At 38.8% G+C, this 72,089-nt stretch overlaps 1 long non-coding RNA gene across 1 annotated transcript; it reads right to left on the bottom strand.

The window, feature by feature from the left end:
- Window positions 1-21,030: 21,030 nt before the first annotated feature.
- LOC311580688 lies at window positions 21,031-51,351 on the bottom strand. Its single transcript, XR_014773558.1, has 3 exons — window positions 50,115-51,351; window positions 40,368-40,495; window positions 21,031-21,154 (listed from the first exon to the last, which is right to left on the bottom strand). It is a non-coding gene; the product is annotated as an uncharacterized lncRNA (long non-coding RNA).
- Between the last annotated feature and the right edge of the window lie 20,738 nt (window positions 51,352-72,089).

Below are 72,089 nucleotides of genomic sequence, written 5' to 3'. Positions count from 1 at the left end.
CCAAAACCCATTGTGGGTTTTAGAGACTGAGTTTCATGCTGGTCAGTATGGCCTCAAATTTCTTAATTGATAGATGATTCTGAACTTATGATGGTCCCATCTCTGCCTCCCAAGTAATGGAATTAGTATGATGGAGTAATCTGTGCCATCTAATGCTTTTACTTTACCATGAGAATTCTGCTTTGCAGTTAGTTCTGTTCTGTGTAAATAATCTATCTCATAGCATCTACTTATTTTGACAAGCTTTATGTTTCAAATGGAGATCTAATTCGTTGATAGTTGTTGATTTCTGGTTCATTTCATTTTAGATACATTTTTCTTCTGGTTTTTTTTTTCCAATTTCATTTCTTTGACATGTTGTCCCTTGTTGACTCCTTACTATTGACTGTTTATTGATATACTTTTTATCTATATTGTCTCAAAAGTTATTGCTATGTTTTGCATACATGACAGACATTTTATTAAGTTTCTTCTACAAGAGAATATAATATCAAATTGTTTAGAAGCAATCTGTTCAACTGAGAGTCTGAATGGATCCAAGGAAGATGAAAATTAAATACATTAATCAAAAGGCACTATGACACCGCCTAAAACTCACCACCACAGTGGTAGTAGCCTAAGGAAGATTACACTACAGTGAGTTACCTGATGTGAATGTTAGCAGTTAGGCAGGAAGAAGCAAGTCCACCTCACAGAAGGTTACAGTACAATGAACACGAGAGTCCAAGATATTTGGCCAGAAAAGGGTCAAGATAGTTGAAGGTAGTACACCCAAATGGAAAGGAACAGGTGTGGAGAACCCAAGGTAGAGTTAAACAGTTGGCAATGGATCAGGCTTCTTCCTCCCAAAAATTAATTACTGCATTGAGCTACCTGCCCCTTCTTTACCAGGTACTCAGCTGCTGGAACTCTGTTTAAGGATCTTTATGGTTCTTGCTGTAGTGTATGTAGCATAGACCTCAGAAAATATATCCCATATAGGCTTGCTTTGTTGCTAGTTAATCGAAATGAAGAAAACCCCAAAGCATTCACATGCAATGGGGTATGAGCTTTGTCAATCCTACTCTAAGGACCTTGTGGAACACTCTCAACAGTCTATACATCTGTCAGCAGCCGAGCTCTAAGTAAAGCTTCAAGGCTCACAACATAAGCAAGAAGGCCAGGATGAAACAGTACAAGCAGGACATCATAGGAGTTATTAGAAATCTGTGTTTCTCCAATTTAAGATACAGTCTAATGTGTCTAAAGCGGGATGTACAAATCTATCCCACAGTAAGCTGAGTCTTCTGCTGAATTCACCAAATATCAAGGAAAAACAAAGGGCGGGATTGGTTTTACTTTCCAAATGCTTCAGAAGCTATTCTTTTATAAAGGAATATGGCTGACCAGGTAGGAGACAGGAGCCATTGTGTGTTCTCCTGTAGGCTTCTTCAAGAATCATGGAGCTGTCAGTCAAGTGTATTTTGGAGCAATGTTTCATCTTGTCATCCTGAGATATGGTATTGGTGACTACTGCTGCTTGAAAGCATGCACTGTTGATATGAGAAAGGCCTGGGTCAGAAAAGGTTCTATGAGTCAAGATAGAATAAACTCTGGTGGCTTCAGCTGAGAGAAGCTTCTCAGCAGTGTGACAGATTGTATCGCAAATGTCCTTCACGTCATCCACAGGGGCATCCACAGGGGCATCCACAGGGACACAGTGGCACCATGAGGTCCACTTCATTGTTCTTCTTCTGTTCCTTGTGAATCAAAGCAAAATCCACACTCAATCGATCTGCCACAGGGGTCACTCTCTTGGCTCCAGTGTCAGGTAAGACAATCACAGAGCTTCACCACTCAGCTATACCTTCCTTTATCCACATTAGGACAGCTGGCTCCACCTATAAAATGTCCATTGAGATAACAAAAAAAAAAAAAGCTCTGAATTTGAGGTACATGTAGATCCATGACGATGATATGATCTGCACCTGATACAGATAGCATATTTGCAACAAGTTTAAACTGAGACTGGAATCTGGCTCTTATCCTTCTTATCCTGGCTGGAATAAGGGAAGCACGGGATGACTTCAGTAACCTGGAAGGCTGAAGCAATCTTGCAAGCATTAATCATGATCAAAAGTTCCATTAGATTGAAATTTATCTCACTGTACTCATTCTGGACAATGTAGACATACTCTCCACATACACTTTCTCCACTTCCACACATAGTGACAATTCACGCAAATATTAAATACTCACTGTAGCTAGGTTACTCTGTAGGTACACTGGAACTCTACTACAAATATGTAATTGTGAGTGAAACGGATATAGGCTCTGATATCATTTTGTGTTAACTACTCTGACCTAAGCAGAGACTCCCAAAGAATGTGTTTGTGTGTGTGTGCACAAGATGGTCATGTGTGTGTGTATGTATGCAGTTGCATGTGTACATATGTGTTCATACAAATAAAGGTCAAAGTACAACCAGTCTTAGGTTTTATTCTTAAGATGCCATCTAACTAGTTTCCTATTTGTTTTCTGTTTTTAAAGACAGGTCTCTCACTTACCTGTGACTTGCCAGTAGGCTGGGCTTGCTGTCCAGTGCAACCTTCAGGGTGGCTTTCCAGAGCTGAGATAACTAACATATGTCACCATGCCCAACCGTTTTAATGAGGGTGTTGGTGTCAAACTCAGGTCTCCATGCTTGCAGTACCTCTTATTCTTTTAATTAATAGAAATTACAGCATTTTCTCTTCATTATCAAAATTAATGTTTTAGTGTTTTCACTTGGTTAATAGGTAGACAATCGGTTTTCATTGCTTGATACTTCATTAGCTTTCTATCAAGAGGTCGTATCTCTTTAGATTTTATTGGGTTTCACTGTATGTTACATGTGGGATTTATAAAATGATGAGAACTATCTACTTGTAGGCTTCTAGGACCCTCTGGGTCCTTCTACTTTGCCTTTCTCCCATGATTCTCTCATCTAGAATCCCACTAGAATGTCCTCTCCTCTGTCTCAGTTTCCTGGTAAGTGAAGGCTTTCGTGGGACATGCCCCTTGGGCTAATATGCAGCTATAAGTGAGTATGGCAGATTTGGGCATAGGGGTCCCGCTCAAACTAAGGCACCAGCCAAGGACAATACAGGCGGTAAACCTTAAACCCCTACCCAGATCTAGCCAATGGACGGAACACTCTCCACAGTAGAGTGGAGAGTGGGATATTACTTTCTCACATACTCTGGTGCCTCACCTTTGACCATGTCCCCTGGAGGGGGAGACCTGATGGCACTCAGAGGAAGGACAGCAGGTTACCAAGAAGAGACTTGATACCCTATGAACATATAGAGGGGGAGGTAATCCCCCTCAGGAACAGTCATAGGGGAGGGGAGTAAGGGGAAAATGGGAGGGAGGGAAGAACGGGAGGATACAAGGGAAGGGATAACCATCGAGATGTAACAAGAATAAATTAATAAAAAAAAAATAGAAATCAAAAAAAAAAATAAAAGGAAAAGATTAGTTTAAAAAAAAAAAAAGAGAGAGAGAACTATCTGAGTCTCATAATCCTTGAGAAAGGGCTCTTTTGGCTTCTACTGAAAAATAACTTATTAGATCACCTGGTGTATTAATTGCTTTTCTGTTTCTGTGATAAAACACCATGACCCAAAAAGACTTACAGAAAGAGAGTTTATATGATCTATGGTTCCAGAGAGACAAGAATCCTTCATAACGGGAAGGCATGGCATTAAGCTGGATTGGTTTGCACAGTGCTTAAACTGGGCATAAAATAAAAAATTGTCTATGGCCTCCCACACATGCTGATATACTTGGTTCCTTCTGTATGAACATTCCTTCTTAATGAGCCATTCTGACTGCCAAAGTTCCTCAGCAGTGGGACTCCACAGGCCTCTGATGCTCAGGGTTTACCTCCTCTGAGGTATTTCTCTTGTAATTGTAGTAGTTTATTTCATGTTAAAACAACCCTATGAAAGATACTTTTATTCACATTCTGTATCTGAGGAAAATAATCTTGACCATAATCTGATACTGTGATATAGTTCATACTGTCGAAGATGGTGATGAAAGAAAACTTTCTGGTAAACTGGTAATTTTTGAACTTTAAATAGATTGAAAGGTAATGGGCAAGAATATAAAATATTACAATGTGTTGAGAGTTGAGATTGACAGGTAAAATATTCTTACTTTTTTGAATACATAGAAGTAGGTGAATGGAAGTAAGAAGAAAGTGAGGAGACTATATTTTTTTGCAGGAATATGTAGTACATATTTATATAAAAATAGAGGAAACATAAAAGCTTAATAGATTTGTATCTTATACCAAGATGATGTTGCTTGTATACATTGAAGTTGGAGATAGTCGGATTATTGTTAGGTATTTCTCTTTTTTAAAAAACAATTTTATTAAATATATATATAATTATATTATTATACATATATACAATAAACTACCTACAGCAAGAAGAACCATAAAACAATCATTATATATATATATATATATATATATATATATATATATATATATATAGCATTCATAGTGTTTTGGCTATTTGTATTTGACAGCAATGAAGAAAGCATCTGTCCTATCTTGGTGTGTCTAAAATTCTGGATGTAAATCTGTATCTATCATATCTCGTCATTATCAGCTTAAAACGTCTATATAGACCTAAAAACATCCTAACCCCTAAACATCTAAGCTTCATTGTAAAACTAAATTATCTGATCTAAAATCCCATCAGATACTTGAGAATAAAAAAAAATTAATTATCTGTGTATTCAGGGAGTACAGGTTAGCAGCTTCCCAAAAGGGAAGATGACAGAGATGGTTTGCTGCCTGAATAGTCACCCAAAATTCTCTATTGGAGCATCATCTTCAGCCTTCTGGTCCAATATATCTGACAGACATATTTGTGAGGCAGGAACCATTGAGGACTTGCTTACCCTGTCTTGGCAGAGTTGACCATTGACTCTGCCTGCATCCAAGCTTGCCCCTTTTTTAGGAAGAATTCTATCTGTGGTAGAAACGAGGACATTTTCCCCAGTGGCTTATTTGCCACATTTGAATTCATCTCCATAAGGAAGTTCTTTGATGCTCATCATCTTCTTTGCGGTAGGCTGGGTGTTGCCAGGAGTTAACCTGACTCATTGCAAATGTATCTTCAAAATAATAAAAACATTTTAAAATGTCATATTCTGTATGTCTCTGGGGTTTTTGAAGATCTAATCTAACTACTTTACCTTGTCTTTCTATAGAATCATACCTATCTGTTAGACATAAGATGTATATTTTTGTGATTAAAAATAGACTAGTAATTGATATGACCATGATTTGATCAACTAACAATTAACTTGAATATCTTATTCAGCTTACAATAGCACTTTCAAAATATTTGAAGTAAACCTTGTATTATAATTGAGTTGCGGAGGATACGAGTGATGGGATAACAATTGAGTTGTAATCTGAATAAATTAATTAAATAAAAAATAAAATAAATAAAATAAAAATAATTGAGTTGCATGGGTACAATATCACATATTAGAGTAGAAATATATATAATGTGTAATTATCTTACATTTAAATTCTCTACCAATGTACCTAAAATTAAACTTATTTTGTATCTATATACAAAAACCTATGCCAGTGAATTAAAAATAACCTTTTGAGAAACAATAAAGGCATTAATTTGAGGAGTAGATTTAATAATCTACTTTTTCTCCTATCATCCCTATTTATTTCTATATTCCCTCTTTCTTTCTTTTCAACCCCTACCTCCAAACCTAAGGATGAAAGATAAAGGAAAGGAGAGAAAACCCTGAGTCCAACCTTGTTTTCTTTCTAAATTAGACCAATAATAACTTATAGCCAACTCCCAATGAAAATAAACATCTATCACCCAAAAAAACAACCAAAAGCCTTTCTAATCTCCCATGAGGGAAATGGGACACATTCTCTTAAGGTTTGGGATGAATAATAACTTTGTATGGGCCCAAATAAAATTGGGGAACATGGTTAAATAACTAGGAATAGCATTTGTGTTCAATTTTCTAAATTTTGAGAAATTCCAGGCTTAATTAGAGTCCTGTGTAGGAAATGCTGAATCATTTCACATTGGAAGCTTTCTTTGAAGTTGTTCTGATAAGGCACAGCAACAGAAGTACTTGGTGCTGGAAGATGAAAGATGAAGGATGCCAGCATCCAGCATGCTGAAGGGAAAGAATCCTGTCAGGTCTGATCTAGGGTCAGTGAATCAGTGTTCTGAAAACATAATTTCTCACAAGAACTATACAGTCCTAAAATTATAAGTGTATAAGGTGTGAATGATGCACAGAACAATTAAGGCTGGTTATTTGCTCTTTGTATGTGCAGAAAAAGACGTCTATAAATCCTCAAGCATGCCATATGAATAATGGCATCTAATAATAATTCACAGGGATTTGTCTATGCAGAGACATTCATGTTTCAGGCAGTCTCAGAGTTATTCCCATGTAGTGGGATTAGCAATATAAGCTACCTGCTTGTTCTGCAGTTTGAACTCTTCACATCCTGATTGTATCCTCCACCCTCATCCCCTCACAAACTCCCTTCCCCCCTCATCCACTCTCTTTCAGATGGGGAGCCCTCCTCCCCTAGCATCTGACTTCTACTTATCAAGTCTCAGTTTTACTACCTGTATTCTCTTCCTCTGTGGCCTAGCAAGGCTGCCCTGTGAGGGGGATGTGATCAAAGGTGGGAGGCCAGAGTCCATGTCAAAAGTAGTCCCTATTCCCCATATGTGGGACTCACAAGGAGACTGTGATGCCTATCTACTACATCTGAGCAGAGGGTCTTGGTCCACATCACATATTGTCCTTGGTTGGTGCATCAGTCTCTGAGTTGTAGAGTGATTATCCTGTATTATGTGGCTCATATCTCCTTATGAGTGAGTATATACCATGGGGGTCTTTCTTGGTCTGGGATGCCTCACTCAGGATGATCTTTACTAGTTCTATCCATTTGCCTGCAAATTTCAAGATTTCCTTGTTTTCAATAGCTGAGTAGTATTCCATTGTACAAACGTACCACAGTTTCTTTATCCATTTTTCAGTTGAGAGACATCTAGGTTGTTTCCAAATTCTGGCTATTACAAATAAAGCTGCCTGGGAGAAAGAGGAAATGGAAGGATCCAGTGGGTCCTGGAAAACTACAGGCGAGTCTGGGCCCTGGGGTCCTCCGCAAACTGTGGCAACAGCCAAGGAAAAAATAGGCAGTAAAAACCTTGAACCCCTACCCGGACTAGCCGATGGACATTCTCCACTGTTGAGTGGAGAAGAAGATCTAACTCTCACACAAACTCTGGTGCCCCATATTTGATCATGTCCCTTGGATGGAGATGCCTGGTGGCACTCAGAGGAAAGATAATAGGTCACCAAGGAGAGACTTGATACCGTATGAGCATATTCAGGGGGAGGAGATCCCCCTCAGACACAGACATAGGGGAGGGGAGTAGGGGGGGGAAGTGGGAGGAAGGGAGGGATGGGAGGATACATGGGATGGGCTAACAACTGAGATGTAATATGTATAAATTAATAAAAATGTATTAAAAAAAAAAAAAAAAAAAAAAAAAAAAACAAATAAAGCTGCCATGAATATAGTTGAGCAAATGTCCTTGTTCTATGATGGAACATCTTTTGGTTATATCCCCAGGAGTGTTATGGCTGAGTCTTGAGGTAGAACTATTACCAATTTTCTGAGGAAGAACTAGATGGATTTCCAAATTAGTTATACAAGTTTGCACTCCCACCAGAAATGGAGAGTGTTCCCCTTTCTCCACATCCTCACCAGCATGTGCTGTTACTTGAGTTTTTTATCTTAGCCATTTGGATAGGTGTAAAATGGAATCTCTGAGTCGTTTTGAGTTGCACTTCCCTGATAACTAGCAATGTTGAGCATTTCTTTACGTGTTTCTCAGCCATTCGATATTCCTCTGTTGAGAATTCTGTTTAGTTCTGTACCCCAGTTTTTAACTGGGTTATTTGATTTGGTGGTGTTTAATTTCTTGAGTTCTTTATATATTTTGTATATTAGACCTTTGTCAGATGTAGGGTTGGAAAAGATCTTTTTCTAGTCTATAAGCTGCCATTTTGTTCTGTTGACAGTGTCATTTGCCTTACAGAAGCTTTTCAGTTTCATAAAGTCTCACTTATTAATTTTTGATCTTAAAGCCTGAGCTGCTGGCATTCTGTTCAGAAAGTTGTCTCCTGTGCTACTGAGCTCAAGGCTCTTCCCTGTTTTTTCTTCTAATGGCTTTACTGTGTATGGTTTTATGTTGAGGTATTTAATCCATTTGGACTTGAGTTTTTGCATGGTGATAAATATGGATCTATTTGCATTTTTCTGCATGTGGACATCCAGTTAGACCAGCACCATTTGTTGAAGATGCTATCTTTTTTCCATAGTGTGGATTTGACTTCTTTGTCAAAAATCAAGTGTCCATAGGTGTGTGGGCTTATTTTTGGGTCTTAGATTTAGTTCCATTGATAAAACAACCTATTTCTATTCCAATACAATGCTGTTTTTATTACTGTTGCTCTAAGTACAGCTTGAGATCCGGGATAAAGATTCTTCCAGAAGATCTTTTATGTTTTAGCTATTCTGCTTTTTGTTTGTTTGTTTATTTTTGTTTTTGTTTTTCGATATGAAATTGAGAATTGATCTTTCAAGGTGTGTAAAGAATTGTGTAGGTATTTTGACAGGTATTGCACTGAATCTGTAGATTGCTCTAGGTAATATGGCCCTGTTTACTATATTGATTCTCTCAATCCATGACCATGGGAGATCTTTCCATCTTCTGAAATCTTCAAATTACTTCTGGAGAAATATGAAAATTTTTTCCTAGAAGTCTTTCACTTTCTTGTTTAGATTTATACCAAGAGACTTTGCATTATTTGTAGCTATTGTGAAGGCTGTAGTTTCCCTTTTTTCTCTGCCTGTTTGTCATTTGTATATAGTAGCCTACTGATTTTTTTTTAGATGATTTTGTATGCAGCCACTTTGCTGAAGGTGTTTATCACATATAGGAGTTCCTTGATAGGGTCACTTATGTATATATACTATTAGATCATCCATGAATAGTGATAGTTTGACTTCTTCCTTTCCAATTTGTATCTCCTTCATCTCTTTTAGTTGCCTTATGCTCTTGTTAGAGCTACAAGTATTATATTGAAGAGATAAAGAGAGCGTGGAAAACCTTATCTTGTCCCTGGTTTCAGTGGGATTGATTTAAGTTTCTCTCTGTTTAGTTTCATTTTTGGCTTTAGACTTTCTGTATATTGCCTTTACTATGTTTAGGTATGTACCTTGTATCCATGCTCTCTTCAGGACTTTTAACATGAATGAGTGTTGGATTTTGTTGAATGCTTTTTCGACATCTAAGGAGATTATCATGTGTTTTTCCTTTCAGTTTGTTTATATGATGGATTACATTGATGGATTCCCATATATTGAACCACCCCTGCATGCCTGGGACGAAGCCTACTTAGTTTTAGTGAATGATAGTTTTGATGTGTTCTTGGATTTGGTTTGTGAGTATTTTATTGATTATTTTCACATCAATGTTCATAAAAGAAATTGTTCTGAAATTATCTTTCTTTGTTGAGTTTTTCTGTGGTTTAGGTATCAAAATGACTGTAGCCTCATAGAATTAGCTTGGCAATGTTCTCTGATATTGACTCCAAACTCACTGATATTGACTTTCCAAATCTTAAGATACGTGTTAATATATGTCAGCTGAAATTACCATCATGAAAACATTTGTCAGACAGGACAGGCAACAATATCAGGAACTACAGGAGACCTTTAGTGCAGAAAAAGAAGACTCCATTAAAAGGAACTTACAGAGCAAGCTTCAACTGAGAAATTTAATTAGTTCCCATTCACTGGAACTGATAATAAATAAACTCAGACTAGTGGCATTCTTTGATGGACATCTTAGAAAGTAATATTTTTCTCCTTGGTCTATTACTACATCTCCATTTAGCAGGCCATATTCATGAAAATTCAAATAAAACGTGACTTTGAGCAGGGTGTGGTGGTTCATGACTTTAATCCCAGTACTTGGAGGCAGAGGCAAGTGCATTGCTGTGAGTTTGAGGCCAGCCTTGTCTATGAAGTGAGTCCAGGATGCCAAGGCTACCCAGGGAAATACTGTCCACTAAATAAATAAATAAATAAATAAATATGGAAAAGAAAAGGAAAGAAAGTGACTTTCGTATACAGTCTCAATTTCTTAGAATTTGTGGGAAAGGGCTTAGAAAACAATATTATTATCACTTTGAAGATAATCACCATGAGAACTTAAAAATAGTTAACCCTTATAAAATAATCATTGTCTATTGATTCACTTTATTTTAAAAACTTAATCACATAAATTGTTAAATCTAGTTTCTTTCATGGCAAAGTAGTTACATGCTCAGATTTGACAATGTAATATGTTTTGTAGCCGAATTTAATTCAATAAATCAAAACTGTAAACAAGGCCAATGTGGAAATGTCACAATTGAAAGTAAATCTCATTACAAAAGGAGATTGGAAATTCCTCAAGCCTGGCAGGATCAGAGACCTCAAGTTTCAGCTGAGTAGATAAAGATCCTCCTGGAGAGAGAAGCAGGAAGTGAACACTGGTGGTGATGATCATAGTAAACATGGTAGAAAGGATTAATGCTCCTGACATACATGAGGAAATCGTATAGAAGCAGAATAGTGTTTCCTAGGTGCCAGGGGAAGAGTAGGACAAAGAATTGTTATTGATGTGTTTTCTGAGCTACACTAAAGGGGCAGGTTTAGAGTTCAGATGTGCAGTAAGTAGCCTGATACTTAACACCACCATCTATTCACAATGAGGTAGGATAGCAAGTCTGACACCAAATGCTTCAAAGCTGTACCAAATCTTTAGAAACATCAAAACTTGTGTTATACAGTATTGCATGGCAGGAATCTAGTTTCATGTCCTTAACAATTTTTAGTAACGTATGTGCATGCTTTCCCTGTATGTATGTCTGTGAACTAATTGCATGAATGCCTGGTGTCCATGGAAGCTGTAGCAAGTATTGCATTATTTGAAACCAGAGTCACAGCAAGTTGTGAGCTATCATGTGGGTTTTGGGAATTGAAAGCTGATCTTCTGGAGGGGCATCCAGTACTAAACTGCTGAGCCACCTTCCCAACTCTCTAGTTCACCTTTTTAAGGTTCAGGTGCTTGTAGTTAGCCATGGCCTAATCATGTTAAATGGAAGACTTTTCGAAACAAGGAATGGTTAAGCTTTAACATATGGGGCATTCTGAGCAGCTGTATAGGAACCTGCAATGGTAGTCACACTATTTATTTATTGACTGTGGTAGTATTTATGAAGGGATTTGAGAGTGACAGAACCTTTTTCCAGTCCAATTTTGCGTGACCCAAGAACAGAAAGATTCCAGACACTCACAGTCATCAAATACAGACCTTGGGCAATGGCTGCAAGTTTGTTGCTTCATATCAGTGAAAGTCAAAGATACAGAGTCTTGGAGAAGCATGCGCAGTAGCAGCAAGCTTTATTAAGTGTGATTACAGAGAAGTGAGCAGTTAATAAGAAGTGAGAGAAAACTCCTGAGGTGGGACATGTTTCTAATATAGAAAAAAAGCCATTGGATTTCCTTGGTCTCGAGGTTTTATAAAATAATAGAAAAACTGCAGAAAGGCCAAGGTAATCTTGCTTAAAATTGGTTAATTCTCTGTGTTATCATGGGTCAATCTAATAAAGAGCACAGGCTCTATGCATGTTCCTCTATCCCAAACAAGGAAGTGATCATGTGCTGTTTATGGGCTGCTGCTTGTCCCCTCACTGAGAGTTAATGACTTCATCAGTATTACAGCGTTCGTGATCATACAACTGTATTTTACTCCTCTTTACTTAAAGGAGTCATGATAAGAGTCACTCAGACAGGCCAAAGATAAACTGTAAAGTGCATATTTTAAGTGATAAAGTGAACGTTGTTGAATTAAGTGTTAAGGCCAATAGTTGCATTAATATAGAGAAGGTGGTGAGGTACAGAGTTCTGCATTCTCGTCAGTTTTAGCTTCCATCGCGTGTCTTAAGATTGTTTCCTCAGCAAGGTAGGTTAGTGCACATATTTTATCCTAATAAAAATTTACATGTAAAAGGTAAATCTAATTGAATCATGCATGGGACTATTATAAATGAGCAAGCATCTTTTTTTCTACACAGGAAAAAAAATGTCTCGCAGCTCTTCCAGGTTCTTACTTTTTTAGGGCTCCAGGGATTTAATTCCATATTTACAAATAGTATACTTGTCACATCCTGGGAGGTCAGTCACACTGGTGAAACTAGGTATCACAGGGAAAGAGACTCGGAGAGGCAAGTGAGATGCCATCACAGGCGTACTGCATAAACAGTGCTATGACTAGTAAGCAAGGTTTTTGCCAGATATTCACTCCCTAAACATTACATCTAGTTATTTTAGGTTTTGTTAAACATGGAATACATGATGTGAATTATCTCTTCTTGTTGACTCTGAAAATATGTCCTCACAATATATCTGAGCATTTGCAGATCAATTAAGCAATCATCAGGCTACAGCACACACTGACATGGCGGCACAGTATTCCCACAAGGAGACTTTAATAATGAAAGTGACGTTTCTCAGCGATCTTACCCTGGACTTGGGGCACACAACAGGCCACTGAAAGAAGTATACCTAAAACATTTTTACCTCCAGAGCTAATCTGTGAATCCTAAGTTCAACTCCAAACCCTGAAGTTACTGGGAATTTCTGTTGTTGCTCAGTCAAAGACGGAAACTTCATTTTGTCAAAATTCCTCTCACTATTATATATTTTAAGTTATTAAAACACTGCTCATTTATTGTTCAAGGATAATTCAAAACAATTCTTTGAATCAGGCTATACTGAAAATAAATCAAAACTAGGTACAAACACCCGCCTCCCAATGGTCAAAATGACAACTACGCATTTCCCTCTTTCCCTCCAGTGTTAGAACAGCACTTGTTTTGAGTTAATAGAGACCTGGTTAAATTAATACCTGGGGAAGTACATTTTGGTGGTGCATCCTTTCTGAGGCTTTCAATGCATTAGGCCTGCACAAATACGACTCCATTCCTGGTTACTTAGCGACTGGCATCTATTTCTTTTCACCCAGATTTATATTCTGGGTCTGTTCAAACTTGGTGGTTTCTTTTATATGAGGTGAGATTTTGGCTTTAGTCTTGTCATGTCTTTGATCTTGCATTCTTAACTTTTTAAAAACGTCTAGTCCATTTGGAATTTAAATATTTCAAAGACTCTCGATTTCTACAAATACCTTTCTTGTGGTTTCAATTTCAGATCCTGAAAAAAAAATTCAATACATGAGGCTGACATTTTGAACTTAATTTTTGTTCTTTAAAAAAAAATCCTCAGATGCTTTTGTTTGTGTCTTTCCTGATGATGGAAGTTAGACTCATTGAAGAATTTACCTTTCTGTCTACATGGTTTAAAATTTATATACCAATAATCAGAATAGAAACATTTGAATTGCTATAACTTTGTCAAATAAGTGATAATGAATACTACTAAGTTTGATATTTATGAGTTGGCGCCTTCAAAGCAGTAGGTCCAGTAGAACATATATAATATTTTACTGTATGCATATTTAGCTTGTGTATAACCATGGTCTGAGGGGATTCATTAGATTGTCAGGAAATCCTCCCATATGTAAACATTTAGGCTAGAAAATGAGTATTTACAACAAGCTTCTTAGGTTGGGAATCCAGAAGCCTCAGGACAAGAGGCTAAGAAGGAGGAACAGCCTTCAAAGAGTGAGCAGTCTATGTTCAAAGGCCGAAGAACCTGGAAATTGATGGCCAGGAGAAACAACCTCAGAAAAAATACTTCTCTCCTTTTCTATTTCTTCTGAATGCTCAGCCTATTAGATGTTTCTGCCCACACTTGGCGGTGGCTTTTCTCCTCTGTGCTGACCTATATGCGAAGCTTCTCTGGAAGGATCTTACAGATCACCCAGAAGTGGTTACCAATGTTCTAGGCATCTCTGAATGTAGTCAAGGTGGCAACAAGGATTAACCATCATGTGAGGACTACGGTTGAAATGCAAAATATAAAATAATATAGAAATTATGAAATTTAGCAGACTAGAAAGGTCTATATTGAAAGTATGCCATATCATTAACATTATGTACTATTTAAATTCTCTACTGATCTAATGACGTTTTAAAAATAAACTGGTCACAATACTTTTCCACAGTAATTTAAGTTTCAGTGGATGGCATTTTTAACATGCTCTGGAAAAGTCTTTTACTTAAGAAACTAAAACTTGCCAACAGAATCTAAGCCACAAAAACTGTCACCCTGAGGCAACTTATAAAAATGTACCATAAATGGACTTTGAATTTCCTAGGCTGGAATGGGCATTAGCTCCATTCACTGAGATTGCAATAGTTGACTTTTATTAAGGTAAAGTATATCTTTCTGAGTTTCTCAGTTAACTTTCGCAATCCAGATGTGTGCTTGGTTGCTTTGATCTCTAGGGGCTCACTGAAGCATGACAGCCTAATTATATTCTCTTAAAGAGTATGCTTTAGGCATACTCACGAAATTAGTGATGCTTTAAAAATCTGATTATTGTCTTTTCTTCTCCTTCTCCTTCTTTCTCTCCTCCTCCTCCTCCTCTTCCTCCTCCTCCTCCTCCTTCTTCTTCTTCTTCAAAACAGGCTATGTGTAGTCTTACCTGTACTGGACTTGCTTTGCAGACCAGGCTGGCCTTGAACTCACAGAAATACACTTGCCTATGTCTCCCTGAGTGTTAGGATTAAAGGTGTGTGCCACCATGACCAGCTTGATTACTCTCTTTTCAATTCCTCTCTCACAACCTATAAAGTCTCTCTGGCCATTAGAAACTTAACTGCCATGCCAAGGTGGTGGCTGTAGTATCTAAGGCAAACACGTGTCTCTGTGAGAAGTTGATTCACAATAAAAAGTTCAGTTCTTGGATCCTTGTCACATACACCATGAAATTGTTCAAGGGCAACCCTTCATTCTTTCACATAAACATCAGAAATTATAGTCAATTCTAGAAGCAACTCTAAGATCTTTTGGAATATATTAGTAGGGGTGGCAAAGCTGCATTTGACATAGCCTATTATTCTTTTCTGTTGTTATTACAGACTGTTCCAGCTCGGGTAATTTACTAAATAAAAAAGTTTATTTGGTTCAAGGTTTTAGAGGCCAAAGAGACACTACTAAATCCCATCCCTCCCTCCCAATTAAGGTATTTCAGGCTCCAGGCCTTTGTACCATAGGCTTCCACTCCACAGAACTGCAACCCTGGACTGTGATTACACACTATCTCCCCTGGACTAGAAGTATATCACCGAAGCCCACTTGTCTTTCCCACAGGACAACGGACACTTGGATATGTAATTGAAAAAATCTGACTGTTTTGAAAGACCACTTTTCAAGATCCTATGAGAAATTATCAGTGAATAGAGGTATGAAACAAAATCAGAGAAGTAACTGGGGAAAAATTCTACTGGTTGAACACACAGTTCTACTCCTTGACCTAGAGACTGTTATTTTGGAGTTCAAGGAGAAATTGATCTATGCTCCCACAGAACTTAGGGCTGATTCAATTTTCTTGCATACAGCAGTATTCGCTCATCTTTAATTATCATATTGTATTATTTTAGCAATTTCAGTATTACAGGACAGCTTAAGCTGGTACTAAAGAACATATTGGTATAATAATTTAAAGAATGGAATATAAATTTATCCAGACACCAGAAAGGTTTTTTTAATTTTTGGCTAAGAAAAGGGGTATAGTAAATGTTTATAATAGTCCAGAATAAAAAAAAATAAAAAAATAAAAAAATAAAATCCAGAATAAATCAAGTATATTGATTAAAAGAAATGAGCATGAGGTTTAGCAAAAGGGATTCTTCCTTTCCTGTGAAAATGAAAACAACATTAGCAGAGACTTTTAAATTGAGTATTCTGTTTAGTTATAAAAAAACTTCTTTCCTAAATGATTGATATTAAATTAAATAATTACGTGGGTGATACACAGGATGCAGAAAAGAATAGTAAGTGGAATGCTGGAACCTTTATGGCTGAGGCTAGCAAGGATGAATATCCACCTGAAACCAATGGAGAGAAGAGATAACGGGCTCCAGGGCTGTGCTGCAAGGAGTAAGAAGCCACGCCAGAAGATGATATGGAGAAAAGGTCAAGAATTCAAGGAGAAGGGTGGTTCTGACACATGGAGGAGATTGCTCTAAATCTATGAAGTCCTTTCCTGAGCTCACATGGGTAGGACAGAGAGGTGGCCAAGAGCTTCGGCTGTATTGGTAGGAGATGAATCATACTAGAGTTCCAGGTTCTTAAAGAATAGAACTTAAGCAAAGCAAGCTACACAATAGAGGAAACACAAAGCTCAAAGTGGAAACAAATGTATATAATTTGCAGTGGTTAGAATACCACAAAGCCAGTATAAGAAATCTAAAGAGTACAAAAGAGCACAAAAAAATTCTGTTAGTCTTGGAGGAAAAAAAAATTCAGATTATTTTGATGTAACACAAGCAAAGCAAAATAAATACATGATCACAGAAGAAAATTTATTTTTTGTGTAGACACAAGCTCCTGTGTGATCATGCATTTTCAAGGGAGGGATCAATAGAAGCTAGATGGAACTTTTGCCAACATGTTCTGTGAGTATTTTTTAAAAATCTACACTACTGATAGTAGAAGATGTATATTCATGAAGGTGCCATCAGGAGATATATAGATTTATGAGTGCATTCACCTCAAGGGAATGTAGAGGTATATTTCTCATAGAAAAGGAACCAATGAAGTGAGCAATCTCTGTATTGTTAGTTATGACCTATCAGGTCTCAGCTGAGCAAGTGCAAAGAGTGCCATGTTATGCTTGAAATTTATATAATAACTGGAACTGGTTGGGAGGGCCATGTGTGTTCAATAAAGAAGCAAAACCAATCCATTATAAGTCTTAAAAATGTGTAAAGAAGTGGCAGGTTTAATTAAATACAAATTCCTGGCTTAAAATTTTCAAATAACCATTGTGTTGTTGTTGTTGTTGTTTTTGTTTTTGTTGTTGTTGTTTTAGATCATCTAAGGTTTATTACATAACTTAAAGTTATGAAAAAAATCTTCTTGTATGTGTACTTACAGAACATGATGGTTTTCTTATCTGCAGAGCATACAAAATATATATTTTCAATTTTCAAAGGGTCTTTTACTTCCAAATTTGGTGAGATTGAAATAAAAGGTAGAGAAGGGGATTTATATTGACATCATGCATTCAGTTTAGGGAGCATCTCTGAGAAGGTGAGCGGCCACACACACACCTACAAACAAAAAAGACATTGCTTGTTCTGGAAATTCGATATTTTATATACAAGAATGGAATAGGCTAAAATGTACGAGATAACTTCAAGGTTCACAAAATTTTTGTTTGCCTAACTGCATTTCATTCCCAAGGAGTTTTTCCCTCTTAGGACAGGACTCAAAGGATAAATTAAACATTCTGATTTCTGTTGGCTAACAGAGTCCTAGGCCAAAATTCAGTCTTTCTTCCTTTCTCTCTTTCTTTTCAAGGTTCCTTCCATCTCTGTCTGTTCCCGGAGCCTGCCAGGGTGCGGGGAATGCCCCGCCCTTCTCACGGAGCTTCAGAAACTACTCTCTGCATGAAGGCCTCATTCCTCCAACCTCTGAGCATCTGCTTGTTATGTCCAGCTGAGAAAAGCTGAATTGCTTCCTCAGCCTGGCCTAAGAATGGCAACTGCCTCCAAGGACAGTCAGAACAAACTACACCTCCCTCTTCTGTTTCCTCACATGTAAGTCCAACCCTGCTCTGTTACTCACTTTGCAGCCTTCAGTCTAATCTTATCTCAGTTGTGTTGTTTCACACTATTATCTTGGATTTATATACTCAGCTTCTGGGGCTGGAGGCACTCACACATCCACATTCAATGCATGAATTAGGAGCATCCACTCTTTCACACTCAGCTCATGGTCTGCGGACTGGCCTCTGCAGAGCCAAAATCGCCTCCTTGTCAGCTTCTTTTTATTACACATGGCAAGTAGGATGCCAAAGATGTAGAAAGATGGAAGAGGAAGGGGTTTTCTCCTTTCTAAGGGTGCGTTCATAATTTCTGCTTTAATGAGTATACTTTGAGAAACGCTTTTGACTCAGGTAGAGGCCAGCCCTTCCCAAAGCCTGGGAGTCTACTGTAGATTCTTCACATGCAGTCTCAACTGGATAACTCACAGACATAGGCAACAGGTAACTTCACTCCTGTCTCAAAAACCCAATTTTTAGTATTACCATCTACCAAGCTTTTACATCTCCAAGACTCCAAACTTCTCCATTTGTTTTTCTAGCTATAGGTGTTGTCCTTTGTCCTCCTGTTGGGATTTCATCCCTTTACAGTTGCGATTGACTTTTTCTCAGATATGAAGTTTGGAGACAGCTAACAATACTTAGGCATCTAAGGAAAGAACAGAATAAAAAATTACAATACTTTGAGACAAGTATAAGCATGAAAAGAGAAAGAAAAGAATTTGATAACTATGGAACAGAGAAAACAGATTGACTGAAATGTACTTCAGGAGTAAGTGAAAGTATGAGCGTAATCAAATCTGAAAACCACGGTTGCTTTGGCCACATTCCCAACCAAATTATATAGCATTTGTGATTTATAAACACACACACACACACACACACACACACACACACACACACACACACACCACAAACACACACACACCACACACACTCAAAAGAAAAAAAATGTATGGAGAATGACACAAGCATTACATAAATGGTAAAGGAAGTTGCCTTGAGCAAGGCCCCACCAGAACCCTTGTAAATGGCAAGCAGTGACGTGGATGACATTCCCACTGGGGACAAATGTGCAGGGTGTTATTAGCATACCTAACGTTATTGGTTCCAGGGTCAAAGGCAATAAGCCGTGAAGATTCCCTTTGCCTCATAGGTTCAACCCTTAGCTTTTTTCTGTCTCCTTCTTGTTTAAAATTAGTGACATCAATGATGTTGTAATAAGATAACTGAGTTGAAAAGATCAAATTTGTTCTTTTTGTTCTGAGTGGCAACACTATTTATGGAGAATTCTATCATAGAACTTAGGCTTGGGCTCTGTGTTCTGAGTAGCAACACTATTTATGGAGAATTCTATCATAGAACTTAGGCTTGGGCTCTGTGTTTGGGGTGGGTCGAAGGATTTGACCTTGCTCTGATTTTGATGCCATTATGGAACAATTTTAGCACCCGATGCCTCAGTCCATCAGTCCATCTGCTGAAATAAAGCGGAGAAGAGTACTATGACATCATTACTGACAACCACTCAGCCGTTATTCTTATCGGGCAACAGTGGAAACCACACAGTGATAAAAGACACATGGAAATCTACTACTTCTACTATTTTATACACACACACACACACACACACACACACAGAGAGAGAGAGAGAGAGAGAGAGAGAGAGAGAGAGAGAGAGGAGTTTAATTGGAATTTCGCAGCACAGGGATTGTGATTATCTCAAAACCCTTAGGTTACCAAAAGAAAACTCCACCTTTAGGATTTGAATACCTCTTCTCAAGTTTGTTTGCTGTTCTGAGGTGCCCAGATTATTTGCCCATCAAAAACTTGATGGTAGGACCCTATTGCCAAAAGCAATGGATACTTTGGTCATAGGGCATCGAGAAATCAAGTTGGTGTTGACCTAGAAGCTTCTTTCATGGTGGCTAGCTCACATAATTCTGGAAGGTAATAATGATAAGAGATGTCCATGGATGCAAAAGTGGCATGGGTGTTATAGTGGCAAATAGCCATGTTCTCATTGGATTTAAGATCCACTTCACAGAAGAAACATGTTTCTGGTACTATGGATCTGCTCACAAACCAATGAGCTCATAGGCTCTAGGGGTAAACCCACTACTGTTATTTTGCTAAATGGATAGAGAATCAACCTGCTTCTAAATTTAGATCTCTGTAGCCATAGATTAATGTAGCTCTCAGACTTTATCAGAGAAATAGCTTTGTACAGTGGAGAGTGGTTGACACAGAAACTCTCAGCCAGTCAATCTTCAGAGAAAAAGTGTCAATGAAATGCCTCAACCATAAATGGGACATCAATTTCACACAGCCTCCCAGAAGGCTAAAAGGACCATATCAGAAGAGGAAGTAGAAAGATTGTAATAGCCAAAGATTAGGGAGAACTGGGACCAGTGTCCTGGACCTTGTAGGTCTGCTGTGTTCATGAATTCATGGCAAATATGGTGGCCTACAAAAGGACAGCACAATATTAAACCAGTCAACCTGCCAGCATGGAGTGTGCAGAGGCTCATGAGCTGCAATTCTTAACTGAAGAGCTATAGACCATTAGTAGATTCTTGGGAGGGACAGCCAGTTTCTGTTAAGGGTCTCAGTCCTAAAATGTTGATCACACTCTAGTGGAAGCTCTCACCACGAGGAATCTATGAGTATTACAGATTAAGCTCAATGGATTATTAACAACAACAAAAACAACAAAATGATGACAGGAAGCTGGGAGTGTTGAGAATAAGTGGAGGATGTGAGAGACATTAGTAGAAAAATGAGGGTGAATATGATTAAATACATTATATATACACATAAAATTATCTAAACATTACTAATATATATTAAAATTTTTAATGAGAATGCATATTATAATATATATTAGAGATAAGAGTATCAAGTAATAATCATAAAATATGAACTATCTTTTCTACATGAAGAAATAGAGTCTATAGCAAATAAAAAGGGTTCAAGCATAAACAGTAAATAGAAAGAAAAATGGGAAAATTTTCAATTCTGTTGAGTAAATATAAGACAAGAGATATTCACATCTTATAAATTCTTTATTTTTAAAACTATTAAGAATCATTTTTGAAGCCAAACAATTTCTTTACCACTGAACAAACTCAGGAGTGTCTTTCTCAAGGTCCCGGGTGCCATCTCTGGGAGGAGTTATCATCACAGAGGAAGGTTCCCTTTCCCCTCTTTGGTAACCTTCATGCTGGGTGCTTCCCATTTAGTAGCACAACTTCTTTCTGTCATAAAGGAATGAGAAACTTAATATTCCTCAGGAATGAAGTCAATTAACTATGACTGATAGTCACCCTAATTACAAGGTGAGTCTAGGATGGACTTTGTGACAAATGGCACTGTCAAGTCCTGTCACTGGAGGACTAATTGCTGTTTGTCTGGAGAACATGTGGGTAATGGGTTGTGTCTACTTGGCCATATTAAGAGGGGCGTTCCTTTGTGTCTTAGCATCTTACTTCATATGTTGTCTCCAATATATACACACACATTCTAGTGCAATAGGTACTCAGTGTCAATGTAGATGTTTTCAGCACCTCAGAGGTGGAGGTTAGATGATCAAGACAATCTGAATTATATTGCAATACTCTTTATTTATATCTGTCTCTCAGTTTATCTATCTCTACACTAACATCTATCTATCTATCTATCTATCTATCTATCTATCTATCTATCATCTATATCATCTATCATACAGCAACAAATGTGGAGGAGTTTCACCATTACCCAGTTCCCACTTCAGCTTTCTTTCTGAAAATCAACCTTTGCCATATAAAGCATATATATATATTTAGGTTTTCATAGCCAAACTTGGCATAAAGACTGCAACTAGGAATGTTGAGCAAAGTGATGCAGTTCCTTGGTTCAGCTTCCATGCTGTACATGCAACCTGAGATCTGTTCTTTATGTGATATATTATTGTTGCTGGTACCTTCACGGACCTTTTCATCCAAACTGCTTTATAGAAGGGCACTGTCTCTCCCTTTTTAAACACGCCTCATCACTGTTCCTGTGTGTACATTTTAAGGAACACTGGTCAAGTTTGTCCTCATCAATCTCTTTCTCTTTCAGAGTGTCAGAAGTGGCAAACATTGCTTTAGAATAAGGATTTCTTGGGACAAAATAAAGTAAATGATATAATTACGATAAAATCAACTAGGATCATATATATGAGCAAGGATGGTTTAGTGGTTGTATAGAGAAAAAAGACAAATAGAAAAGACAATGAGGCGTCTGTCTATCAGGAGTGGAGGTACAATGACGAGGCATGTGTAAAAAAAGGGAAAAGAATGGAAGCATAGTGTAGAGAAAGAGATGGAGGCATTATAACAAAGACTGAGGCTATCTGAAACAGTCATATGGGGATCTGCTATTTTATACTTTCTATGTTTATTTTGATATAAAAGGGTTCAATTTGAATTGTCCTACAAAGGTGGCAATGCTCTTTTCAGAAGCCACAGGTTGCCAAAACAAGATGGTGGTCACATATGTCATAGAGATCCACAAAACAATACAGGCTGTTGACATTGCTTTTGATCGGCCACCAGAACCTAATGGTAAGATATTGTTAGTGAAGACATCCTATACATTGGTCACAAGACATGTAGGAAGAAATGGTGCTGGTGAGAAAACTTCCTTACTGCAGGGTATCTTTCATCGTAAGAGAGGGTGCTATATTAGAAGCTGGGGATGAGAGTTAACAATATCTTACTAATATGTGAAAATTGTGTAGTCCAGTAATGACTGACATGAGAAGATATGCCCAAAGGTACAATAGCGGCACGAGTGCTACAAGAGTAACCACCTGTGTTCTTAATGTTTGAAGCCCCACTCCAAAGGATAAAAGATGTGTCTAATGCTCTACATATGGTAAAAAAAAAAATCAGTGGTTGACGAACTCATATGTCTTAGTGGTAAACCTACTACTATTATCCTGTTAAATTAATGTAGAGTCAAACTGCCTTCTAAATTCTTTTGTTTTTTTTCCTTTTTATTTTTCCCTTCTAAAGTCTTATCTCTACCTATAGGTCAGTGCAGTTCCTAGACTTCATTAGAAAACTTTGTTCATCAGATGGTGGCTAAAATATAGAAAATCAGAATTGGCTGAGTTTAGACAATAAACAAGGTTTAGAGAATAAATGGAGCATTCAGCCAATGAGACATCTGTGTGCCTACATCCCAAGGTTCAGATACCATCATTGACAAAGGAATAACGATGTTAAGAGCTAGAAGTTGGAGAAAGCCATAAAGGAACAGTGTCTTTCAAATCTTATAGGACCGCTTGCACTAATGAGCTTAGAGAACCTTCAGAAGATCAGGCTGGTCAATACTTTTTCATGGAGAAAGAAGAGTTCACAAGTTCCAAATACTAACTGAGGGGTGTTTTACAGTTGATTACTTCTGTGAGTGGGAGAGTCAGGTAGGCTGCAGTAGATCAACTACATTCCATTGGATGGTGTAAGCCATAGGAGACCAACTCCATTGTATGGCCTTATACCCAGATGTACAGAGGCAGCACGAGTTTTACTCAATGAGTTATAGAAAATAAGGAGGACATGAAATTGGAGTGTTGTAAGGAGGTGCACATGGATTAAGTAGGATCTAGGAGGAAAGGACTAGAGGAATAAATATGAAAACATACTGTATGAAACTCTCCAAAATTAAGAAAAACTTATATTAAAAATGTGCTGATAAAGTTCTCACAAAAACCTTCAACTGTATATAATATGCCTCACCTCTAGAATCAAGGCCAAGAACAACAAGAGTTGTTAGTCAGGGGCTACCAAATGACTCCCCCCCAAAAGATATAGGTTATTGGTATTGCCCTTGGTTGCCTCTCAGAGGTCTAAGGCAAGTGCCTATTGTTTAAGATACCTTAAACTTTGGACACAAGCCTCAAACTATTTTAAGCTGGGTTTAACTTTAATACCAACAGACGTACTAACAAAGAAAGGAAAATCTCCTGGGTTGTGATGGCTAGACAAACACATTCAGAGAACTAATGACTCCTGAGAGAAGCAGAGTTAACTTGAATACCAACAGACATGCTAACTGAAGGGGGAAAATCTCATGGGTTCCAATGACTAGAAAAAGAATGAAAGACAAGTAATGACTTCTGAAAGAGGATGATTAGTCTCTCCCAGGGATCAGCATCTTAATTAGTTATCCAGTACAAAGTGGTTGACTCTGAAAACATATACACAAACCGTACTAGATGGAAGCAGTAAGGTGTGTGTGTGTGTGTGTGTGTGTGTGTGTGTGTGTGTGTGTGTGTGTGATATCTGTGTGTTTGTGTGTAACAATAATCATCAATGAAAAAGAAGCTGTCCATTTGAGAGGGAGCAATGGGAAAGGACATGAGGGGATTGGAGGGACGGAAAGGCAAGGGCAAGTGATATAATTACATTTTAATAAAAAGTGTTTAAATTGCTTAAGAAAAAAAAAGGATATTGAAGACAATTTTTTTAAAATGCAGCCATCTTAAGGTCAATTAAATATTAATTTTGCTTAATTATAAAATTACATAAGTTTAGAAAAACTATTGAACAACAGAAGGAAAGAAAGAAAACCAAGGACAACAACTGACAGGATAATTTGTGTACATTTCTGTGGATGCTTATCCTTAGTGTCACATGGCCTGTTTGCCTCCTAACCATTTCTTTCTGTGTTGGCATTATTGCTGGGAATGAGTGAGGGCAAAGTGTTTTCAGTCATAGCTCAGTGTCTTATATGGAGCATCTCACTTAATTCTTAAAATAAACTAATGCATGGCTATTTATCAGCATTTTTTTTTATTTTGCAGAGGAGAAATTGAGACTGTGAAAGTGGGGAATTTATGCAGAGACAAAGAACTTTAGGAGAAGTGCCTATAAATCTGGGCAATTTGAGTCTGAAAGTGTACTCTAGATGATATATTACATAATTACATGTTATTTAAAATCCTAAGAGTTGTCACAGAGAGAAATATATTTCCTTCTCAGATACATTTGTGTCATTTTGGCTCCAAGGAACTATTACTTCTTATACCTTTTGGGTAGGACTTGTGGTGAGATTGGCTTGGAAGATATTTTGGACCACATTTACCCCATAGTTAGAGTAGGCCCTCTATCCATCCATCATGTAGAAAAGCTGTGGTTTTGTTATTCATGTCTGTATTTTGCCTGGTACAAGGCAATGGTATAATTGTGTAATTAGTAATTACATCTAGTTATATAGTATTTTTAGAATCACTATGCCCTGAATTGAGTTGTTATGTCAGCAATATTTCCAATGGACACAACACACCAAAGAGGAAAATAAAACTCAGACAGTAGCGTACAAATCAAGTTGGCTGTGTCAAACATATTGATGTGTTGTTCACAATTAAATCAATGCAGTACACTGCTGCCCTTGAATTGGTGAACTCAGGATTGCCTCTTCCACTCCCTCCGGTATTACTGTTCTAGCTTTAGCAGATGAACATATAGGATATTAAGTTATATTTGACTCTCAGGTAAATAGTAATGTATTTTAAGATAAATGTATTCTTAGAACTGCATGAAACAGGCTTATGGCAAAAATAATCTTTGTCTATCTGAAATTTCAAATCATTTGGGCATCCAGTGTTTTACCTGAACAACACAGCTGGTGAATCCCCCTTGCAATACTTTAGAGCTTTCCTTTTGACAAAAAAAAAAAAAAATGTCAATCTCTCAATTTATCTGCAGCTTAATTTACTTTTTAAAGTGTTAAGGATTGTACCTACAGCCTACAAAAACTCTGCCCCTCTGAATTGCACCTCCATTCTGCATTTACTACCCTTATAAAATAAATATGATGGGTAGACCCCCACTTTGCTCTGAGATGTTTTTCTAGTTCCTCAAATGGTCACCTGGGAGCTACAATGTGATTTTCTTTACTAACGACCCAGTTACACTTTTCAAAGTGCTCAATAATACTGATAATACAATATTTAAGAAGACAGTATTAAGGGCATACTCAATTTATGATGAAGACTGTGTTGTATCCTGCTGGATGTTGAAGCAGGAGGTGTGGTAACGAGGCTGAGTATGTGCATGGCATTGTGTACTGAGTGTAAAAGCCTATTTACATTTATCTTTTTATATTTCACTCATTCTCTTACTTTTAGGCATGTCAATTGATTTTTGTCCCTGTGGAAGCAATATCCTTATCTGAAAATTCACTCTAAAGTTTTGATTATATGCAACACTTTCCCCAAGAATCCACTGTAGTGAGACTGTATCTCATATAACAAAATCTCTCAAAAGATATACAAAACCAGATAGTGTTTAAGGAATTTTGCTTTGTATTTTTCCTTTCTTCAACCCAGTTGCCATGTCGTACGAAGCTCAAAACCCTCAGAAAGGCAACATGATCTTTGTGGAGACAATCCCACAGCCAGAACAGGGATGTGGCGAGGCAAGTAGGGCACATATCCCATCAAGTCCTCTGCTCTAACCCTGAATCTAGATGGTGGACTCTTAGCAAGAACATTAGGACTGAGTCCAGACCAGCTGTGGTATTGCAATAATACGTTGCTGCTTTGAAATAATTTACTTTTTTATGCAATTGCCAAGTTTAGGTGGCCTTTCCTCTGTAGACTGATGTAGGGGACTCCTGGCTCACTGGTCTATGTATTTGTTTCTGTTGGCAGGATTATGCGGTCTTTGTCATTGTAGCTTTATGGTATAATTTAAGGCAAAGGATTGTGACACCCACAGCATTGGTCACACACTGCTAAGGACTCTTTGGACTATTCAGATATTTTGTGCTTCACACGAATTGTTGAATTGATATTTTTAGCTCTGTGATGGATGCCATTGAGATTTTGAAGGCGGCTGCCCTGAACCCACAGAGTGTTTTTGGTAACATAGCCGTTTTCACCATATTATTTCTACTAATCCAGAAGTGTGGAGAGTCTGCCCATCATCTAGTATCTTCTTTAATGTCCTTCTCCAGTGTCCTTACATTTTTCACTGTGGAATCAGTGCACAAAACTACACTCATGGTGCACCAACAGCGTTAATGTAAACCCCAAACCATGCTAGTGCCGGAAGCAAGCAGGGAGTACACTTCAAGATATAGGGATAGACAAGGGTTTTCTGAACAAGATCTCACTAACACAGGAACATGAGGCTACATAAAATTGAAATGTTTCATTACATGAAAGGAAACTGTCAACAGAGTGAGGAGATACCCCCCAGAGAATCAGGGTGGGGTGCAAATCTTTGCTAGCTATGTTTAAGAGAATAGGTTAATGCCTAGACTATATGAAAACTGCAGAAATTAAACAGCCAATGTCTGCCAGTCAATGAACAGGCTAAGGAAGTAGACTCTTTTCAACAAGAGGCACACAGATGGCTTTGTATGAATATAAGAAAAATTCAGTATCCTTAGTCATTTGGGAAATGAAAATCAAAACTATGTTGAGATCCTATTGCACTCTAGTCAGAAGGGCTGTTGTCAAGAAGGCAACGACATCAAGTGCTGGCTGAGATGTAGGGAAAGAGGACTCGATATCCATGGCAGGTGGCAATGCAATCTGTTACAGTCATGTAAGGCAGGATGCTTTCTCAAAAAGCTAAAAATAGAAGGCTGTATGACCATACTTGCTCATATACTCAATGGAGCTTGTGTTCTACCATGGAGATACTTGCTTATCCATGTTTACTGTTCACAGCAGCAAAAAAGAAAAATGGACCAAGCATAAATATATACCAACAAAAGAATAATGAAAATGTGGTCCATATACATAGTGGAGTTTTATTTGGCTGCAAGGAAAGTGAAATCATGGAATTTGTATAAAATGGCTAGATCTGGTTTCCCAGATCTGTATAGTAAGTATGATAACTCAGTCTCACAAAGGCGAAACTCGGGTGTCGTCTCTCATACGCAGCTCCTAGATAACAGTGTTTTGTGGGTATCGACAAGCAGGGGGAGAGTGGCTGTAGTCTATGAAGCTTGAAAAAAACAAGATGACAAGAGAAGAAAAGAAGGTATTGAGCACATGAGAAGTGAAAGCAGGAGGTGGCTGGAGGGGGTGTGGAGGGTTACAGCGGGGCAGTCAAGGGAATGGGAAAGAAGACCATGGTTGTTTAGAGAAGAAGCAAAATAAAAATCTGCATGAAAATGCCTTAATGAAACCTAAAACTGTGTATGCTACTTTAAGTTAAATAAAATGATTTGCTATTCCTCGTTATCCTGAAGAACAGAACTAGATTACACTAGTAGCAGTAAAGGGGGGAAAAAAACTGAAGTGTGCAGTATATTAGCTCCAAAAGTCACCTTTGACTCAGAACATTTAAATATACTGCAATGATAGTAGTAGATATAGATTCAAGAAAAACAACCATGAAGAGACTTTTAGACGATTTTTAGGATTAAAATACATTCCTGGATCACTAAAAAGCTTCTTGGGAGTTAATGCTATATATTATCACATGTTATTTTCATACATAAAATATGCTTTCTGTTTATAATATATCACCTGCCTCCTATGCCTGGTATCCCCCTTCTTTACATGTCATCTTTCCGTATTCATGAGAGTGGATTTTGTTTTGTTTTGCTTTTCATGAGCTCCACTGAGTTTTACTAGGATTACCTAATGCACTTGTGTTTACATCCAGCCACTGGCACCTGATAGGCTCTTCAGTTTGTGCACAACCGAAGATAGTGGTTTTCCCACCCCCAGAATTCATTGCTGTTCTGTTGGCAATAGGTAGGAAATGAAACCAGCCTCCATATCCATCAATTGATGAATGGATAATGAAACTGTGATACATTTTTAGAAAGGAGTTTTATTCATTTGTGAGCAAACAAATAAAATTGCAGCTAAATAAATAAAACTAGAAAAATTTGAATGAGGTAACCCAGGCTAAAAAAAAAAAAAATTAGAAATGCTATATGATGCTGTAATAAATGAATCCTAGCTTCAGTTATTTTTTTAAAGATTTTATTTTATTTTGTGGGCATATATATTTATATTATTACACATAAGTAGAAAAATTACATACAGCAAGAAGAACCACAAAACAATCAGAGGCCGTATAAATGTTGCATTCAAGGTGTTTTGGCTAATTGTATTTGGCATCCTTGTAGAAAACATCTTTTCTATCTTGGTGAGTCTAAAATTCTGAATGAGAATTGATATCTATCATATCTCATCTCTGCCAACTCAAAACTTCGATCTAGACCTAAAACTGTCTGTGGATCCTAGCCCCAAGCAGGTACCACAGACTAGAACACAAGTGGATCTGACCTCTAGCTTTAATTCTTTAAATATGTGTATTTAAACAGGATACCTACAGTGTGGACTGCTTAACACTTAAGATGTGTACCTGAGAATGGTGGCTTACGCCTTTAGTGCAGCACTTGGGAGGCAAAGGAAGGCAGAGCTCTGTAAGTTTGAGGCCAGCCTGGTCTACAAAGCAAGTTCCAAAACAGCCAGTGCTATATACAAAGAAACCCTATTTCAAAAACAAACAAAACCCCCAAACAAACAAACTTCAGCTGAGAATAGCCCACCTGCCTTTTAAAATGACTCCTTCTACCACTGTTAATCTGAATTATTCAATTTTACTTGATTAAAAGTCTTTTAGGACGGATCGTATCTAAAATATGTTTTACAAAACCAGCTTGTCTTCATCCCAGTTTTGGAAAGCAGGACACCTAGGTACACAGATTTTTAATACATAGAATCTTATGATGGCTACCACCTAACTTCTAGATAGGTTTCAGTAACTGGTTTTTTTCTTCTTCTTCTTCTTCTTCTTCAATAACTTAGATAAAAGAATTTTGCATAGGGATCAGATTGGCGGTCTCCTTGCGAAAGAGTTATTGCCAATAAGGAGAATGATCATTATATTAAATATGTTAAAATGGTCCCAAAGTACAAATTTTAGAGACCCATAAACCATTTTCTGAGCCTTTCATTTTCAATTGAGATTATATTAGATTAATAAAAGATGGCACACATTTTTCCTAAAGAAAGGCCTTTTTATAATCCTGGAGGGAGCCTGAGATCCCCCACATTAAGTTCATCCCTCTTAAATCACAAATTTCAGGTATAAGAATCCTAAAATATCTAGTGACAAATGGTTTCCAATTGAGGTGGACACTTTTATAATACTGTAAAATTCTTGCAGCGTTCACGATGAGGACTGAAGCCGGGCTAACAACTCTATCTTTCCAAATGGCTCTAATAAGTAGCGCGGCTTCTGCATATGTAAAATGTGAAAGAAACCATTGAGCCGTATTTTGAGGCTGTGTCTCACCTTCCTTGACAGGAGCCTTGCTTCCTGTGTCTCTCCAATGGGATGGCAATTAGGTCATAAGAGGAAATCTGATATGGTGCCGAAAGAATAAAGGCAGCTCATTCAGTGTTTTCGTATCAGTTATCAAATATGCTGAGATTTAACGTTGGCATCAACAAAATGACTGGTGAGATTTTCTTTTTTTTCTAACTATTCCATGAAAGTAGACACACCTATTGTTTTAAAATGTTCTTTTTCAATCATATTGAGAAACTGGTGTAAATACTTCTTAAGGACAGCGGATCAAAAGGAATGTGTTACAATTTGCAGAATGGATTAATTTTTAAAACCTTTCAGGAAGAAAAGGTATCTTTGTGTAGAGTCACTAGAATTTTATATTCTATGGATCCATTTGAACTTTTAAAAGAGAAGATCACAAAAAAAACTATATATAACTTAGATATGATTCTAAATGTAGTCAACCCAGAGAAACCTTTAGTAAAAGAATAGTAACTTTCCAGCCAAGTGTGGGGCATTATTTTGTAAAAACTAGTTCCTTAGTAAAATAAACCTCAATTTTATTCTGTGCTCTCTGAATTCTAGTGATGAGCTCCTATGTGCCTGGACTCTCACTCACATGTTTTCTTTGATAAAACAGCACCAGAAACAGATATGATGATGCCGGCCTCTGGTGTGGTTGATGTACTGGCTTCTTCTGGATCCTATGTGGTGAGCACATTAGAAAATTGTCACCTGGATGACTGTGAATCAGAATTGAGATCCTTGGACTTTGACTTGTGATAGCTGGAGCTCCTCGTCCATGATTCCTATTTCTCTTCCCTGCTCTGTTACTTAGCTCCTGTTCAGCCCAGCTAGTCCATCTCAACAAGAGCTAGCAGCCAGTAGGGTTCCCTCTGAAGGCTGCAGCACATCTGAGAAAATGGTGAAATTCTAGAAAACACTTCAGACTTTATAATTTTATTATGAGAATTTATGTTTCTTGTATCTGGAGTGGGACAAACGATCTTTAATTTTATTCATTTTATTTTTATTCGTATAAACTTCACTAGTTTTGAAGGTTGGTTTTCACAAGTAATGGTATTGAGCTCATTCATTGCTTCTAATATTTTTATGTAAATGACTTGGGTTTTTAGGTAGGTAACTAAAATGCATGAGTCATACTACCTTTGGTGCCTCACCTTTGACCATGTCCCCTGGAGTGGGAGACCTGGTGGCACTCAGAGGAAGGATAACAGGCTTCCAAGAAGAGACTTGATACCCTATGAGCATATAAAGGGGGAGGAGGTCCCCCTCAGGCAAAGTCATAGGGGAGGGGAGTAAGGGGAAAATGGGAGGGAGGGAAGAATGGGAGGTTACAAGGGATGGGATAACCATTGAGATGTAACAAGAATAAATTAATAATAAAAAATTTTAAAAAAGGAAATAAAATATTTGATAATAAAAAAAAGATTTCATTTTACTCTCTTTGAAATATATATTCTACTTTTCTCGATTGTCTAGATTTCTGAATAATTCTGATGCAACTCCCTGGAGGACTGGGTTTGCAGAAACTGGCTTTAAAAAGTGAGGCAGCATTCCAGATGCTGACAAAAACAGAGCAGCCAAGCCTCTGAGTTTATAGATAAGTCCCATAGGGTGGTGTGTGTCCACTTAGTCACTGCCTCTGCTAGAGATGATTGCATGCTTTAGTAACTTCATCTGCGGTACTTTAGAGAATGAAAAAGACATAAAAAACAGGAACAACATATGCATCTACAGTATAAACTTAATGCCTTCTGAACCTACAGTAGACGGGGGCGGGGGGGGGGGCGGGGGGGCAAGTTGATTGCTTAATCGTTAATAACCTGCAGAGAATAAGGAATTCTTACTTTTACTGATTCTAATATGAGATAGATAACAACTATGCTATATTATAAAAGCCTCACTGATGTCCCACACAGTGTTAATGGTATGTGTTGACTCTTAAATACGAGACAAACAAATCCTTTCTGCACTCTAGTATCATGTGCTGAAGTCTTTTTGAAATAAAAAATGCTAACGCCAGTAGTTACTGCTACTCTGGAGGCTGAGGCAGGGGAATTACTTGAGCTTAGGCATTCCAGGTAATCCTGGACAACATATGGGAACACTATCTAAAAACACACCTGAAGTATTGGCATTACACTCCCTTTGTGGCCAGCATTTAAAATCTTTTAAATTCCAGATGTTAAAAATAGGGACAGGACACGTTTAAATATAGCATCATAATCTTCAACTTTACTTGTGCTATTAATGATATTCATTCATGACAGGATGATGTGTATTTTAGAAGACACTAATTTTAGCTCATGAAACCACTCTTGTTTTGCAACCACACAGTTGTTTGTAGCCACTGATGTTTTAAATGGTAAGTTCAACACAGATAATATGGGTTCTTTGGCAGAAACGCATCTTTTTCCACTCATTTTTTTTCTGGCATTCATTTAATATGCACAATAAAAAATAAATTAAATAAACATATATTCTCAGCTTCTCTAAACACACTGGAGAATAATAAAATTAACAGAACACCCATTTCTGTTTACTTTGTCTTGAAGACATTTTTACCAAGTGGAAGACATTTCAAATGTATTCAGTAAGAGGAGCCAGAGTTTAATAGACTCATTTTAGGGAATTAAATTCTTTTTATATCAGATAATGTGACTATTATTTGGTAACTAAGGGTCATTGTGACTCAGAAGAGACTTAGACAGTCTGCTGGTTCAGACTTAGTCAAATGTTGCCTCAAGATGTAGTGCAAAGGCCAACACACCAGCTGCCTTCTGGTTCTTTTTCTTGGAACTTTCTTTTAGGCTCTACCAAAAGACATTACCAAAATGGATGTGCTCACCCTGAACTTGGCCATAGATTGATCTTGTGTACTGGGTAGAAATTAAACTAAGACAGTAGAAAATTCTGGAAGAGGCAATGTAAAAGGCAGGCAGAGTGTTTCTGTTGGGGCAGACAGTTGAGAGGCTTGGCTGGTGACTCTCTATTGTGGTTGGTTGGCTTGCCTTCCTGTGCGGATAAAGGTGCCCAGGGAACCCAAAACTCTGAGGCCTGGGAAGGCATCCCAGCTCTGAGGTGGAGCAGTATCCTAAGTGGAGGGTATCTGAGTCACCACACCAAACGTTGTTTGGTTGGCCTTCCTGGTACTCAAATGGAAGGTATACTAGAAAACAGGAGCCCAGGAAGCATGCAGCTTTGAGGTGGGACAGTGTCCCAGGGGAAGAGCATCCTGAGACACTGGAATGCAGGAACCATTCAGCTCTGAGAGAAGGCCTCCTCTACAGAAATGGTGCAGCTTCTAGAGTAGTTTTACCCAACCTCTGATGTGCTGAGGAACTTAGGAGCTTGAGCCCCACTCTTTCTCCAACCATTGCAATTCCCAGGGGAGGGTTACCCTAATACTTGGTGAGCTGAGGAGCTTAGGAGCCTGAAACACACTCCTTTTCCAGGTGATTCAGCTCCCAAGGAAAGGTTTCCCCAAGATTAGCTGAGCTGAGGATATTAGGATCCTAAGCTTTCCTCCCTTTTCTCTTCTGATCCCTTCTTCCTCTTCTTCTCTTCCTCCTCCTCCTCTTCCTTCTTCCTCATTGCCTCTTCTGATGAGAGAGTCACACCAGGCAGTAAATCTCTTAAAAGAGATTTATTGGAGAGATAAATCCAGGAGTGGCTGCCTCTGCTCCTGGGAGAAGGACAGCTGGGCAGACACAGCTTTTATTTAGGATTTCTTAATGGGCAGAACTTTCTAGGGCAGGTATTTCCAGAGTGAGGATTGGTGGGATTTCAAGTCCTGATCTTGAGGAGCTCAGGGAATGGTGGGCTTTCCTGTTCTGGGATAGCTTGGTTCTCCTCTTCGGGGATTGGTGGGGTTTTGTCCAGACTTTTCACCTCAAATTAGCACAATCTGGGTTGAGTCCTACTTCAGGACTGGAGATAATGGTTACAGAAGTCTGGCCCAGGGGCGGGTCTGATGATGCTTTCTAAGGCAGGGGTCTGGCCACTTCTTCCTTGAGGGGTTATCAATTTTACAAAGTACAGAATTTACAAAGAGTCCATGGCAAGGACGCTTGTCTCTGCAGCGTGAATAGCCGACAAAGACTAAAATGGAGGTGCTGCCGTCATGAAAAGATTGTCGTCATCATGGACAGTTCCCATGGTGGCAGTAGGCATTTTGACACAGGAAAGGTATTGACTTCCATCATAGCACTAGGCTGAGGCGGGAAAAATCACCATGGGCAGCTCCCACAGAAGTGCTGTCTGGCGTCGCCATTTTGTCTCTTCCATAGCCCCAGGGTAGGAAGGAGGGACTGACAGCAGTGAGGTAGGAAGAAGGGGCTAACAGTGCTGAGGATGGAAGGAGGGAACTACCAGTGTGCTACTTAAAGCTTTAGTGAACAGCTGCTTAGGGGCTAGACACAGCTTTTGGCGGGGGGGGGGGGGGTGTTGCATTGGCCTCCACATCTTGGGGCAACAGGCCTTGGCTAGGGGTGGCAAGCTGCCTCGACTGCTGTTGTGGGACAGCTCAGGCCAGCAGCTGGACACCTGAGCTTGGAGGGGTGAGCCTCTGGGGCAGGCTGATGAGGCAGGCTGCTATCTCTCTCACAGCAGTAGCCTATGCTGCAGCAGCGAAGGAGGCCGTACACTCTCTTTCATCTCTTTACCCTTCCCCTTCTCCAGCCATGTTGTGTGTTTGATCAAATGGCTGCCTTCTCCAAATTTCTCCTCTGGGACCCACTGGCACACAGCTGCATTAACTCAAGTGGGAAGAACAGCCAAGAGAGTAGGAAGAAAAGGTAGACAGATTCCAGAGTTGAATAAGGGGATTTAGAGCTTAAAATGTATACAATAGTTTAAGTACTCTCAAGAAAAATATTATAAAATTATACACAAAAATATGATATAAAGGAGTACATCAATTTAGGAGAAAATTGATTACTTTGAGTTAATATATTAGACTTTGGCATGTAGCACAAAAATCCCAAATAAAGATAAACAGCATGTGTATTTCATCAACTGGTTGATATGTCTCAGAACATTTTCTTTTCCCATCAATTACATGCTCTGTAATCATATATTAATAGGACAATAATTTTGTTTTATAGCATTTTATCTAAAATAACACAAGAGTGTTAAGTCCTCTAGAATAGTTTGTCAAAACTAGTTTTTTTTTTTAAATTTATCGTTTGTGTTTCTGATGTATAAAGCCTGGCTGCATACACAGACACCTCAGCTGCCATGCTGCTGTGCATCTCTCTGAAGAAGCAAAGTCAGTCTTATTCTCCGTTGAAGGATTTTTATAAAAGTTGTATTGTATGTAACAAAATTTATATTTATTAAATGTCACATATTCTAGAAAGAGACTCCTGTTGTAATTTTTATTTCTGTTTTATATGTTATGTGTGGGTGTTTTGTTTTTATGCATGTCTGACACCACTTTTGTGTCTGGTGCCTGGGGAAGCCAGCAGGGGGCGCCAGAGGTCCTAAAACTGGAAAAACAGATGTTTGTGAGTTGCTACACAGGTGCTAAGAATCAAAACCAGATAGATCCCCTGGAAGAGAAGCCAGTGCTCTTAACTGTTGAGGCATATCTCCAGGCTGGAAACTTTTGTTTTACTTTGAAAGTGACAGTCCAATTATATCCTAAAATTTTATGTGATGATTCCGCCTCCCTACTACACGTTTATGACACAGGGTCTGGTTCAAATCAGGACACCAGGTACATTAGCTATCTGCATCATAACTGTGACAAAATCCATGATAAAACCAACGCGTGGGAAGGGATGTATTTTGTCTCACCGTTCAAGGGTGAGTCCGTTGTGGTGCAGAGGTCATGGTTTCTAGAGGTTAGGCAGCTGGTCCCATTACACTCACAGTTGTGAAGCAGAGAGACATAACCATATACTCATGATCAGAGAGCCTTTCCCTTTTTCTAAAGCATGGGGCCAGCACAAGGACTGGAGCTACCACCACATGCAGGCTTGTCTTCCCATTTAAATTAACCTAAACTAGAAAACTCCTCTGAGGCTTGTCTCTTAGGTAATTGTTGTAGACCCTGTCAAGTAGACAGTTGGTGATAATTGTTACAGAACACAAATCAGCATAGTGGACAATGGAATTTTCCAAGAGGCCAGTTACATACCAGGACGGCCAAAGATGGACGTCTGTAGAAGGGACTGTGTGAGCTACACCCTGAAGCCTCACTTGTATTTTTCCTTAGGTGAATATAAATTCCATCAGCCACTGTCATGCCAGCTGGCACAAGGAAAATGTGGTACCAAGAAACCTGAAGTGGAAATATAGCATGATCTTACTCAAGTGTAGTTAATATCCAACTGTCGTTGTTTCTCCTGAGAACCTTAAAACTTAGGACTGGGGCTGGAGAAAGAGCCCAGCAGGTAAAGGTACTTGTCTCTAAAAATCTGCCAACTTGGATTTGATCTCCAGAACCCATGGGAAGTGGAAAGAGAGAATCAATTTCAGAGTTGCCCCTCTGGCTTCCACATGCATTATATGGCTACACAGTCTCTGCCCTGCCTCACACCCTCCCTCTCACTCTCACTCTCCCTCTCACTCTCCCCAGCCCTCCTCTCTCTCTCCCTCCCTCCCACAACCCCTTCTCTCTCAAAACAAAACCCTTTCAGGACCACGTAACAACTTGATTGAGGTCTGGTTAAGGAACCTTGGAGATTTTCAGTTGTTTCCCAGTGGGTTAGCGGTTACTCATTGCTTGTTTTGGCATCTCTGATTGTGTTCTCCTTCATGCCAGGTTCTCACTCCCAGCAGCAACTGTTGCTCCTGTTCTCCCAGAGAAACCTCTGGCCTGATACCCCGAGTGTAGTTTCTACCCTGGATTCATGCACCAACCCTAGACTGGGTCCCAGATGTTCCAGGTTTTTGTACTCATCACTTGTATTCTCTCTTTTGAGCTAGTAGATAGATGTAGCCTCTGCCTTCCTGATTGAGCCGATAGTAAGAACTTCTCACAGCCTTTAATTCAAGGAAGGAAGAAATAAACGGCAGTCTTCAGGCATGGCAGAAGTTACTGATCAGACTGAAAGAGCTGCTACACAGAACAGAAGAAGAGGAGAGCAGAGCCTATGAAATAAAGTTTGAGAGTTGAGCACTGACTGAGCCTCACCCTTCCCTTGTCCCCCTTTGGCGTTGCAGGTCAGCAAGCTGGCGAAGAGGACCACATGCCCACTCTCTTGGTACATAAAGAAAGTCAGCCCTTATTTCTTGCCTGGTATCTGTGTTCTCTTAGGGTTTGCAGAACCTCTGTCCAGGCCCTTCTGGCTTTCATGGTCTCTGCTGAGAAGTATTTGACCATGTCCCTTGGATGGAGATGCCTGGTGGCACTCAGAGGAAAGATAATAGGTCACCAAGGAGAGACTTGATACCGTATGAGCATATTCAGGGGGAGGAGATCCCCCTCAGACACAGACTTAGGGGAGGGGAGGGGAGTAGGGGGGAAGTGGGAGGAAGGGAGGAGTGGGAGGATACATGGGATGGGCTAACAACTGAGATGTAATATGAATAAATTAATTAAAAAAAAGAAGAAAAATAAAAAGAAAGTCAGACCATGAGTGAGAGAAGGTTCATTCAGAGTGAAAAATCACAAAATTCCTCATGTTTATACCAGTTTTATCTTTATTAAATCACAGCTTTCACGTACATTGCCAAAGATATATTTACTAAACTTACTAACTTAAGGGTGATACTTCATAAGAAACTGTGAGCACTTCCATTGTTGAGCTAATCTTCGTAAAGTTCTCCGGGGAGCTTATATTAGTCTGACAAGTTAAGATGGTTCTGACACTCAGATACAAAGTATTTTCTCAGGATGTTAAGACTACTATAATGGCAAACCAATAATGATAATCCAATTCTTAACCAGAAACAGAAAAGCCCCCATAAAAAGGCAAAGGATCACATTGCTGAACATGGATGAAAAAGTGTGTTGATGGGCTTATGAATTGCATTAATGAAGCTTTTTGGAAGTTCCAAGTGTCGTACACATTTACTTGTTTTTTTTTTTTTTTTCTTATTTCTCATTGAGTCAAGAGATATATTCTCATCTTCCAAAAGGCGGAACTTCATTGGCATGGATTAAAAAAAGATGGATATATGTATCTTGGAAAAGAATATTCCTAAACACTAGAAAATATTTCCCGGTGAAGTTGTCTATGAAATAAAATATGCAGCTCTGTGGTGGTTTGAATAGGTACGGTCCCCATATATTCATATGTTTGAATGCTTGGCCATAGGAAGTGGTGCTATTAAGAGGTGTGGCTCAGTGGTTATTTAAGAACACTGTGGCCAAGTGATGGTGGCATACGTTTAATCACAGCACTTGTGGGACACAGGCAGGTGAATCTCTGTGAGTTCAAGGCCAGCCTGGTCTATAAAGTAAGATCCAGGACAGTCAAGATTATACAAAGAAACCCTGTCTAGGGGAAAGAAAAGAAGAGAAGAACACTGTGTTGGTGTGTGTATAGGAGTTTAGGGCATTGTGGAGGTCAGAAGTCACATTCCCTGGAGATGCAGTTCCAGGATTACGTAGGCACTAAGGATCAACATTTGGATCTCCTGCAAACATCTCCAGCTTCAGAAAACAAACAAACAAACAAACAAACAAACAACAACAAAACCAAGTGTCTATACTCTCAATTCTGAGGGTTTTTAATTTTCATTTTTGTGTAGGAAGTTATGAATGAAAAAAAAAATAAAAACTGGATGGGCTACTCATGCTTCTAATCCCAGCACTTGAGAGGCAAAGTCAGGTGGATCTCTTTGAGTTCGAGACCAGCCTGGTCTACAAATTGAGTCCAGGACTGCCGAGACTACACAGAGAAACCCTGTCTCAAAAAACAAAAAACAAAAAACAAAAACAAAAACAAAAACAAAAAACAAAAAACAAAAAACAAAAAAAAAGTGTCCTTATTAGAGAAAGTGTGTCACTGTGGAGATGGGGCCTTGATGTCTCACATATACTCAAGCTATGCCCAGTGTGACACACACTCTCCTTTTGCTGACTGCAGACCAAGCTGTAGAACTCTCAGCACCTGGATGTTACTGTTCTTCCCACCATGATGATAATGAACTAAAACCTTTGAAACTTCAAGCTGGCCCCAATTAAATGGTTTCTTTTATAAGAGTTGCCTTATAACCTTATAAACCAAACTAAAGCACTCCTCAGTAAATATTTTACTGCTAATGGACATGGGGGTGTTTTCTTAAGAGTAAATGCTTTCTTTGCAGATGTTCTCCATCTTGCTGTCATTAAATTGCATCAGAAACCCAATTTATTTCTCCAGTTACCTAGTACCCAACTTTTTTTCTTCTTTAAAACAATAGAAACTAGTGAAAACTTTTCCTTATCCTCACACATTGCACCGACTAGGAATCTGAATGGCTTTTTTTAAGAACCAAGAACAAAAAAAAGTTTCAATTCACACAGCATTGATCAGATAAACATAGGAAATAACATTTTATATTTGCAAAATGCTCATTTAAATAACTAAAGATATAAACTCATCAAACACGTTACTGTTAAAAGTTGTTGGTCCTGTGCAGAAAAATATTGCATTTCCATAGAGGGGAAGGCCAAATTGTAAATGGGAAAATATGTTTCAGTATGTAAATCTTATGTAATTATTGATAATATACAGTATGTATGTTAAGAAAATAAGCTAGGTGTTGCCAATTAAACTGTGAAATATGCTTTCTTATTTCATATAAATTTCCCACACATTTTTATATTGTCTTAAAATATACTTTTAGTATTGTATTTTCTGAAGGAATGCTCAAATTTTCTCTCCCACATATTTCTAACATCTGGTACTCTTCCTAAAAAAAAAAAAATGCAGTGTTGGCACTTTCTTAAGCATCATAGATAGCATAAAGATAACATCTTTAGACAACAATAAAGATGTTGTAAATCACAATTAAAGTCATCATATAGAAGTAAATGGAAACAATGAAATTATGACCAAATTGGCACATAAACACTATTGATACCCACATCACTACCCTACAATAGCAATCTTGAGCTGAGAGACCATGAAAAGAGAAGATGATCTCAGACACATAAAATGTTCCAAAACATGCAGCTCTGTACTGCAGGAGACAGTTGCTCAGCTCTTACCCGTGGATGTGTAACCAGTTTCCCAAAGAGGTGTCAGAGTGTTCCCTTCCAAATCGGAAAGGAGACTATGCTGTCATAGAACACCATACTTCCGGACCCAAGAGAGTGAAATGGGACAAACACACTCTCTAAAGAAAAAAAAAAATCAAAGAAAACATATGATTCCAGTGAGGGAAAATGGAGAAAAGATTGTATCTATTTTGGAAACCTATCTTGGTGTCTTGGTTTTTACTTTTTTTCAGTGCAAAAGAAGCATTCTCTACTGATTACAATTCCTGGCACCCCTCCTTTAAAAACAATACAAAACAAAGCTTTTAAGACAGCATCTTACTACTCTGCCCAGACAGGAGACTTAGGATCTTCATGTCTTAGCCTCCAAGTAGCTTGGATTATATAAGCTTCTCTGACCAGGCCTGCCTAGACCTGTGGTGTTTTCATTTTTTCTGAACAACCATCGGTTACTTCACTTCCCTCTTCCTTGCTCTTATTCTGGAGAGGGAAAGAATGAAACTGCTGTCAGTCTTTGCCTTGAAGACAATGTCTATTTAGGAATAGATAAATCCAGGCCAAAGTCAGAAAATAACTCTTTTATGTAAATATTTGCTTACTGTTAGAGGAAATTTCATTTATGAGAGCTGTATTTATATTTTTTTTCATAGATGAAAACTAATGGGTACATCATAATCTCATGATAGTTAAAACTCTAACTAGATTTTCATTTAATATAATATCTTGTATAAAAGGTACGGTTTTTGTTGAACGTAAATTGATACAGAGGGCCAACGTCTTTCCTTGGCTCATTGCTCACACAGTATTTGTAATGTTTTTAAATGGGAAAAATCACCAAACAAAACTTTTGAGTTGAAAATTTTTCAAATGTTTAAAATACCAACAGATCAAGTTAATAAGTCTCATTTTTTTTAAATTGGAAGAATATAGCAGGATAATTTATTGAGAGTATAAAAATCTGATCTTGCTTCTTATAGTCCTTTCCTTGTTTCTGTCTTCAGATGCTTGGCAAAAGCAATTTAATGAAGGTAGGGCTCCCTTGAGCTCAGAGTTTCAGGGTTTATTGCAGAGAAAGTAGGGTAGTATGGTCTGCTCTAGCTGTGACTGGTCATTTTAAATCCAGCATCAGGACATGCCCTCACACACATTCCCAGGTAAACTTGATTCAATAAACTTGAAAGAGTTATGAACTAAGAAACTTTTAGTAATCCTTTATCAATTTAATGAAATTTAATGGAAAATAAGACACTTTCATAAAGAGTGAAACATTCTATCTCTGTGCTGGTTTCCCACATCTCCACTCTCTTATTCTGTTGCTCTTTCTGACCCCTTCTGCTGTCTGTTCTGTTTCCCTTTCTGAGTGAGATTCAAGCATCTTCTCTTGGGCTCTGCTTCTTACTTAGCTTCTTGGGGCTGTGAGTTATAGTAGGGTTAACTGTGGGTCTTCTCTTCCCTGGTGTGTGTGTGGGAGGCGGTGCTGTTGGCCACCAGCCCTTGAAAGCAGAAGGAGCAGAAGGCAAAGTGCAGGGCTCTGAAGGTCATGAGCACAATGGAGAATGACCCTCTGGGAACCACTTCAGGGAGCTAGTTCATCTTTAATCGAGGGAAAACAAAAGCTATATAGACCTTGGGGAGTCGGTGGCAGGCTGCCAGGATAGGTGTACATAATTGGTTGGAATTAGGCACTTCAAGGATGTTTGATTTGCACTTGGCAGATTGCTCCTACCATATCAATGGAAACTCAGTATCTAATTATCCTATAGGTGCAGGGAGGGGAGAGGTAGCAGGGACTATGTCAAGGACCATATGTCAAATGTTGTTAGGGGCATCGATGTCGAAAGTTACTCTCCAGATGAAGTCAGACAGAAAGTAGGAGGCTGTGCTCAGGGAGAGGGGGTCCTCAGAATGGCTATCCAGACTGGGAGGATTGCAACCTCAAACAGCAGGGTCCTTTCAAAAGTTAACCTGTACTACATGGCTAATATCCACTTATAAGTAAGTACATAGTCTGTGTGTCTTTCTGGGTCTGGGTTACCTTATTCAGGATGATCTTTTCTAGTTCCATCCATTTGCCTGCAAATTTCATGATTTCCTTGTTTTTAATAACTGAGCAGTATTCCATTGTGTAAATGTATTATAGTTTCTTTATCAGTTCTTTAGTTGAAGGACATCTAGGTTGTTTCCAGATTCTGGCTATTGCGAATAAAGCTGCTATGAACATAGCTGAGTGAATGTTCTTGCTGTATTATCGAGCATCTTCTGGGTATATGCCCAACCTGGGCCCAGGAGGCTTGTGGAGACGGAAGCACCAACCAAGGACTGCAGCTAGGCCACCTACACATATGTACCAATGGGCACATTGGTCTTCATGTGAGTTCCGTAGTAAGGGGAGTAGTGGCTGTCTCTGACAAGGACTCAGTTACATGCTTTTTAAAAATCACTTCCTCCTGGCCAGGCTGCCTTGCCAGGCCACTGAGGAAGAAGATGCACTCAATCTTGATGTTATTTGATGTGCTGGTGTGGTTTGGTGGTGGTGAAGGGCTCCCATTTTATGAGAAGTAGGAGAGGGGGGATAAGGGGAAGAGAGAGGGAGGGTAGGGCCTGGAGGAGAGGAGGGAGGGGGCTACGATTAGGATGTAAAGTGGATAAATTAATTTTTAAAAAATGAAATTTTTTTCCTTCCTGTCCTGCACTGATCACTCTTCATGATTTAGGACATTCACAGAAATATCTCTGTCTCTGTCTCTGTCTCTGTCTCTGTCTCTGTCTCTGTCTCTGTCTCTCTCTCTCTCTCTCTCTCTCTCTCTCTCTCTCTCTCTCTCTCTCTCTCCCTCTCCCTTGCCCTGCCTCTGTCTCTTGCTCCATCCCTCCCTCGCCCTTCTTTCCTCCTTTCTTATAATAAAAAAGCTGTGAACATTTAAAAATGAAGGAATTTGTCTGCAGAATACCAGGAAGACTGCTGTGAAACAGTCTTTCCTAGAAACAGCTAGACAAAGAACCGTAGACAAAGAACTATAGGCAGCTAATGGCTGCTGGAGAAAGGAAATTAGCCTTTCTGAGGGATGAGCCCCTTCTTGGTTGTCTGATATATAGAGTAGTCAGTCCTGACACCATACACAAACAAACAGCAAGACAGGACTTAGGGAGGAGAGAAGCGGGAAGAGAGGATGGAAGGGAGGGAAGGAAAGAGGGAGGGAGGGAGGGAGGGAGGGAGAGGGAGGGAGGGAGGGAGGGAAAGAAGAAGGAAGGGAGAGAAAATGTGTGTGTGTGTGTGTGTGTGTGTGTGTGTGTGTGTGTGTGCATGTGTGTGTGTGTGTGTGTGTGTGTGTGTGTGCGAGCACGCACGTGCGCACATGCAACAACAATAATAAAGAGACTATCAACTTGAGCATGGAGAAATATGAGATGAGTTTGGAGAATCCCAGCTGGGAGGATCTGAGGGGAGAGAAAATGTAATTATATTTTATTTAAAAACATTGTTCAAAAGTAAAATCTGTAATAACCTGACAAGCCTATTGAAATACGTCTCCTTCCTTTAATTTCATCATTTTGGACTGACTCTGTTCTTTTTCCTAGCTTCCTGGTGTCTCTCAATTTTCATTATAGTTCAAATTTCCCAAAGCTGGGTCCTCAGTGTTTACTTAAAATGTATTGTTTTCAAGAGAAAGCAGAGAACAAAGGGATTGAAAGATGAGCAAGGCTCACACACAGAGTATAGAATGATTTCAGCTGGGCCCGCTGTCTGCTGTAAGTGGGTTCTGCACTCAATGTGCCATGCCGGTTGTGACCTGTGCAGGTGTCTGTGGTCAGGCAGGCACAGCATGGGTTGTACCCTCTGGTTCTGAAGAATTCTGTATGGCGGCCAAGGTCAGACTTCTACATGAGTTTTATTTTTGATGGCATTTGATTCTACTTTTCTAAATACTTTTCAGAATGTGTGTAGATAATGACATCACTGTCGTCCGCCAGCACGTCTCCTGAAAAGATTTCTTCTGAGAGTGTTTCCTAAGATGTTGATGCCCACCTAATTGCATCACAGTTTTTACTTTTTCAATTTCCCTTTTGTGTGTGTGTGTGTGTGTGTGTGTGTGTGTGTGTGTGTGTGTGTGTGTGTGTCAGTGTTTTTTTATTTATTAGCCAAGAGCAGAAGTAGGAAAAGATGGATGACAGAGAGGTAATGGTAAGTTAGCTGTTTTCCTATATATACAGAGTTTAGAGATTTCCAAAGTTTTAGCACATCTAACCAGCCCATTTTCATAACAATATATAATTAATGCACATTAATTATAAGTGTAGGGCTATAATGGTTTGTTTCTTAGATACATCCTGAGAGTCTTCTTCTATGCCTAACCTGATTTGGAACTTGGTACAACTCGGGGATTTTTTTTTAACTTGTCATCTTCTTTCCTAAGCCTCCTGGGTCATGGAGTTACATGTGGAATGTACTGCTAGCCTTTATTATTCTTACCTTTAAATAAATGTTTATGTCAATTTACTTTTGGAAAGTGATTGGGTCCTGATCTAATCAATGGATTGTTCAATAGATATGAGCATTATTTGACCATATTCCTGGGAAGCAAGGAAATCCAGGTTGTGCCTATCTAGGTGGAGGGACAGATGGCTGGTGTGTATGTGTGTGTATGTGTGTGTATGTGTGTGTGTGTGTGTATTTGTGTGTATGTGTGTGTGTATGTGTGTATGTGTGTGTGTGTGTGTGTGTGTGTGTGTGTGTGTGTGTGTGTAGGGAGTAGCATGTCCAGCTTGTGCATCTTGCTCTTGTCTGTTTTTGTTTTTGCTTTTTATGGTCATCCTTTCTCTGCTCGTGGAACCATGAAGCCTCTGCCCCTATGGGACAAGGAAAATACTTCCTTCTTTTAAACTGTTTCTGTTCAGTATTGTGTCTCATCTAAGAAAAGTGACCAGAACTGTTGTGTCCTTGCCTTCGTTGCCTCACTAGATACAGACAAAGACATAGACAGACAGACAGACAGACAGACAGACAGACAGACACACACACACACACACACACACACACACACACTTCAATCACTCCGATAAGATTCAAGCAACAGATGTAAGCTATGCTTTCCCTATTGTCCCTTTGGAAATGGAAAGTGAAAGCAATTTCTAGAAGAGGCTAAGTATATTTGGTGTTATTATATCAGACATCTTTGGCAAGTGATCCAAAGCTGCCATTTCAAATAAATAGCTGAGGTCATTCTTCCAGTCACAAATCAACTCCTGGTCTCACTTGTGTGTCCTGTTGTTTCCAAATCCCATTCCTGTCACTTTGAGAATAAATATCAGAAAAACATTACCCTTCTACAAAAAAGAAATAGTTTTCAACCACAAGGAGGTTATAGAGAACGTTTTAACTCTGAACATATTTCCTAGGTTATAAAATTAGTTGACAAGTTGAGATAAAATTTGAGGATACGCAAGATAATTTTCTGATTCTCTTGAGTTGTATATAGTTACAGGTATTTTCAGCTTTTGAAAGGCATGGTTTTAGTAAACTAAACTGTATTAAAGACAGTAACAATTTCACACAATTCTTTACAATGCCTCTTTGGAGTTCTTAAAAGAAAACCAAGCCGGGTGTGGTGGCGCACACCTTTAATCCCAGCACTCAGGAGGGAGGCAGAGGCAAATGGATCACTGTGAGTTCAAGGGCAGCCTGGTCTACAAAGTGTGTCTAGGACAGTCAAGGCTACACAGAGAAACCCTGTCTCAAAAAACCTAATTGGAGGAGGGGCTGGGAAGAAAACCAAGACCAGGTCACATCGAGTGATCAATATTTTCTTATTACTAGAATAAGTGGATTATTCACGTAAACTTTTTTTGTCTCCTAACAACCTATTTCAAGGAAAATTCAATATATTCCCCGCTACTATTTTTATTAGAAAAACTGTCATAAAATTGTGGCCAACTATATACTCACATCCTTACACAAAAACATCAAAGTATTTGTCATTGGGTTGCTTTGAGAAGCTAAGCGAGCAAGAGAGTTAGGAGGAAGTAAGTCAGGCTTTCCACATTGGGAAACGGAGCAATTTGGAAGGGGCTAAGGCAAGCAGCGCCCTTGATCATATTTCAACAACGCCAACATGGAGAAAAGCTATTTTCATCAGGTCAAGGACTGAATTCATTAACTATTTATCAGATGCCTGGCACTGAGCAGCATGAGGCTCCCAGCAGATGGCTTGGGACCTGAAATTTCCCATTACAACTATATCTTGCATTCAGGTCAGTTTTATGTTCTAACAGAAAGAGTCGCTGCATCTTCTTTTTGGCTTCTAAGTCTATGCTGTTCATGCTTTCCATTATATTGAACATTTAGCTTCTTTCCTTCTGTATTCATCCAAATCGCCTGCATTGAGACTTCCAAATCAGTGTAACTTTATAGTTCTGTATTTCTTTTTCCCAATAGCTCTACCCATTTCTTTAAAACTAAGGGAAACTATGAAGTATGATACTACCTCATTTAAAAAATATCGGTGTCCATTTTCTCTGTTGTTGGTGATCATAAAATCTTTATTTTACACTTGTTGAGTATCGGAGAGATGAGCTGACATTTCAGAACACAAATTGCTGATACTGGTGCTAACAGATTTCATTTCCAGACCAATTTTGGCACAGTAAATATTCTTGACTTCCATGTGATTCCTACTTTGCCAAAAGCACAAACTCCAGACTGAAAAGCTTTGCTAATAATGCAATAAATCCGTGGTAATGATATTTCTATCACAGGCCAACATTTAGGTCTGTTGTCTCAGTGTGTTTGCTCAAGTGAAATCCCAAGTACTATCAAGTTCAGTTTAATTTTCTCTTAATAAATCTTAGTGTATCTTTTGCAATAAATCCTTGAATATATCTATTGGCTTCTAGTATTCAATTCTGTTTGAATCTTCCAATTAAAAATTATTGCCTGTCATTAATGTTCTTTCCTTACACAGGATAGACACTATGCTAAGGAACATATTTAATCCCACAATAAACTTAGGCAAGAATTGCTTTTATGGAAGAAGTGGATATTGAGGCTGACTAACAATTTGTTGACTGTCTAAGGGAATTCAGAACAAAGGGCATGGACACATTTTGCTCAGCTGAATAAATGTCCTCCCAAGCCACTGACATTTTAGTGGAATTGAGTCAAATTTAAATATGTGATCCTGAGTATAAAACCACTTTCTTCAATAAGCAGAGAGAAGATAGAACAGTGTGAAGATGAGTGAGGTGAGCTGTGTTAATAAGGTCTTATTCCTACAGTCATAGGATGAACTTCTGTGTATATAACTTCTGAGAAAATAAATTGAGTTTCATACTAGATTTAAATTTGCCATGCTTGAAATGAGACAAGTCAGCTATCCTCAGCTTTAATTTCTTTACTTGTGTAGTAGTCAGACCATGTGACCTGTAATGCCTATGAACATTAAGAAAAACATATTTACTCTCAAAGTAGCCAAACAGAATTGGAGTAATTTACTCTCTGAGACCTTCAAAGGTAACTCTGTGCAAGTAGCACCCATGTATCTATGAGGTTTAACAATTGTTTATGTGTGAATTAAAGCAACAGATACTCTTAGACAATAATGACTTCCCCACATTTTACTCCTGATGTTCTTATTGCTGAGGAACATTTTCATAACGTCCTCAGACAACAGCTCCTTGCTAAGCTATTGTCTTTATTCACTGTTCTTGCTTTGAAGAGACACCATGGTCAAGGCAATGTAAAAGGAAGCATTTAACTGTGGCCTTGCTGACAGTTTCAGAGGGTGACTCCATGGTCATTGTGGAAGACAGTATGGCAGCAAGTAGGCAGACGTGGAACTGGAGCCTTAGCTGAGAGGACTTATCTCTGATCCAGAAAGGCAGACATAGAGAGACTGGGCCTATCATGAGCTTTTGAAAACTGAAAGCCCATCCCCAGTAATACACCTCCTCCGACTAGGCCACACTTCCTAATCCTTCCTACACTGGCCACCAACAGAGAATCAACTGTCCCAACTATATAAGCCTATGGGGACCATTCTTACTCAAACTACCACAGATATCTAGTGATAAAAGTTTTTTCTTTCATTTTTAGAAAGATTTTTAATTTAAGAAATGGACACAAATATTCTATAAGACCTAAAAGAAGTCATAAAGGTTGGAAGTTAGGTACTAAGGTTTGCAGCACACGCACCTTTGACTGGAAGGCATTTTTTAAATTCCTCCAGATCTAACACAGCCCTTACTGTCAGGGCTGAGTCATCACCATAGAAATAGCGTTAAAAAGGACACAATGCGCTTTCTGCTTATTTGATATTTACTCTTCTGTCTCATATTTGCTGGAAGGAGTGATTTTTAATGAACCTTCCTGAATTGTGTTCCTGCTTTGATTAGAGGTTTGGCATACAATTTTATTAGGTATTTTATTCTGTTCCAACATAATATACCTGTTACTATTTTAAGTAATTCAACTTTGACAGACCAATTTCTACCCTATGGAGTAGGCTGGGGTGTGGCAATTATCATGTATAATAGCACTTTGTACCTCTCAAACCACCCCATAAAGGCAGAAACTGCTTTGCATTTTTGTACTTTTCTTAACATCTAATTAAAAAGGTAACGCAATTTTATGGAAATTTATTTTATTGTAAGTGCTTCATGTAGCATTTCCACTGTCGTTTTCATAGAGATTTGCTTTAAAATGTACTTGGATGGTGATTTTATAACAGAAGAGGAAATAATTAGAATATAAAATTAACATGCATCCCAGGGCCATTTGTGTGATTTCAGCTTTTCCAGACTGAGCGCACATCAGAGCAAGATGCCCCCACTAGCATTCAGACTGGCCACTCTTTTTCCTGGATCCTTGTCCCCTCTGCTTGCTTGTGATTTTAACAACTGCAGTGCAGCTATTCTGGAGTTGCTTGTACTCTGCTAATGTAACAAGTTCTCAGCTTTACACTGAAGCAGTTTGGGGATGTTTAAAATTCCCTGTGAGATATGGTAAGGATCAGTTGCCAAGAGGCAGGTATACCGCAGGATGGGATGGGACGCGTTACTATCATCCATCAGTAGAAAACCAAATTGAGTTTCAAGGTTTCTCAGGAGTCTGGCCACAAATGATAACCCCTAAAAAGCCCAGAGCTCTTTGTACCAAGAATTAGGAAGTACCAGAGATAAATAACATTTCTGTTGCCAAGTAGCAGCCTACTCAATAACTGCATATGTGACTATAATGCCAAGTGCAGCTAGACAAAAGCAAAAAGAAGTCTGTCTCTCAAGAGAACACTTCTTTCTACCCTTAGTTCTTGAAAATTACCCTAGACCTATTAGAAATACCTGCATGTAAATGGCATTTACAGGTAATACATTTTAAATGTGTCCTCCAAAGTTGAAAATTTTAATCTTTGGTTCAACAACGTGCCATTTATCTATCTGTCTGTCTATCTATCTATCTATCTATCTATCTATCTATCTATCTATCTATCTATCTCTCTATCTTGATTTCTTTGAGACATAGTTTCTCTATGTAGAATTGGCTGTCCTGGACTTGCTTTGTAGATCAGGCTGGTCTCAAACTCATAGAGATCCACCAGCCTCTGACTCTGCCCTGTGCTGGGATTACAGGCGTGCGCCACCACACCTGGCAAGATGTATACTTTTTCAAGAAGTGCTCTGCCATCGTGAGTGGATTCACTGTATCTATGCAGATGAACTAGCATAAGAACATGTTTGGCCACAGCTTACCCCCAATTCTGGAAGTTCCCAGCCACTCTGATACAGCAGCCATCTCCCAGAGTCTGGGCCATACTGATTGTCCCTTCAGAGCCCTGAGTGGTGTGTCTCAATAGCAGCAGTGGTTGAAGTGCCACGACGCATGATTTTCATGGGAGGTTCTCAGGTCTTGAAATGAACACTGAGGACAGCAGATGAAGTGGTAAGGATAGACGGAGTCAGGTCACATGTCACAGTGGACACATGTTTTGGTTCTTTGGGGGTTAAAGGATGGCACTGTTGTGTCAAATCAAACCATCTATTCACTGTGGTCCAAGGTGCTGTGACAGCTCTGGTGCTTGACAATCAGACAGCTGGATCTAGTTGGCTTTCAAAAAAAAACAGGTTTTTGTGTCTGTGATGGGATGTTGGTGACACAGCAGTGCTAGACAAATATACAGGCCTCTGTGTTCTGGAGCAGTGGCTCTGCTCTCAAGAAAGTTTGTACTTCCATACCAGGAGGTCTGGCGACTTCAGTGAGATAACACAAGCTTCTTCCCTGAAGTAAATCTACATGAATGATGCAGCAGCTCCCGTGACTGTGTACTATATTTCTGATGAGATGATGGGCTCCCTCCTATACTTAGAAGCTCTGGGTCCATACACGTGGCTTTCTTCAGTACTCTCCCCATGGTGGGTTGAATGAGATGCCCACCATAATTTTCAGACATTTCAATATCCAGTCCCCAGTTGTTAGCTGTTTGGGCGAATTAGGAGTTCTGACTTGATGGAAGACGTCACTGAGGGTGACATCTGGGAGCTTTGAAGTTTTAGAGGACTTGATCATTTAGAGTCAGCTCTCTCGGCTTCATGCTGGTAGATTGAGGTGTGAGCATTCACCCTCTGCTCCAACATCATTCCTGCTTCTTTCTTCATGCCGCCGTTCCGTGATGGACTTCAATCCTGATGTCACTGTAAGCCCCAAACAAGTGCTTCCTTCTATGAGTTGGTCTCCTTGGTCTTGGTGTTTTAATCCCAGCAATGGAAAGTAGCTAACACACTACTGTTCACATTTTATCCCACCAAGAGGAGCTCCCAGCTCTGAGTTGGTAGCACAGGATCTGTGAACTGTCTTCTTTGTGCTGTTATCTTAGGTCTCTGCACTGGATACAGTTCTTGCTTATTCTTGAATGATCTGGTGTTCTTCGTCACTGCTCACCTTCATATGCTGCTATGCATTTCTTTCTCAGCATCTTCTTGGTGGTAGAAAGTGCACTGATGACCTCATTCGGAATCTCTGTATATTCCAAGAATTGTATGTCATCTGGGATACAACCATCATAAATGCCTTAGTTCTGAGACATCAAATCTGATGTGAGACTAGGATATCGTCTCTAGGGAATGCATATCGGTTTAGATTTTTCCACAAGCACACCTTAATACAGGGACTTAAAAGCAAGGAGATTTGGAGGTGTTTGGAGATGACTCTAGGAAGTATGTCAAAGGACTTAGGAAATAAGACAGACACCATAGAGATAACAATACATTGATTTGTGGCCCAACCCAGTTTGATCTTGTTGGGTGATTTCTGACAGATCACTAAACAGATCTTTCCTAATGAGTAGTAAGGAACTCAGGTAGCCGTCACTAACCACATTCATTTCTCCTGTTGCTGAGAAACAGTATGAGCAATAGAATGCGGAATAGTATTTCATCCCATGGATGCTCCTGGTAAGACTCCACAATTAACTCAGACATCAGGCAGCCCATCCTAGCAGTCACAGTTCCTTCATATCGAATCTGTAAGGGACAACTGAAGAAAGACCTCAGTAAACCCTGTGGTTCACCATTTCTTAAGTGTCTTAACCCATTTTGGAGATCACCATTCTAAGACAAGATATATTAGTTTCATATTGTCTTGACTGTATGCGACACTTCTCCTATTTTGTGTCATAATTGCCTATGCTGCTTTCCAGGGACCCAAAGCTGTTTTCACTGAGCATACAGACTCTCTACGTGGTCCTGAAGATGTCCAATGGGTGACTGAAGCTTAGCTTGTGTTTTCTTACGGCATCTCTACCATCATTGCCTTTGCCTTTGCCCCAGAATCTACCCAGTTTTGCATCCATACATTTTCATTTCTTTATAAATATTTATCCCAAATTATAATACAGTATTAATTGATGAATAATTTTTGACTCATTGTCTACACCTCCATCTGCCAATGCTTTTAAAGATCCTTACCAGCCACTATAATCAGAGGCACAAGACCTTAACCACAAAGACCATGAAAGGAATGAAAATAGGAGGGACTTGGGAGATCAATAAGTTCTTGATAATCATATTGTTTACAAAGCAGCACTGGGGGCTGGAGGGATGACTCAGAACTGGATGCTCTTGCAGAGGATCTGGGTTCTGTTCCCAGCAACCATATGTTGGCTTACAACCATATCCAACTTCAGTTTCAGAAGATCTTACACCTATGACCTCTGTGGGCACTGCACATACACACATGCAAGCTAAACACTCATACACATAAAATGAAGAGTTAAAAACAACATCAATTTTTAAATTTGTATTGTTTAATTAATCATATTATTTTGTTCCAACTCACCAATACGACACTGAGTATTGGGGTGAAAATAAATGTACAGTCACACAGTGTTACATGTCACCCTCTCCACAACTCAATATGTGTAAAAGATGTGCTATGAAGCAGGCAATATTAAAAACATGGAGACCTTCAACTAGAGGGGAAGGTAATACTAAGAGCAGGAGGAGGAACAAATACCAATAAGGATGCTAGAAAAAGACAAAAGAAAGTGTTATTTTGTGTTCACTTAAAAATCATATTTTATATATATATGGTCACAAACATAGAGCTATGTTGTGTCACTTGGGGTAATAAAGCTCCTCGGCAAGTGCTAGACTATTTAACTGTCACCCCAGGACCAGGTATAGGAAACCCCTGTTCAAGTTGTTGGTCAGGGGAGTACAAAAGTCTCCCAAAACAACATTGGTTATTAATTCTGCCTTTGGTTTCCTTGAATAACTGTTAGGTAAGACCCTATTGATGAAGACATACACACGTCAAACACAGGGCTTGAGAAATCAAGCTGGAAAGGAACTGGAAGGCCCTTCTTTATGGACTAGCTCTTACAGTATCTGGAGGTGTGACTCAGTCTGACAACAGCAAAAGCAATTGCTAATAGCCTATGAATAACAACAATCACTAGTCCAGCTAGATATCCTCGGTGATGTCAGGCAACATGGCAACATGGCAACAGGTGATATGGCAACATGGATGGGGGAAATGCCACAAGGGCCCACTCCTCAATGAAGATACAGGCAATAAATGGCTGCAAAATAAGGGAGAATATATTTTCTCCAGGGACAAGCCCCCTCATAGCTTATTCCATCTGAATGAGTCAGTCCTAACACATGTTCAAAGGAGCTACAGTAAATGGACTAAGCAAGTTTTATGAATGTATGAGTTTGTATATGTGTGTGTGTGTGTGTGTGTGTGTGTGTAACAATAATCATTAAGGATAAGCTTTGAATCTGAGAAGGAGTGAGGCATAGGATTTGGGAAAAAGAGGGATAGAAACAATATAAGTACTGTACTTATGTATGAAATTCTCAAAAACATTACAAATTAAAAAGGCAAGAGTAATAGTGAAACTGAGTAGAGCAATTTTGAAATGACTTTTGAATTTTTAACTCCATTTGTTATCAGATTATTTTATTGTCAATTTAGGCAACTTAGTTTTAATTTTTTAATTTCAATTTTATTATACATATGTGGGTATCCTTCTTGTTTGTATGTCTGTGTACCACTTGCCTGCCTGGTGTCTACAGAGACTAGAAAAAGATTACTGATCTCTTGAACTGGACTTACAGTTAGTTGTGAGCCACTTCATGGGTGTTGGACATTCAGCTCCTGTTCCAGGGAGAGCAGCCAGTGATCCTAACAATGTCCCAAGGCTCTAGGCAATTTCATTTTAATTATTAATTCATTCAATAACTGGCTCACAACATTCCTGTGAAGTGCTTTTGATGAAGCAGGCAAGTTCTTATCAACACACCTGGCATTGGAAGGTAGTTTATTTTAAGCCTCTTCCTTCAAAGCTGTTTCCTTTTATTACATCAGCAACATCCCTGAATACTGGTACAATGGCCACTGTTTATCATGTGCTCCGTCTAGCTCAGAAAAGATTTATATATTTAATAACCAATATTTGTGTGACTTCCTTTGACAATTACTGTGTTCATTGTCGGATCACCTCTATGTTACTTTTCTTCTTTGAGCATCCAGAGTAGAGAGAAATGTGTACCTTAGTCTTATCGCTTTACTTGCTTTTGCATAACAACTTCATGTGAAAGGCATTATTTAAATAAACGATGCCAATTCACTTAAATATCAACGACAGAAAGGATCCAAAACTTGAAATTGAAAGGTTGTACACAGGAAAATGCTTTGAAGTTAGTTCTCATTCATATACAGTGTTGGTGAAGTCTGTGTGATGTCTCGTGGTCTGCCATGCTGTAGTCAATGCAGAGCCTTCCATAGGCACCTCTCCCTCCTTGGCCACTTGAGGAGATTGTACAACTGTCATCCCAAGGAACTCTTTGAAGATATTCTGATGATTGCTTAACTTTACCCTCTAACTTATTACCGCTCCAGATTTTAGTATGTGGCTTGATACCTTGGCGCTTTTGGAATGATCTCAGGCAAATAACCAAACTTGGTTTAGATATAAGTTTACATTTGGCTTATTTTATTTTCTGCATGTATTGCATCTTTACATGGAGAAGGGGGAAATCATGGAAGAGTGAATGTCTGGTTATCTCCCATTTCTGTGGCCAACTTTGAGCCACTCATTTTTATTTGTACTTTTGCCTGGGGTAGCAGTGCATATTATTTCTAACTGTTCTTGCAATGCTGATTGTCCTCATAGGCTGAGGGCAGCTGTCTGTAACAGGGCAACTTCCACACCTTTGGAGAACATTGACAGCAGAGTATCTAGTTGAGTCTGGATCCCAGTGGCCTACGAAATGAATCACAGTTGGTTTCTGCTTTTTACCGGCTCACATCCTTTTTTGTTTTATTTGTAAATTAAAAGTTAACACATTTGAAAATCTATTTCTGCTTATATCCTGTAGGGAAAAGCTAGACTGAAAAATGCAATGGTGTGCTGAGTGGTCTGTGACACTAAGCTTTTCAAGCTGAAAAAGAACTCAAGTCCTAGAGGCTATTTTACTTTAATACAGTAGTGACAGTCTTCTTGGTGCCTTGCCCTTTCAGTGTCATTTCTCATACAGTCTTGCTCAGCAGCATGAAAATTAAATGACATTCAGGAGCAAACTCTTGGATGACAGGGTGGATGAGGTTTGCTGCTATTCTGAGATTTCACTTTCTTTGCTTTGCTCTTTAATCCTCTCACTTGGTATGTTTAAATTAAACTAAAAGCTTATTTATTTTGAAACCAAGGTCACTGTAAATGAAAATTTCATAAAATGTTCTGCTAAATATCATGCAATATGACTCATACATGATTTAGTTTTAACCTTTAAAATCTTTAAGAATCTGAAACAGTATTCCTCAGCTTATAATAAAGATACTCATATCAACAGTGGCATGGATAGATAATGTTTATTATGAATGATTCAAAAACAGCCCAAGGTAAAGGATCTTAATGCACACTAAAGCTAAAAGCCATGTTCAGCAACGGTCATTTGGGATATTCCTCTGGCTTTACTTTTTCTGTTGTCTTTATTTATTTTTCCTTGAAATACTTTAGAGCAAATTTCAGTCTTCACTTATTTAGTCTGTGAACACTGACTCAGGGAGATGATGCAATGATAGCAGTCCTCATCAAGCAAGTTGGTTTGCTTGGTATCTGTCATATCCATGTAAGTAGAGGCTTTATCTCATGAAAGTTGTTGGCGTTGATTTTCATCAGATTCCCTTTCCCTCTTTGGGATTTAGTATTTTCCTCCCCAGTTAGAATACTACAGTTAGGAAACAAATAAATATAAACTGTAAAAAAAAAATCATCAGTATATAATACAGCACATTTTTGCAAATCAGTAGAAAATGGATGCTTACAGAAATAAACTATAAGAAAACTACACTACAGGAGAGAATCCTACTCAAGAGTACAGTGGAGTGCCAAATGGAGATGAGGTGAAAGGAGAATTCTGCTAGCTGGAAAAACATGTATTCTAAAATCTTGTTTCTGTACCTAACACTGATTCAAACACACCCATTAACTTTATGGTAAGCACAGAGCTCTTATAAGGAAGAAACGGATAAGAGTCTAAACAGTGACCAGTAGCTACCACTTTCCCCTTGGTTAAACTGTGCTTGAGTAGTTAGACACTACAGGTCTTCAAGGCCTGCCTTACTGAATTTGTGTAATGATCAAATTCATTGCCCCAGATTCAAGCCCAGTGTTTTTATAGGACCATATATTTTCAAGCTCTTATAGAGCCATATATTTTCATATACTGTGAATTTACAGATTGATCTTGACTCATAAAATAAAGACAATTATTAACAGAATGACCTTTCAGATAACTATATTGCTGCTTTTTAAAAATGCAATATTCTATTAAATACTGTTATATCAGCATCTTGCTACTAAAACTACTAGTTCACTTTCTGTGAACTATTTATTAACTTTTATAATCAAGGTATTCTTTTATCATATGGTACCTGCAAAACATTTTTTTTTCTGAAATTCACACCTTTGCACTAATAGGGCTCATGGGAGAACTCATAATGTCTGTGGACATCTCAAAATGCCATGGTTTAAAAGTCCAGAGCCCAGGAAATTCCAAGATGGTGGCATCTATCAAACACTGTATCTGATCTAATGCACGGGGACCAGGGACATGACTGGGAGCCACAGACTGCAAGACCTGGAGAACACTAGTTGAGTAGGGTCTGGCACAGTGCAGACTACAGATGAGCCTGGCTCCAGATCAACAATGGCCTACGGAGGATGGGAGCCCAGTCGCTATAGTCTGGACCAGAACTGACCTGCCAACTACAGCCTGGCTCTATAACATGAACACGATATATGGGACTAAACTCCGGGCAGTGAAGTGTTGGCTCTGTTTCTTAACAATTAAACTTTATTATACAACCCAACTAGCTTACACAAGAAGGAAAAAAGGTTAAAGGAACAAAAGAGTGAACCTTCTGGTATCCGTTCCATGGGACGGGTCCTTAGGTGTCTCTCTGGCCCCTGTGCTGGTCCAGCCTGGTCGCTGCTCCCCACGTGCTCTCGCCTGCGCTGAACTTGTTGTTCTCTCCTCCCCACCTGCCTGAGTCACATGGAAAGGGCGGTCTCCTTCTCCCCTTGAGGGTCAATTAGGAAAACAATAGCCAAGGTGGGGTTCCCAGGTCTGCTTCTTGAATTTCAAGCCCAGGAAGGCTCCACTCAGTCTATCACAAGGTATTCATGGGGTGCCCAAGGGTAAAGCCCACCAAGACTGCTGCCACCTGTGACAAAGCTTAATCTTTCCCACAGTGAAGCACCAGGGCTCCTGGCCTGGGGAAATCTCAGGAATATGGGTGGATCTGTCCTCAGAGCCCTCCACACTGCACCAGTCCACAGAAAGCCCCAGGTGTCATACAGATGCCCAGGTGTCTGTGAACACATTATCCAGGCACAGAGGCACGATCTGAACAGGTCCAGGCAGGAACCCAGCTACCAGCCACAGCAGTCCATGCCTGCCTAATTGGGCAGATCTAAGCCGGCCAAGCCAGGCTCCACAGCCAAACAAAGCCTCTCATGCTCTTGGGAGACACTGGGCAGGCCTGAGGGGACAGCACTAAACCACAACAGTTGTCCTATCTGAACTAGTCAAGGCAGGAAGCTAGCTACTGGACACAGTTGTCCATTACATGCACAATTGGGCAGATCTAAGACAGGCTAGCTAGGCTCCACAGCCAGTCAGGGCTTCTCACACTATTGTGAGAGCCTGGGCAGGCCTGAGGGGTCAGAACAGACAACTAAACAGTACCCCAATTCAGCAGGACTGAACCACCACAGTTGCATGATCTGAATGGGACCAGGAAGGAGCCTACCTCTGCTGACCCACTCGGGAGCCTAAGGTGTGGAACAGTTTCCTGGAGCTGAAACCAGGTCACCTGCCTGTTCCAGGAAAGAATTTCCTGATCCCCAAAGCCAAGGGCCCTCGACCTATAATCGCTCACCAACAATCTGTTCTCAATGACCAGTGAAGGACACTAGAAACTACCTCTCAACATCAGAGACACCAAGATGACTAAAGGCCAGTGTAAGAATACAAACAATAAAAACCAAAACAATATGGCTTCTCCAGATCCCAGCTATCCCAAAGAAAGCAACCCTGAGAACTCAAACAGAATCAAAATATAAGAAAATGACCTCAAATCCTTAGTAATAAAGATGATAATGGAAGAAATGAATAAAACCCATAAACAAGTGCAGGAAGATGCAGCCAAACAGGTTGAAGTCATAAAAGAGGCCTATAAAGAGGTACTGGAAGAAATTCAATAAAATACAAACTTTCAGATGGAGGAAATCAATAAAATAGTTCAAGATCTGAAGGCCTATAAAGATGAACTGGAAGAAAAATTAAGGAATGTACAAACAATCAGATGAAGGAAATCAATAAAACCGTCCAAGATCTGAAGATGAAAATGGCACAGACAGAAGAAAACCGGGAGCAAGAGAAGTTAGAGAAGAAAGTAAGCAACATAGAGGTGAGCTTCTCTAACAGAATCCAGGAGATGGAGGAACAAATCTTGGGAGTAGAAGATACAATTGTAGAACTTGCAGGAACCATCAAAGAAAATGTGAAATCTGAAAAATTCCTGACACAAAACATCCAAGATATCAAGGACACCATGAAAAAACAAAACCTAAGGACAATAGGCATTGAGGAAAGAGAAGACTCCCGACTCCAAGGCCCCAAGGCCCAGAAAATATCTTCAACAGAATAATAGAAGCAAATTCCCCCAATTTAAGGAAGGAGATGAACATAAACATACAGGAGGGCTACAGAGCACCAAATAGAATGGACCTGAAAGGAAAATCTTCATGCCACATAATACTGAAGAACTAAGAAAAAACTGTCTTGACACATAGATGTTTGGTATAATGAGAGAACATTGACCTTTGATAAAGAGGGCACATGTGTACTGATACCAAGCTAATGACTTAGGAATGGTGACTCATGACAACATTATTACTTTGCATCCTATATTTTGAATTGTGTATGACTGATTTCTCACTGACTCCCTTGGAACTACTCCATGAAAAGATGTGACCATGAAAACACTCTCCATTTCAAAAAATGTATATAAAAATCTAGCTTGTTTGCCTGCAAAATACATTCAGATCAAACTTTGCCTGGGTTGGTCTGTTTGTCACCTCACCTATCTTTGTCCACTGATGCTTCAAGAACTCCTGTTCCCAAGGACCTCTACCTAAGACAGTCCATGACAAACTACACCATTGCAAAAATATGACCATACAAACACTCTTCTGCAACCAACATCAAAATCAAGGTACTTAACAGTCACTGGTCATTAATATGTCTTAACATCAATGGTCTCAATTCTCCAATAAAAAGACACAGACTAACTCAGTGGATGCCTAAACAAGACCCAACAATCTTCTGCATTCAATAAAAACACTTCAACCATAAGGATCGACATTACCTCAGCGTAAAAGGCAGCAAAAAGGTATTCCAAGCAAACAGACAAAAGAAGGAAGCTAGTATAGCCATTTTAATGTCTAGTAAAATAGACTTCCAACCAAAATTAATCAAAAGAGATGAAGAAGGTCACTTCATACTCATCAAAGATGACATCACAACTCTAAACATCTACACTCCCAATACTAGGGCACCCACATATGTAAAGGAACTGTTAACAAAGCTTAAAGTCCAAAGCCTTTATATAAACAATAATTGTGTTTATAGAGAGAATGTGGGTCACATAGATAGCAGGATACTTCAGGGTGGAAAATACAGACACAAGCGTAATGGACTGAATGCTGGACGTTGAGAGTGCAGAAGTGAACAAAGTTAAGAGCAGAAATGTCCCACAAGGATGAGGGTAAGTCCCTCAGGTAGGATATTTTACAGAAGAGACGAGGAACCACCTTTTCTATAATAAGACCAGGGTCATTTTCTATTCTTTTAAAGATTACAACTATATGCCTTATTTCTGGCTTCTCTTGTCTAGGAAAAAGAACTCAGTGGAGCAAAGACAGAAATACTGTACTTCTTCCATATTCTCCCACTTTGTCAGAGTTAATTGAAGTTAATTGATAGTACAGCCCCTTACAGATTGTGTGACATTAATCAATGGTACACAGTTATTGCTATAAACCATTTTAAATGGATTAAAACTCATTCTTAATCAAGAGAACAAGGATTCCCTTTATTGAAAAAAAATGCATTGCCATTCATTTTCCTACAATACCTTAAACACTTTAAAATCCAAACTTTATAAGATGATTTACATTTAAATAGATTCCCAAAATGCTCAAGGAGGCCACAAAGTTTTAATGCACAAGTTACAGAAGCATCTAGGACAAAGTAAAGTAGAAATTTTCTTCTAAAAATAATTACTAAGAAGGACAATTGAGATATGGATTGGGAAACTACTTTAAATGAGATCAAGAGCATTAAAATTTAGTTAATTATTCTATCCATGACATTAACCCTGAAGAGTGTGCAGAGAACTCTGGGACTTCCCCTTTTGTGCTTATTTTTGCCTAGATAAATTGTTATTCATGCATGAGTAACCATTTCTTTTAAAAAGGAAAGCAACCTTTGGCATTAAATAATCAAAGATTTTATACTTCATTGAAATTTCACTTCAAGGGGCTGGCAAGATGGATTGGTGGACAAAGGTATTTGCCCCTAAGCCTGACAGTTTGAGCTGAGTCCCTCAGACCTACATGGTGGAAAGGGAAAACTAACGCTTGAAAGTTGAGTAGCATACACTAGCGTGAGTGTGTGAGTAACCATGTTCATGTATGGCTGTGCACACCACACATGAAATAAGTAAATAAATGTTAAAATTTTTATCTTCAAGATAAACTTGTATAAATGCTTTAGATACTTCAGAGTATCTAAAATAAACACCACACTTTAGGAAAAAATCGTTTTGTAAGATGTGAGGCAGAATTCACTATTTGTTTATTTATTCACAGTTTACATAATTCCACAGGGTTACTTATTCTTTGAAAAGATCATAAAATTATTTTTATGGGGTCACTTTACTTTAGTAAAGTCAAAAAGCCTCCTTTTTGTTGTTCTGTTCAGCCTGTGGTTGTGCCTTTAGAGTCGGCTGCTTGGTGAGTTGGCAGTGGAAAACATTTGTAAGAAGTGAATCACATGTAAAACCCTGGCTTCTTGGTTTTCTGTGTCCTGATAGAACAGAGAGAGCAGATTGAATTTACTATGATTCTAGAATCTCTACTGAAAACTATTAATTCTTGTTCTTTATCTTTTTGACATGAATGTACTACATGTTGAAGTACTCATTTTTCTTTTCAGGAATCCTCTGGTTTTCTCATATTTTCAACACATCTATCTTCTAAACATGTCCACATTCTCCTGTGGGCATTTTATATCCTGCATGATTGTCACATATAGATGTATAGACCACCACTTCAGCCTTCTCTAATGTATCTCAGGATTCTTAGAGCATTCTCTCTAGTAATTTTTATTTGTAGGACACTATGTATAATGATAGCCAGCAGGAGGGGAGGTTTGGGAGACCTTCTGCTTGTATGCAAATAGTGTCTCCATTATTTCCTAGTTATGAGATCTTGAGCAAGCTAAGCAAGTGACACTTCAACAATTAACAGAACAACAGAGAAAAATAAATGAATAGGTGCATACTGGCTAGTATTTATATCAACTTGACACAGCTAGAGTCATCTGAAAGGTGAAAACCTCACTTGAGAAAATTCCCACATAAGATCGGACATGTATGCAAGCCTACAGGGCATTTTCTTAATTAGTGAATTGTGTTGGAGGCCTCACCCCATTGCAGGTGGTGCCCATACCTGGGTCTTGAATTCCATAAGAAAACAGACTGAGAAGACCAGGAGGAGCAAGCCAGTAAGCAGCGTTCCTATGGCTTTTGCATTTCCTGCCTCCAGGTTCCCACCCATTCTAAGTTCCTGTCTTGATTTTCCTCAGTGAATTGTGATTTGGGATATGTAAGGCAACTCCCCAAGTTGTTTTTGTCCATGGTGTTTCATCACAGTAACAACCCTAACACACGTGCGTACATGCGCGTGCATACACACACAGACACACAGACACAGACACACACACACACACACACACACACACACACACACACGGCAACACAAACTAAGGATCGTATGAAAAGTTGTTCTTACTCTTTTATGTTTTAATAATATTTTCAGCTTAAAATTAGAACATTGTAACAGTACTTAAGTCATTTGTAAATAATAAAAGAAGTAAATGTTAAAAACCAGTTGCCCATTGTTTTTGATTGTCTATATGCATATAAGCAGATGTCTTTTTTTTTTTAATATACTGTTTTAGGAATTGGGCCTTTTTTCTGAAATGAAGTGGAAGAATGAGTTAATAAACATCATTTTGTTGTTTTTGTAGTGCTGGATTTTATTTAGTTAGCTACTTTAATTTTAATTTATTTTTTAAAACTTTTAAAAATATATTTTATTAGTTTATTCATATTACATCTCAATTGTTATCCCATCCCTTATATTTTTAAATTTTTATAAGATTTACATAACAATCGTAGCTCCCTCCTGGTTCCCCCTCTCTTAGTCCTCTGAGTCGGGGAGCCCTTCTTCCCTACCAACTGACCCCTGTATCTTCAGGACCACCTGCATCCTCTTCTTCTGTGCCATGGTAAGGCACCACACTAGGGGGAAGTGATCAAAGTTCAGGCAACAGAGTCAGTGGAAGGACAGCTGCTGCTTGGCTACATTCAAGCTGGGGGCCTAGGTCCTCTCCATGCATGGTCTTTGGTGCATCAGTCTCTGCCAGCCCCCTTAGGCCCAGATTGGTTGGTTCTGTTGGTCTTCTTGTGGAGCTCCCGTCCTCTCCGGATTCTTCTTTTTTTTTTTTTCTTTTTTTTTCTCCTTTATTAATTTATTCTTGTTACATCTCAATGGTTATCCCATCCCTTGTCTCCTCCCATTCTTCCCTCCCTCCCATTTTCCCCTTATTCCCCTCCCCTATGACTGTTCCTGAGGGGGATTACCTCCCCCTGTATATGCTCATAGGGTATCAAGTCTCTTCTTGGTAACCTGCTATCCTTCCTCTGAGTGCCACCAGGTCTCCCCCTCCAGGGGACATGGTCAAAGGTGAGGCACCAGAGTATGTGAGAAAGTAATCCAAGAGATGGAAGAACGAATCTCAGATCTAGAAGATACAATCACAGATCTTGAAGCAACCATTAAAGAAAATGCCAAATCTGGAAAACTCCTGACACAAAACATCCAAGAAATTAAGGACACCATGAAAAGAAGAAATCCGGATCCTTCTATTCCCGCACTCATCCACAGGACTCCCCGAGCTCTGCCCCAAGTTTTGCTGCTTCTACTTTGATCCCCCGGCAGGGTGGAGTCTCTCAGAGGACAACAATGGTGTGCTCTCATCCTCTTCATTCTCTTCAATTGCCCATCCTTTCAGATTGTCTATATGCATATAAGTAGATGTCTTTACATTTCAAATATACTATCTTGGGAATTAGGGGTTTTTTTCTGAAATGAAGTGAAGGAATAACTTAATTAGTAAACATCATTTTGTTGTTGTGGAGCTGGATTTTAAAGCCAGGGTCCAGGTTAACACTGGATGGCTGAGCTGAGTGCCCAACCCAGACTTGAAAGTTAAATAAATGTTTTCCTTACATAATTACCAGAACTAAAAATATGCTTCAGCAGGAGTATTCAATAAGTACTTAATGACCAATCCAATGCTAATTAATGCTTCAAATTCAGTTATTTGCCCCTACTCGTCATTTGAAATTGTTGGGGTTCTTTTCCCCTTCCCTATAAATGTCACTGATTTTTTTTCCTGTTTGAGTATTTCATCATTTCCTTTTGACTTTACTCTGTTGGTTTCGCCCTAAACTGTAGCTATTTCTGATGCCTCCCTTCCCCCTCCCCTCTTTTCCTCTTCCCTTCCCTCACTCCTTTTCATTCTCCCCTCTGTCCTCCCTCCCATTTCCAGTTGTTTCTCTCCCTTGCCCTCTTCTTCCTCCCCTGCTTCCCTGACTGCTTTAGCTATGTTTTCTTTTCTCTAATCCGGAAACACAGTCCAGTGGGCCTTTTTCTTTTATGGTTTTTTTCCCTAGCATGCTCCGGATCAGGATGTCTGTCTGGGAATTGTCCTCTGAATGACCCAGCAACACTTAAGAAGCATCTTTGGATACTTATCTTGTCTCTGCAGACCTTAATAAGCATCCCTCTCTGGGAACCCCTTGCTCATCTGCCGCGTATGTGGAAATTTTGGTGTCGTTTGTCAAATCTTTCTAAACCAGAAATTGGCAAACGATCAGTCATAGTTTACTCTCTCATGCTCAGTCAGTGAAGCGTTCCTGATTGCTCCCGTGGCATTGCCCTCTGTTATTTTTTCAGTCAGAAGACTCCAGTGGTTTCACGGTCTGAATGGCCGAATTCCCTTTGGCTGTACTCTCATTTATCTTCATCTGTTCTGGTGAATGGCATCTGCTGTGGAAACTGAAAGGAAGGGCACAGGGAAGATGGATCATTTCGAAGCTGAAGAGCAGTAGCCATACAGTTTATGGGAAGGTGGCATTTGAGTCGAGAAGGGCCGTGGGCATTTCCAGGGAGTGGCTGCGCCAGGCACATGCTCTGAGATAGACGCTCGCAGACATTTGAATTAACGCAGTGTGAACTAAGAGGAAGGAAAACAAAGATGTGGTCAGCAAATCATTGATTGTATTGTGAAGGAAAGTTTCTGAAGGAAGCCACACTTTATACTGACCCTTCTCCAAGGCAGAATAAGAAGAGGTTGGGAACTGACAGGTCTAACTACAGTTGCACGCCAAGGGGGTTATATTCACCTCCCTTAGCACCTATTCCTTGACTACCTCTGTTTCTGATCTAACATCCTTTTGACCAATAGATGACATCTTTTGGAACAGGAACACAAATGAAAACCACTAAGAGAGGTTTTTACAAGCTTTGACAAGGTTTGACGGAAAATTCTTCTGAAAGTAAACAATGCATTTTAAGCCAAGTAAAAGTCTAAACAACAAAAAAAATTTTTTTTGGACTGTATTACTGAACAAAACCAAAGTTGAGTTACTTCAGGCAGTATTTGAGACTTCTAGCTGAGATTTCCTTGGTCGGCTCTAGTCTGCCTACCTGATATTTCCTGAAGTATATTTATAAAATGTCTTGGTGTATGGCCTTCCTTTTCTGTTTCTGATGCAACATTATGAAATTGCTACCACACAGAAACATGCAGTATAACCTGGAATAACCTGACTGTGCTCCCAGGCTATTGGTCACCCACTTTTGGTTCCAGAATAGGCTATATTCTTACTCTTTGGAGAAGAGCCCTGCATTTTTGCACTGACCATACAAGAGTGGTAAATAGTTGGTAATTTATTAAAACACAACAATGATTACATGTTTACTCTGAAAGACATGGGAAACCATTAATGACTATGAGCGAAAGAATTATATGCATTTATATTTCACAAGATTTATTCTGTGAACTATGTTGGGCAGTGATGGATTGATTTCTGGGGAAATATGGTCACTAGAAAAACCAGCTAAGAAGAAAAAAAAATGCAGGCGAAGAACAGTAATTACTTGAACTTGGAAGATAGTACTAAAAGACGTGAGAAATCATTCATATCTTTATGATCTGAGTCAGGGAAACTATAGAATGTCTCACAGCCTGTAAAGTGTCTATTATGGTGTAGTTTTTGAAACTGTGTCTTAATCCAGTATATAGTCACTAGCCACAGACTAGTATTTTCCTCATCTTTAGCAGCTGATTAAACACATAATTCTTATCTAAGTGTGTTTACACAAAACCTTCAGGGCCAGGAACCAGACAACAAGGGATAGCCAATCTGCCTCAGAGCCCACTGAAATTATCCAAATCAGTCAATTGTAAAATAATGATTTTTCTTTTTCTATCTTTTTTTTTCTGCAACACATTAACAAAAGAACATTCCTATATCTCTCCTTTATTTGCTGTGTGACCATAGTGACACTGCATGGTCTGCTCTTTCTTCCAAGAGAACTGTGGGTTCACATACACAAGGACACAAGCAGGATACAAAGCTCTTTTCAGTTAATTGGCATCTTCTCATTAAACCTCCCTCGAGGCAACAGTTTAAAGCAGATATACATTGGGTATACTGTAAACATATTTGCTGGCTCAGTTATTATACTTGAAAAACAGTTTTTTTTTCTTAATAGAAATGTGAAGAAGTACCAGCACTTTGTCATCCCCACGGTCTCCTGGAACTCCAAACTGAAATTGCTACTCTTTCAATACAGCCTTGAAGTCCTTGTTAAGTTTTATCAAGCATGTATTCTCCTCTTAGTACACATACAAAGCCATGCACTATTTAATTGATACACACAGAGTCTTGCAGTTTCCAGGCCATGTTACCATACTCTTTTCTTAGCCCTTTCTCACACATACCTGCAGTTCATAACCTTGTTATGTACGTGTGACTTCACTGAAAATGTCAACTACCTGGACAAAGGGCTGAAATTTCCCACCAGTTTGCCACAAGGGTCTGAATTCTATGAAGAGAGTAAGAAGCATTCCCTCTTCCAAAGCTGTTCGTTCTATAATCACATCTGTCTCTGCTGGGGTTTATAGAAGATTCAGTGTTCTCACAAAAATAATTCAGCTTTCCTTGGCTGCCTCATGCGCCTATATCAAACTATCTCGTGAATCACTTCTGTCATCTCGACATAATGATTGAATCCTACACATCAGGGCTGCCAAAAGCAATGCCACACATTCTCACCCAATCCCAGGCAAATAGTGGTGCCTACAACTTCCGGAGAGTGGGGTGGGTAGACTAAGTAGATTCTTGATAACACCAATAGTTTTGAGTTCTGACGAGGTGGCCCAAACAACATTTTATTCATATTCAAGAGTCTGATAAGCTGACTTTAACAATAATTGCTTTCTATTAATCCTAATAAGCTTGTTCACTGGGAAGGGTTATCAATGTTATCTCCAAATCCCAGAGTTTTTAAACAATGCTATTTTAAAACAATAGAAAGTAAATATTTTAATATTTAATTTTAGAAAGATATTTATGTTTTGGAAATAGTGAGTTTTATATTTTTTGGATTGTAATCTCAAAATAACTCAATACAGAAGAAGAAAGAACAGACATATGCCTTTAAAGTATCCCAAAGTCCCTGTCACCAGGCAGAGGCATTACAAGGTAATACAGCTTCTGCCTTTTTCTGGGTCCTGATTTTTAAGTCACAGACCCAGTCTGATTTTCAGTAAACATTGTTACTTTGTAAAAATAAATTAAGATTTGGCAACTATGAAAAATTATCATGTAGTTGCTATCTAGTTAGTTATGTAGAGGGACTCAGTAACAATTAATGATTAGTAAATGTAAAGTATCTGGGTATGAGTATGTTGTAAAGTTATCAAAAAGCATTTCTATCAACATTTGATTAATTGTAAAATGGTAAATATTTTTAGGGTATAAAATGATAGGTAGATAAGAATATAGTGATTTCAGATCTATGCTTCTGTGATTTTTTTCTTAATATTTTATCTGATTACAACATTTTAAATTCATGTTATATAAAAAAGTATATGAAGACAACCTGAATTGTAATCAATCAAAATCTGATATCATCCTTCATTTTTGAGCTCTGAACGGCCACAAGACAGTGAAATTCACTTAAAATTCTTTTGTACTTTTCCTCATCAACAGTACACAGCTATATCATACAGAATACTAAAAAAAGTCCCAGTTAAAGAATACATGCCATTGTGACCTACTGTGGCATCTGAATATCCCCTTTGTAAAAACAAAACAGAAACAAACAAACAAAAACCATATTCCCCTTTTAGCTTGCAATGCCTGTTGAGCTTTGTGAAGACTGTTAGTCAAGGCCAATGCAAAGGCCCAAAGTTTGTTATATTGTCAAATGCCACACTCATTAGCATGTCTGAATGTTGTTCCTGTCATTTGCTAAGAGCACTAAACCACTAAATTTTAATCTAGAAAATGGATTACTAGTTGGAATGTGAAAAGAGATGTCATCAAATAAATAACTTTAGGAAGAGTTGTGTGAGCTAATTTATGATTTCAAAGTTTTAAGGAATAACACACATGATAACGAAATAGTTAAAGAAAGAATAAGCTACATTGTAATACTATACAAATATTATGGTCTCGTGAGATTTGTACATTCAACAAAACAGGAACTCTAGAATTATTATTTTACTGAGTTTTGCTCAGTTTTTGCAAGGAACTTGTACTTCACTATCTATCCTATTGTGAAGATGTGAACTCTGCAAATTCAAAAGCATATAGGAAGAAAAACATAAAAATCACACCAATGCTTAATCATTTTTGACAGAGTTTTAAGAATATAATATACAAAGGAGAAAGAGGCTAATGGAGTGTTGGGAATAAATGAGTTGCCTCCAAACAGCTTGCTTCTTCATTGACTTCATTTGAGAGTGAGCATCTGTCTTCTATACCGGCGAACAGTCTCCTGACTACAGTAACCTAGGAGTCGCAGTGAAAGGATTTCACAATTTCAACTACTACTGGCTTATAATTTAGTTGTAACTATAATTAGCTACTTTAAAAATATTTCAGATTTAGCCTTTATTTCAGAATATTCTAGGTTTGGCAGAGTTATTATAGCAATCTTTACATTTTGTGTGTTTTGGGTAAAATGTATTATCAGCTAATCCTTAAACAACAACAAACACACACACGGGGAGAGAGAGAGAGAGAGAGAGAGAGAGAGAGAGAGAGAGAGAGAGAGAGAGAGAGAGAGAGACATTGCACAACATAGGGAAATGAGGGAAACAAACAAATGATTAGACTTATTGGAAATAGAAATACTATTTTGATAATTTCATAATACTCTCATATACAGACTTATTGCCTCTGAATCTTCAGGTGCACATTACTTCTTATGTGCTTTGGGCTTCCTGAAGTTTTGATTCATACAATTAACTATGTCACACAGCTGAAGTTGATTAAATAAAAAATAGTGTTTTAGAACATAGAAATATTTGTTTTATAGAATTGCTGAGTCAGAACTGTATAGGGACCCATTTCAAGAATAACAAATATAATTATGCTGAGTCGAAGTTTTATATAAAAACAAAATTTGAACATGGACATTATTTTATATCGCCATGACATTTATAAGAATATAGCACAAGTTAAAATGATGTGTCAAATGCCATGTTAGATACTACGGAAGAGGAATCCAGAAGCACTACTAATAATTACTACAGCAACTGCCAATTTCCATCACTCAGTATGTGTTAGGCTCTTTCTAAATATAATACCCCATTTTGATGGTCACAATAACAGTGTGCCATGTTATAGACAAGAAATTAAAACTCAGTAGACATCTTGCCCCAAGCCATTATATTGTGAAAGAAACACAGGTTACAACTGCTATCTATGTTCACCAAGACCAGTGCTCTCCACCAAGGTGAACACTGTGGATGGCTATCCCTTGGGGATTGTGGGAAGGAGCAATCCTAACTCATAAAAAAAAAAAAAAACTTATGAAGAAGAAAGGAATTTGTGTAGAATGACAAATAAGAAAGAAATAACCAAGCAGGCACTGGGATCTAGAGGATTTTATCTGAAGAAGCAAAGAGGAAAAAAATTGGCAGGTGTATAATATTAGAAAAAAGAAAGAGGGCATTGGGTTGATTTCTCTAGAGCAATAGGAAATGACTTTTGTAAGGGGTGGTGAATCTGCCATTTACATTATTTCCTTGAAGATATTTTGAATTTTTAAATGTGATAGCTTGGATTTTGCCTAGGTGAAGACATTTCATAATACAACAATCACAGTATTCAAACTGCTGACTGACAGATTACTTTTAAAGTTAGCAAAGTGTGATATGAAATGAGAATAAGACATTCTTCTTAATAGTTGGGCACAGATTCTTTTCTATTTTTGAAGACATAGCAATGAGATATTGAAGGGAAATCTTACTTACAAGAGAGAAGAAAGAAAGGAAGAGAGGAAGGGAGGAAGGAAGAAAGGGGAATAGAGGCGTAAAGAAAGAGGAGAGAGAAAAGGGAGCCAAAAGGAAGTAGTGGAGAGTTTTATTCTGTGTGGCTAGCGTTACCGTCTCGTCAGCAAGAACGACGCTGCACACACAAACAGGATCCTTCTGCAGTAAAGCTTTACTGCCTCTTGAGAGGAAGAGCATAAGCTTACAACACGAAAAACGGAGACAGAGAGACCAAACAGCAGAAACCCCTCCCTTATATAGGAAACTGTCCTCCGCTTAGGATGTCAGTCCCTGATTGGCTGTTGCTCATCGGGCGAGATGATGCCACGGGAGAGGCAGAGCACAACGAGTGGAAAATCCCTTCGCACATGCGCAGATTAGTTGTTTGTCAGCATGGGACACAGGGTGTCAGCGCCATCTTGTAATGGCGAATGTGGGCGCGGCTTCCCACAATTCTGGTCATATAATTACTTATCAGAAAAGAAGGGACTGCAAGCCTGTGAATTGGGAGGCAACATAAGTCAGATATTTCCAGAAGCAACACCTGCTGCTTACTCTTCATCCTCCAGACAATCTTATTCTCCACATGAAAACATTCTATTGCAAATGAACTTTCACTTTTAAAAAACTATGTAAGTGCTTTTCACTTTTATAATTCAACTTTTCAGACTAGCATGATAAAGCCTCCTTGCTCATATTGCTTGTTTTTTGGATGAGTTATTAGATGAGAAATCATCATCATTGTATGTCTGGAATTAGGATCCATTTGTTGATTGCCAGGCTGAAAATATTTCAGAGAAAGTCATTGACGTATGTCACTACATGACTGAATAGTAGGTGGTTTCCTTCTATAACCTCTTTTAATTGGGATTAGTGTTAAAAAAAAAATAATTATCGCCAGGCGTGCTGGATTTAGATTGCATGTTCGATAGTTTTCAGCTGTACGGTTTCAGCCTAGTTTTGGGTAATTTCATATATTGCTTCTCTGAAACGCACAGTAAAGGTTCCACTTTCTCAGGGAAAATATTATACAATTGTGTTTATCAGTAAACATTGGAAGCCAGAGAAAGCTTTCTAGAAAACCTGGACCCTGTTCTTCCACTTTACCTATTAAATATTTACACAAAAGTTCAAAGTGAGCATGTGAAAGTGAGTAGAAAGTTACTAGAATGGAGTTATTTAATCCTAATTACTTAGTCTGCCGTTGCGGACCAGAAAAACCCAATTGTGTAACAGCAGCCCTTTGCTCACTGCTTAGCGTTCGGGAGAAGAGGAAAGGGGTCACCAGGCACCACTCCATCTTGCCAACCTTGCCAGCCCCTATTCTGTCCCTATTTTAAGTCTGAACAGGAGAACAAATTTCCTTCCTATACATCGCCCACTGTCAGTGGACACATGATGGGAAGTTTTTATTAATCAATTGAAAAGGTTTCTAAAGTGCCATTCTTTAGAGAGTTGTGAAATATGTTTTATTATATCATCATAAATCTAATATGATACATAAAGCAGTTTTGTTGTTTCTTTGTCTACCTTTTCATGACACAAAAGGGTGTTTATTTGCCACCCAAGACGCTTTCGGAACATCAGGAGAATTCTCTGCTATTCTTTGGAACTTGAAATTTGTTCCTGGGAGTTCAGCCAAAATTCCTTCAGAGCTGCATAGAAGTTAATATGTTGAACACATACGATGAATGCATGGGAAAGAAATAGACTACAATTAAAAATATGGATGCA

Source organism: Acomys minous (assembly GCF_964271855.1).
Source record: "Acomys minous genome assembly, chromosome: 13".
NCBI lineage: Eukaryota > Metazoa > Chordata > Mammalia > Rodentia > Muridae > Acomys > Acomys minous.
Note: the sequence above shows the minus strand (reverse complement) of the source record. Positions and strands in the feature narration are given on the sequence as shown.